This window comes from Paroedura picta, chromosome 2 (assembly GCF_049243985.1).
Source record: "Paroedura picta isolate Pp20150507F chromosome 2, Ppicta_v3.0, whole genome shotgun sequence".
Lineage (NCBI taxonomy): Eukaryota > Metazoa > Chordata > Lepidosauria > Squamata > Gekkonidae > Paroedura > Paroedura picta.
This window is the reverse complement of record NC_135370.1, coordinates 76,535,786-76,607,340: the sequence shown is the minus strand read 5'-3', so window position 1 is coordinate 76,607,340 and position 71,555 is coordinate 76,535,786. Positions and strand designations below refer to the sequence as shown.

The 71,555-nt window shown below is 43.3% G+C and overlaps 6 protein-coding genes across 6 annotated transcripts; 4 read left to right on the top strand and 2 right to left on the bottom strand.

Annotated features, from left to right (window-relative positions):
* The first annotated feature begins 10,398 nt into the window (after positions 1-10,398).
* LOC143828698 (olfactory receptor 5B12-like) lies at positions 10,399-11,322 on the top strand. Its single transcript, XM_077318941.1, has one exon. It carries the CDS (start codon positions 10,432-10,434, stop codon positions 11,320-11,322), a length of 891 nt encoding a protein of 296 aa, XP_077175056.1. The 5' UTR covers positions 10,399-10,431.
* Positions 11,323-22,802: 11,480 nt separating this feature from the next.
* Positions 22,803-23,732, bottom strand: LOC143828891 (olfactory receptor-like protein OLF3). Its single transcript, XM_077319053.1, has one exon. It carries the CDS (start codon positions 23,730-23,732, stop codon positions 22,803-22,805), a length of 930 nt encoding a protein of 309 aa, XP_077175168.1.
* A 3,471-nt stretch (positions 23,733-27,203) lies between these two features.
* Positions 27,204-36,800, bottom strand: LOC143828890 (olfactory receptor 5AR1-like). The gene is made up of 3 exons (XM_077319052.1): positions 35,855-36,800; positions 31,964-31,986; positions 27,204-27,248 (listed from the first exon to the last, which is right to left on the bottom strand). Exons 1-3 carry the CDS (start codon positions 36,798-36,800, stop codon positions 27,204-27,206), a joined length of 1,014 nt encoding a protein of 337 aa, XP_077175167.1.
* A 9,283-nt stretch (positions 36,801-46,083) lies between these two features.
* LOC143828889 (olfactory receptor 5AR1-like) lies at positions 46,084-47,040 on the top strand. The gene has a single exon (XM_077319050.1). The coding sequence runs from the start codon at positions 46,084-46,086 to the stop codon at positions 47,038-47,040; it is 957 nt and encodes a 318-aa protein (XP_077175165.1).
* A 7,291-nt stretch (positions 47,041-54,331) lies between these two features.
* On the top strand, positions 54,332-55,331 carry LOC143828697 (olfactory receptor 5I1-like). The gene has a single exon (XM_077318940.1). It carries the CDS (start codon positions 54,332-54,334, stop codon positions 55,268-55,270), a length of 939 nt encoding a protein of 312 aa, XP_077175055.1. The 3' UTR covers positions 55,271-55,331.
* A 2,826-nt stretch (positions 55,332-58,157) lies between these two features.
* LOC143828888 (olfactory receptor 5AR1-like) lies at positions 58,158-59,117 on the top strand. Its single transcript, XM_077319049.1, has one exon. The coding sequence runs from the start codon at positions 58,158-58,160 to the stop codon at positions 59,115-59,117; it is 960 nt and encodes a 319-aa protein (XP_077175164.1).
* The last annotated feature ends 12,438 nt before the right edge of the window (positions 59,118-71,555 follow it).

Here is a 71,555-nt window from a genome sequence, read left to right as displayed (position 1 = left end):
GAAATTAATCATGTCCCTTAATTTGTAATGAAAAACAATTATATTCCATAATGATGAACTAGCTATTCCTAGTCTCTACTGAAACTGTTTAATTGTATGAAATCTGCATATGAAATTGCAGTTCACCAACATCATGTCATTGCAATTTTATGCTGCTGAAACTTTCACCATGGTAATTGCTCTTTCCATGCAGCTGCCCTTGAAATGTGGTAGCTCATCTTTTAACTAGAATGAGGCATCATTAATTAATATATGTGATTTTCAACATGGCCAAATCTATGAATACTTAAATGCAGAGACTGGATTGATGGACAGACAGGACAGATTTTTCTACAGAGTCGAAAAACACCCCTGATCTGCAGAAAAATCTGAATTGTTTTAAAAAGGGAAGTTAACCCCTCCCCCATAATAGAAGCAGTACCTTTAGCAGCCCCTGATAGCTATAGCTATGTGGCTAGCATTCAAACCATGTGGCTAGCCTTCAAAGCTTGGTTTCTGTCAGTAAAGGCTGCCCTATTCAGTCTCGTTTTGGCCTTTGAGAGAGAACTCATTGATAGCAACCACTGGATGAACTGCTACCATCTGACTAGAATGACTCATCTAAGTCCACTTGCTTCCTACTCTTCAACAGCAGCCACCCCATGAAAGCCAGTCTGGTATAGTGGATAGGTGGGAGAATGATGAGGACTTGGGGGCTGCCATGAGGAGGAAAAAGGGAAATAGCAGGTAAAGGGGAACATGAGCCTTTAGCAAGATAATTTTTCAAACGAATCAGAATTTGCAAACTAGGATGGGCATGGACCAAAAAAAAAAGGTGGTTTGGTTAAACATCAGTAATGGCTCTTGAACCAAACCCAAAACTGAACTGGCATCACATGGACCAAACTGGTCTAGCAAATTCACACACACACACACACCTTTCTCCTGGCTGCAGCTCACTATGGCTAGGACAAAGGGTGGATTACCTGGGGAGGGACTTCCCTGTCCCTTTTCTCCTGACCTGGTGAACAGCAGCGAGGAGAAAGGAGGTGGATCACCAGGGAAAGGGCTTCTCTTCCCCTTTCTCCCAACTGTGGTGAGTTGCAGCTGGGAGTAAGGTGGGTCAGTCTCTCAGAAAGAGGTTTCCAACTGCCCATTGACTTTATTGGATGCCCTCAAGTTCTAGCATTTTGGGAGAACGAGAATAATTCTCTTTGCCAACTCTCTCCATGCCATGTATAACTTTATAAACCTCAATCACACACACCCCTTCCTTAACTGAAAAGGCCCAGTCTTTTCAGCCTTTCCCCCTAGGGAAGATGCTCCAGTCATCTTGAGGCCCTCCTCTGATCTTTTTTTCCAATTCTGCAATGTCCTCGTTGAGAAGTCATTCTTATGGCCATCACTACTTCCATTCAAACTAAATCCCACAGTTTAATTATTTGTTGAACAAATAAGTATTTTATTTTGTCTGTCCAGATTGTATTTCCCAACTTCCTAGGGTGCTCTCAACTTCTATTATCAGGAGAGGAGAAAGAAAAAAACCCTTGATCTATCTATTTTCACTACTTCATGCATATTTTTTCTGCCTCTATTGTGGCTCCCCTTTGAGATGGAGGGTGGGGTGGGATTGGTTTTTTACTTGTTTTTAGATCGCTCTATTATAAATGTATTAATGTTAATCGTCATGAGATGGAGCAGCAGTCTATAAATGCAATAAATAAATACATAAATAATATTCTAGACTGAAAAGCACTAGACTCTCTAGCCTTTCCTCTTGTGACGTATGTAAGGTTCATTTCATCATGGCATGCTGGTCATGAGGTTGTACTAAAGGCTTAAGGAAGGGGGTGGATTTTGAGAAAGGATGTGAAGAAAGGCAGCTCTTCCAGAAGAATTCACTAACCCTATATTGCTCATCCTGTCTTGCTAATAAAGTACAGTAACCAAATAGAGATATATCTTTGGTGCCATCTAGTGGCTATTCTTCACAAATCCAATATATTTCCTCTTCTACCAAAAGGAATAGGAAAATGTTAATTAGTGGACTGGACATATTTACATCTGTAAATACAGAGTACTGAATAATGATATTGTATATGCTTATATTATACCACTGTTGCTTTTCTTGTGGGAAGTTGCCAAGCTTTAGAGCAGGCTTTCTCAACCAGGGTTTTGTGAAACCCTGGGGTTTCCTGATGGCCTTGGAAGTGGTTCCAGAATGGGTGGGAGTTAACTGATTTTAATAGATTTTTAAAAAATTATTAAACGTTTATCAGGTGATATGGCCATATGTGGTCATGGGCCTGGAGGAGGAGGGTAGTGGCCCTCTTAAGTCCCCTTTAAGAAACACAAGACGCTGATGTGTTGAAGGCCAACTGGAGGCATGCTAAATAAATGGGTGGTAGATCTGGCCTCTGGATTACATCCCATTAAAAATAATGGGCCTTTAAACTTTAAGGACGTGTTATTTGCAATGTCCAGGTCCGCAGCCACCCTTGCTGTAGGTCTTTTCCTATCTCACAGGCAGCCGGAATGGTGAGGAAAGAATCTGCAAACATTTAAAGGAGACCATTATTTTCAATAGGTAGTAGAGCTGGCCATCAGCTGACTGGCTCTAGTTCACTGAGAAAGCTTCCATAGAAGAGGAGGGATAGGAGCCAGATCCTGGACATGGGTCTCCCAGAGCCCAGCATGAAAACCTAACCACTAAACCACACTGACTTCTCTGGGGTGCCTGCTGTTGCTCAGTAGCAAGCCGCCTGATGGAGTAATGCGAGTCACATAGCTTGAAGTTGCCTGGTGGCCGCTGCCAGTCCTGGCCCTAACAAGTTCTCCATGAAAGACCCAAAGAGCCCTGAACTCTGCCTCCTCCTCTATGCTGCCTGGTCTGGAGAGACTCATCTGTTTTCGACTCCAGTGTCTGCATTTAAGTACCCACAACTTTTGCCATGATGAGAATCACTATCATTTGCATACTAATTCCCAAGTGTGCCCCCCACCTGTGGATAGCTAAATCTGCAGATTAGAGCAGCATTTATCCAAAACAGTTGTTTCTGCAAACTTGGGGGAACCCCCTAGGACTGTAGAAAAAATCTGACTTTGAACGGGGAAGTTGAATTCTCCCTCAAATTTTGACAGACAATACACTTAACTTTTTTCTGCCCTAATTAGTGGTGACAGGTGCCCATTAGCATTCAGGATCCTCTCTGGGTCCTGCTGCCGTGGCAGCAGCTAGGATCTTCTTTAGGCACAGCCGCATCAGCAATGTTTTGTTGGAGCCTCTCAGGTCTGGCTGCCCAGACACACCATTCTCAGGGTCTGGGAGCCTCTATGGCCCAGCTGTGGCAGCAGTTCCCAGGAGTCTCTCAACAGCTGATTCCATCATGAATGGCATCCAAGGTCCTCTTGGCAACACAGACAGTGGCATCTAGGAGCATCTCCAGGCCCAGAGCAGCTCCCATTCACTTCTGCAGCCAGGCCTGGAGCAGCACCAGACTCGGTGACAGGAGAGATTCAAATTAGTCTGATGAAGACTGCTTGCACTCGAAAGCTCATTTGTCCCTTTTAATAAAACAGTAAGGGGTGTTGGGGTGGGCTCAGTCCGGGATGGGGGGGGCAACAATTGGTCCCTTGGCCCCGGACTGACAAGCGGAGGGACCAGTCAGAAGGCGCGAAGCGGATTGGCCCCTCATCAGGACAGACGAAAATTCCATCCTGCCAGCCCAGCCAGGGGCAACCTGGAGACATCACTGCCAGTCTGCCCCTGACCACCTCAGGGAGAAGAAATCAGTAGGGTTGCCAAGGGAGATGAGAAAAGAGGTTGTGCCAGCCCTTTTTGCCCCAAGGCTGTCCTAACTGTCATGTCCAACTGTAAATTGCCTCAGAACCCTGAAAGAGCTGGCAGGAGGCTGCAGAGTGCTCCCCCCTCCCTTCAGGCCTGCTTTGAAGGAGCCTCTGACAGGCCCTGACTGAGGGGAGGGAGGCCTTTCCAAGAGCAACGCAGGGGAGCCTGAGGGCCTTCCTTTTGAGGGTGGGGAACTTTCCCCTTCTGCCAAACAGTTGCCTGACAGGGAGGCTACAGAAAAGCCCCTTCTCACTTAAAATACTGCTCTGGCCAGGGGTTAGACACAGCCAAGCCATGTGTCTTTCTTCTTTGCAACTCTCTGCAGATTTGAGGCCACTGCACAGCGTTATTCTGCAGAGGAAGCTGGCTCTTTTGTCTCCTGTTTCATCTGCACAACAACCCTGTGCAGTAGGCCTCAAGTCTTTCCATTCAATAACAACCTGTGTGGGAGGCCTTAAATGTTTCTTAACTACCACAACCCTGACCAAAGTAGCCCTTTCTGCCTGGGGAGCTGATATTTATACTCTGCAGGTGAGCTGTAATTCCAGGAACTCTCCAGGCTCCACCTGGAGATTGACTACCCCTGGGTTGGAAATATTCCTGGAGGTTTGGAGGTGGGAGTTCAGAATCGTACAATGCCTCAGAGTCCAGCCTTCAATGGAGCTGTTTTGTCTGCAGTTGGGAGGAAGTGGTGCAGGTGTGTCCCTCCTGGGCTATGGGTTATGGCCAGCCCTTACCAGCAACTGTTTGTATTCTGGCGTGTAGATAGGCAGACCAGCATCAGTCCTGTGAGTCTGGAAAGTGCAGGAAGATCTAAATAAATATTTACAGCCTGAAACTGTAAATAGTGAAAAAGTAAATGGCTGGAGACATATGGGAAATGTAATGACTTTTTTCAACCCTGGTCTGGCAAATAAAAAAACAGTATAAAAAACCTTACTAAGGTCAAAACTGCTGTGCACAGAGAATCTTCCTCTTAGGGTTGCCAGCTTCCATGTGAGGCTCTCTACCCCACTTCCCTCATGGGGAGTTTGCTATGGGGAGAGAAAGAGAAGACGATTGGAAAATGCTTTGAGACACCTGAGGCCTGCTGGGTCACTGCGGCCCATTCCCAGTTCTCTCAGACCTCTCACAGGTTGACTATTGTGGGGAGATGAATGGAAAAGGTGTTTGTAAACCGCTTTGAGACTCCTTTGGGTAGTAAACAACAGGGTACAAAAATCCGTTCTTCTTCTAAGGAGCAACCATGAAAGAAGCATAACATTTATCAACAGTGAAAAAATGGAAAAGAAGGAACAGGGTGGACACCTGTGTACTGTGACCACCCCATGTGTATTAGGACAGAGGGTCATTTCGGTGTCTGTGGCCTAATTCACACAAGAAGGGAAATGATGGAGAACTGGGGAAAATTGGTTGCCATGTAATCTCTCCCTAAGAAGAGTCTCCAGTCTGATTTTCCCTTCACATATCTGAAGACATGGCTCTGGAAAGCTCACCTGTAACCACTATGCCACAATTCCCAAAGGTCAGTCCTCTCCCACACTCAACAAACATTCCAAACCACAGGTTATTGACACCCATATCTCCACACCCATGCCCTCATCTGCCACCATGCCACCACAACCTCCCACACAACACACACATTCAACCCCATGCCCTTACAGACTGGACAACTCCTCCCCTTCCTCTTCCCAAGCTCTAACACCCATTGTATTCTTGGATACAAGGGGCTTTGCCCCTAGTCTCCCCATAATAGAAAACCTGTGGGGGATGTGGGGCTGTGTGAGGTCTCAGAGAACTGGGAATGGGCCGCAGTCACCCAGCAGGCTTCAGGTGTCTCAAAGCAGGTTCCAATTGCCTTCGCTTTCTCTCCCCATAACCAACACCCTGTGAGCAAGGTGGAGCTGAGAGAGCTCTGTGAGAACTGGAGGCCATTCCGCACCGGGATCCATGTAGCAAATTGTTTGCTGAACGAAAAATCGCCATTTTAAATAGTGGAATTCGGCGTAAAGCATACCTGCCTTTGTAGTGGAATCCAGTTGCATTTCTATCGTTTCCCACAGGGTTCCGGTCTCGGCAAAAATCGCTAGAAAGGAAGCGCTATTGCTGAGCTGTGTCCCGCCCCTGGCCATCAAGCAGCCAATGGGCGGCTGTTAGCATGCTCCCAAACAGCCCCTTTCCCTTTAAGGAAGGTTTTTAAAAAAAACACACACACACCGTTTGCAACGAACATGCGTTGTTTCGTTGCAACGGAGAGACCCATCCAGCTAGCAGGTGAGGTTTGAGCTGCCGTTTCATTGTTGCCACGCTCCCCCCAAGTGAAAAAAAAAAATCCCCCCCACCTCACGGGCGTGATTTTCGGACGAAAACAGTGTGAAAAATAAAGTGAAAATAAACCAGCAAACGGGCCTCTGCAATGCTTGTGCTTGGTGACTTTAAACAGAGGGGCTGCAGCCAAAGGAAGCCTCGCTGGGTAAATGAAGGCTCGCTGGTGCGTTGATCTCCGCTCGCTCGGAGAAAAAAAAATGGCGATCGCTTCGCCGGAAGATCAGAGGAGAGAGCTAGGGGGAGGGACTTTGCAGAAACCGCAACAATGGTAACGCACAGAACTTTCCCGCTAGTGTTGCAGATTGGTTGCAGGAGTGTAGCGCTTTCTGGAGGGTGAATCCACTTTTTGGGATTTCCCTGAAAGCGCTACAACGAAGTGCTTTTTGCGCATCGGTTTCAGGAGTGTTGCAGATTGTCAACGATGTTGTGCATAACGGCAAAACTGTAGCGATTTCAATTAGTAACCATTATGCTATTTTGGACGAATGCGGAACGGCCCTGGGAATGGCCCACAGTCACCCAGCAGGCCTCAGGTGTCTCAAAGTTGTTTACAATTGCCTTCCCTTCCTCTCCCCATAGCAGACTCTCCGTGAGGGTGGTGGGGTAGAGAGCCTCACTTTAATACAGTTCCTCATGTTGTCCTGACCCCTAACCATAAAATTATGCAAGTGTTCTTTCACAGAAATTAATCCAAAACTGACCAATGGCGTGAATATCCATTGTTTATGACTGTATATAAATTGTTTTGTTTTTTTTTGCGGTGTTTCTCAGTTCAGTTCTGCCTCTTGTCCCACCATGCCAATCTTGCTTTTTCCGCTGCTCCAGACATATGAACGTTTCATCTCGGTCTACCCCAAAAGGCTGTTGTGTAGATGGTGTCTCACCAGCCAAGCTGCTTGCCCTGCCATGACCCCTGTGAAAGGGTTGTTTGATCCCCAAGGGGTCCCGACCCCCAGGTTGAGAACCATTATAATGGCATTTATAATGTCCCACATCTTCCATAGATGGTACAGAAAAGCCCACATATGATCTAGTTAAATAATTTCACAGTGCCTTGGTTCTTTTAAACCTAATTAAGGGAGAGACACACCAGGGAATATCAGCCAACAGATACCAGTGTTGCAATATATTGCATTTCACTGCCTGAGTTAAGAGATCAAACAGAAAAGAATAAGTAATTTCATTCCGTCCCTTTCTAATCCTGTCCCTAAAGTCTTGCTACAGAATTTGCTCTTATTCTGACATCAATGATGACAGGAGGTGGATTGCCATGGTCAAGCAGTTGAAATTGCAACTTGTCAGCGTCCTCCTCATAATCTTGAGCTCTAGTTGAATTACCCTTTAGCCTAAGAAATTGCCCAAAAGGTAATTTATACTCTAAATGTGGAATCCAACTGACTAGAATGCCCTGCTACATTTTGATTGTTGTGGTGCCACCCGCTCTCTGCACTGGCTGATATGAAACCATATAAATGCCAAGTAGCTGGACAACCAGTTTGGGAAAGTATTCTCAGCCTCCTCTTTCCTTCCCTCTCTTTTATCCTGTTTGGAAGCATGCCCACTGTGCCATTCCTCTACTTCAGGTTTTGCTAGAATTAAGAGAACTGCCTCTTATGCTGATCTCTCAGCCTCTCCTACCTCAAAGGGGCTGAATCTGCAAGTGGGCAGGTGAGTGAGCAAGCGAGCATGGAGGGCTGTTGGGGGGGGGAGCTGAGATGAGCAGAGATGAGACAGCAGCATCCTCTCACAGAATGAGACAAATCTGGGTTGCAAGAAGTGTAGATTCTGGAGCACCGTCACCTTAAACCTTAAAAAAAATAAATCTTGCAACCAAGAACTAGAAATTCTTTGAATTAGCACCCAGATAGTCAGGGACAGACTGCCTTGTTACAGCATTGGAGCCACGAGGCACCAACAAGTTATTTTCGGGAAAGCAGACAGCTGCACGTTTACTCATGCTGATTTTTCAAATATTGGGGTTTATATCCACTCCAGGATATCGCAGGGGAAAGGTAGTGTCACTCTGGATCAATCATGCTTGTTGCAGATGAAAAATTTAAATCTCCCAAAATCAAAATGGAAATCACATTCAGTGTAAACAGCAGGGCTTTAATCGACCTGGGATTGGAATAAAAGCTCCGTGCAGATTCAGCCCTAGACTCATCCTCTGATGAGGTTCTCCATGTTCAACCACTGTCTGACTCCTCCTTGGTACATCAAGCCTTTTTAGCCTTCTTCCACTTCCCAGAACCCTTTTTGGCTGACCTGCATGAGGTTTTCGTCTGAGCTGCTAAAGTGGAAGGACCTAAAGTATGGTATTAGCTCCATGACTGGTTCCACTTTGATTCTCAGACAACTGCCCTCCAATTGAAATGGTGGCCTAGAACTCTTGAAACATTTTGTGGAACTCTTGTAATATTTTGTGGAACTTCCCTGCATTATATTATTGAGCCTAGCCTCCCAATGGTTGCCATTTGGTTGGTGCCCACTATCTGTCCTTAAAACTTCCAAAGGGCCAAGAAGTTTCCCAAGTTTGTTAAATCCTGCTCTAGTTGGGGATAGAGATCAGAGCACTCTTTCTGTCTTCTCCAGCTTCAAGAAAAACAGAGTTATTTCTGGCAGGGAGTAGGTGGGTCTTTGTGTCTTTAATTTTAATTATGTGTTAATTTGACATCCAAAAGGTCAACAGTCCAGGAATCAGTTTTTAACGTTTGATTTTTACATGCAGCTAAGCAGTCTTCCATGAGCCTCTTGTGGCGCAGAGTGGTAAGGCAGCCGTCTGAAAGCTTTGCCCATGAGGCTGGGAGTTCAATCCCAGCAGCCGGCTCAGGGTTGACTCAGCCTTCCATCCTTCCGAGGTCAGTAAAATGAGTACCCAGCTTGCTGGGTGGTAAACGGTAATGACTGGGGAAGGCACTGGCAAACCACCCCGTATTGAGTCTGCCATGAAAACGCTAGAGGGCGTCACCCCAAGGGTCAGACCAGGGATACCTTTACCTTTAAGCAGTCTTCCCTCGTAGTGCACTGTTTGTTTAATTGATTAGAACCTTCCCTGAGGGAAGTTCAAGAATCTCCCCTGTGGCCCATAAAACAAGCATTGGGAGTTGGCCACAATAAATATTATTGTGCCATCAAGAACTTAAATTTATTTGAGCCTTACAAGCTCTTTAGAAATGTCACATACTGCTGAATTACATTAAATAGCTCAGATATATTACTGTTCTACCTATTTTGAAAGGGGAACTAAAAAAATAATAGGATGTTTACTTATCCACTAGCATGTGAATACTGACGTTTCTGATAAGAACTAGATGCTGGACTATTCTTCTGTGTTAGAATAGCTAGACTTCTCATCCTTGGATGATTGAGTCTTCTGTGAGTTCTGAGAAAAGATGACAATCACTAGTCTTCACCCCAAAACAGAGCAAGCTGAAGTCTCCCATCACTGAACAGATATGTCTCTTTTGCAAAATGTAAGGTAAGTCTAGTCTCTTTGTTTTCACTCTGTACAGTTCATGCTGAGTCGATCGTTTCTGTGTTAATTGAACACCAGGGACAATTTAAACAATGAGACTAATTCAAATGCTTGGTTTGTAAAAACAAAATGTATGAATAAATATTACACTTTGTACATATTCAACAACGCTTTTGAAGAATGTGCAAAAGATACATTATTAGCCTACAGAATGAGCTGCCTACAAACACCTGTGTTCATTTGTCCCAGGCAACCTTCTCAAATAAGACAAAGTGCAAGACCCTAGAGAATGAGTTGATCTAGTCTGTTAAATGGTTTATCACTGTACTACTAATACATCTAATTTAAGGGCAAGATGCACTGAGCAGCCATTCCTGACTACCTTTGGTTTTGACTGCATCATCCTCACTCAAAACTCAGTCAGTAATTTATTGCCAGCTTTATTTGTCTTTATTATACAGATAATTTTGCTGAGAGTTCATTGCACTCCCCTAACATCCTGCAGCACTCAGTACAGGGTTTGGTTGATGTTGCTCAGAACCTAGGGAGTTCCTGGTCAACACCCCAATCCCATTGAAGGGCTGCAATTTATGGTAGCATCAATTCCACTACGTAGAGTCACTACGCAAGTCTCTGTCATGATAAGGATCTGAGACTCAAGCAGCCACTTCTAAGAACACTTCCCCAAAGCAGTTGGCATAGAGAATGGGCTTTCTTTTGACATTTTCTATAATTTGGCAGGTCTGAGAATTTGGAAACAACCTCAAAGGGAAACTGCACCAAGCTGACCGAGTTCATCCTCATGGGATTTGCCACAAGCAAAGAGCAGCAGCTTCCCCTTTTCATGGTGTTCCTTATGATCTACCTTATCACCCTCGTGGGGAATCTGGGGATGATTGCATTAATTAGAATGAACTCCCGGCTTCACATCCCCATGTATTTCTTTCTCTGCAACTTGTCTATCATCGACATCTGTTATTCATCCACTGTCATCCCAAGGATGCTGATTAACTTTCTAGCAGCTGGCAAGCCCATTTCCTTCAACGCGTGCTTTGCTCAGCTTTACTTCTTTGTTGCCTGGGTGTGCTCTGAATGTTTCCTGCTGGCCACAATGGCATATGACCGTTACATAGCTATCTGTAGCCCATTGCTCTATTCATCAATTATGTCACAAGGAGTCTGTATCCCTTTGGTTGCTGGTTCGTGTCTCATTGGCTTCACAAATGCCATGATAACAGTATGCTTTTTGAGCAGGTTGCCATATTGTGGCTCCAACATCATCAGGCATTTCTTCTGTGATACTCCTCCACTGTTAGCACTGGCTTCTAATAGCTACATTACTGAAACAATCATTTCTTTTCTAGCTGGTCTCACCACTGTTGGATCCCTATTAATCATCCTCCTTTCTTATGTCTTCATTCTGTCCGCAATTCTGAAGATCCGTTCTGCTCAAGGCAGGCACAAGGCTTTCTCCACTTGCTCCTCTCACCTTACAGCTGTCACTGTCTTCTATGGGACTCTGATATTTACATATCTACGTCCTAATACAAGCTACTCATTGGGTCAGGACCAGGTGGCTTCTGTGTTCTACACAGCAGTGGTCCCCATGATGAACCCACTGATCTACAGCTTGAGGAACAAAGAAGTGAAGGAGGCCTTCAAGCAATCAATAAACATAAAATTGTTTTCATAATACTGGCTAAAAATCAGTAATTTCAATTGGTATTGCCATAATAACAACACATATTATCGCCATAATAACAACAACACACACAAAGCCTTATTCAAACCCTCCCCACATCAGCTCCTTCCAATGTTGGGTTTTTTTTTAAGTGCATATAGGGTTGCCAACCCTCTGAGACTGGAAATTCCTGGAGTTTGGATGAGCAGACCTTGGAGGGGGGGGAGCTTAGTATTGAAGTGCTGCCATACAGTCCATCCTCGAAATCTACCATTTTCTCCAGTGGAACTGATCGCTGTAGACTGGAGATCAGAGGCATTTCTAAGAGAACGCCAGCCTTCACCTGATGGCTGGCAAACCTAGATGCCCAAAGGGTGTCATATTCATTTCATTTGTTTAAGCTATTTTGCACATGGGAAAAGAGATCTCTGCCTCTATTGATATGCCGAAATGTAAAAGAAGGTGGGGTGCACAGTGGATGAATAGACCACCAAAAGTAGACTAACTTTTCTGTGTAAACAAAACTATACAAGTGCTGCAATCAAACACAATGCAATGATCATAAAACGATGAGCACAGGAATATCAAGAACAAGAAGACATAATAATCTCTACTGATAACATATATTGTCAGAAAGTATGTTCCCATTGCATTCATTTAACAATACATGTTATCATTTGAGATAATCACATCTTCTTCTTGATATACCTGTGCTCATCACTTTATGATCATTGCCTTAATGTTTCCTTCCTGTACTTGTATAGTTTTGTTTATACAGTGTAATTAGTCAACTAAAATGCTTGCAGCCGCCCTTGCTCAGCACACCTAGGAAATCACTAAAAATTCAGGACAAGTCTGTGCAGTGGGCACCATGTGAAGTTGGACATATGCATAAACACCCTCAATCTGCAACAGTGGCAGAAACATTTCAATGGTTCATAATATCACACAAGTGTCCTCTTTTGCTTTCAGGGGTCAAAGAACTGGGCTGACAAGGCTAGCAACCAGCAAGTGACTTATTAAGTGGGGAGGAGGGACTGATGAGCAATGTCATGATGGCAGCAACACAATGATGTTATTCCCTATAACTGGAGAACTGATGTCAGCACATCACTAAGGACACTATAGCATTTGGACAAAACTCTTATCCAAGATGTATCTATGCAGGAGAAGAGTCCACTGCAGATGGGCAAGTGATGGGTTGAGTAGAGTAATCCTCTTGGGGAGTACTTTAAGAACTCTGTGGACTTATGCCCCTCACCAACACAATAGAGTCAAATAAATCATTAATAGGAATAGTGAAAGGTAGGTTCAACTTCAAACTAATTCATTTGGAAAGATGCTCATAATAAATTTAAATTTCATTGCAAAAAAGAATTGTCTGTGTAGCACTGCCATGAGGCTGTAAGAAACAACACACATGCATGAAAGCCCATCATGCATGCATAAACTCATGTAACCACCCATTCAGCAAATTGAATGACTAGCAAATAGTCAATTCATTCATCAATAAACTGGTGGAATATTCATGACATTTATATGTTTAGAATATTTTAAAGCCACCTTTCCAGCCAAATTCGTGTCCCCAAAACCATCAAAACAAATATTAAAAATACATATTCTAAAATCATTTAAAAATAACAAGAAAACAAAACAACAAACAAAATACTTTAAAAGGTAGGTGTGTCGGTGAAGGAACATCAAGTGCAATGCCCTAATCTAGCCTCAGATGATGAAGGGATCTGAAGAAGGGCCCCTAAAGATGGCAGCTCCCAAACTGTGAAGAGCGTTGAAAGTCCTGCTCCCAGAAGATGACTGGCAGTCAGTGTAGGTGGAACAAGACTGGAGTTGTATGGTCATATGATCCATCCTATTCCACATGCTGGCTGAAGTTTCAGTACCAGCTATACCTTCCAAACACTCTTCAAGGACAGCTCCACAGAGAGCTCATTGTAGTAGACAAATCTATATGTTACCAGGGAATGTACCAAATGACAAGTTTTGAGTGACTGGAGATTACAACAATATCTGAATCAGCACGAATTTTGGCTGTGTCCTGTCTATTATGGTTCCTCAAGAAAATGGTTCTGCCTTTGCCTACTGATCTCTCTTTCAACTTCCACAGATGCACAACACTGACATGGAACTTGACAGGAAATAAAAGGCCTCCAGTTTGGCTTTTGGGTATGGAATGCAACAGCCACCACTAGGCAGACTGACAGAATCCTGTGGTTTCTGCAAATTATTTAGGATGTTTATATAGCTAGGATATGTAGAGTTTCATCCCTGTGTAGGAGGGGGGTGCAATTTGTCTCCTTTGTTGTAGTTTATGATCCTGATGTACTTTCCTGCATTTCTGTCCCACCGCCCCCCTCCCACACACACACACTATTCACCTCTAAGCAACCCATTTACTCCATTCCTTTTCCCTTCTTCCTTGAAGTTGTATGCCCATCTGCATGTTAAAACTGTTCGATGTTTCCCCGTCCTCACTGGATTCCCTCGGGAGGGGGGAACAGGGTTTGGAATAGATGCTAAGACCTTTGTCCATGGCCCTAGTTTCTACAATGCCTTGATGAAAGTACTTTCTTACTTAATAAAGAAATCTTTGACTATTTGCCAAAAGTTTACTTTTCTGAGTAATCAAAGATCCTCCGTCAGACATGATGGTGGCAGTCCCATTGATTTTAATATTTATTTGTTTACTTTATACACTGTCATCATCCTTAATTGTTGTTTTCTCATTTTGTCCTCATAACAGCCCTGTGAGGTAGGTTAGACTGTGTGTGACTGGTCCAAGATCTCTAAGGTGCAAAATCTCCCATGAGCCTCCACAGCCAAGTGATATGATATGATAACATTTATTGTATGTAGCCAAAGGCCGTTACAAAATACAATTAAAGCAATATGGCACAAACATAAATAAATAAAACAATATTTCTCCAATATTGTGTATCTAAAAATGTAAACATGGACTACTAAGTTACAATAAAAGGGATAAAATGGTGTATCAAGGTGGAGGCTCCTGTAAAAATGCAATAGCTCGAATCTTCCTGGCAGCCAGAGCAAAAAGTGCCACCCTATATGAGATATAGGGGTCGACATCTGATAACAGATAGGTGACTTTGTTAAAATCTGAAATAGGGTGTGAAATAGAGTTTGGTAATAACTTGGCAAGGAATTTGCCCCTGGGTTTGGAGTACAGGGGACAAGCCAAAACATAGTGGGGCAGGTCCTCCACAGATGGATTTCTACATATACACATGCATTGGGCTGTGGGTATTCGGAGATATCGCCCAGAGACCATGGCTGATGGCATCATATCAAACCGCAAAGATGTTAGGGTCATTCTAAGATTACGTGTTGTTATATTTACTAAATATGATGTTCTAGAATGGTCTTTTTATTGTTTTATACCATGGGGCTCATTGTGATAGCTGAATTGAAGAGTGGTCAATCAGTGAGTCAGCTTTGAACACCCAATCACGTAAATCAGAAATATTGGCTGATTTATGCAGTAAGTCATCTGGTATGGAATAGCGTGAAAGAATGGAGCTAAAAAAATCTGACCGAGTCCTGTCTTTGCTCAATAAGAGCTTAAAACTTTGATGGCTTAAAGAATCTAATTTAGTTGTGATGTCTTTCTTCCAAGATTTCAGAATAGCTAAGTGGGCACGGGCTTTGAGTGAGGGAAAACCAAGTTCTGCCCTCATCAGGGCTGCAGGAGACCCTTTTGGAAGAGCCAGGAGAAAAAGTTCTGAATGGGCTCCAAGCTATTGATTATTTGTTCTTTCCAGCCCCAGATGTCAATCATATAGTAAGTGAGGAATGACCTTGGCTGCAAAGAGCTTTAGAGCTGGGTCAACTAGAAACCCTCCCCTGGTGTAATAAAATCTCAGAATGACTCTAATGATTTTTAGACCAGAGGCCTTTATAGTTGCAAGGTGGGCATTCCAGTTTAGGGTCTCATTGTAAGTGATTCCAAGATATTTAAATGTATTACACTGTTCTATAGGAATATTGTTTATACTCCAAATAAATGTTTTAGGTCTTTTCCCCAAAACCATAACTTTTGTTTTTGTGTAGTTGATGGAAAGGGACTCTTCCATACAATAAGTACCCAAGTTGTTAAGTAGCTTTTTCAGACCAACTCTTGTAAGGGAAACCAGGACCATGTCATCTGCATAAAGCAGGAGAGAGACCTTTTGCTGACCAACAGAAGGGGGTACGAATTCTGGGCCCAATAGTCTTTGAACTATATTGTTGATATAAATATTGAAAAGCAGAGATGCTAATACACACCCCTACTTTACCCCTTTCCTTACTGCAATTTCATTAGTTAGAGAGCCTGAAGCACCTACCCTAATTTTTGTGTGGGTACCTGAGTGCAGTTCATGCATCAGAAGCAGTAGGCGTTTATCGATGTTAGTTTCCCTCAGCTTTGACCAGAGTCTGTCCCTATCAATGGAGTCAAAAGCTGTGGCTAAATCAATGAAAGCTGTGTATAGGGCTCTTGTAGGGCCTTCTATACTGGAGTAGGTTAAGTAATGGAGGGTTTGACAGTGGTCAATGGTAGAATGGCCTCTTCAAAATCCTGCTTGGTGTGGGTGTAAAATATGGTTGTCAGCAGCCCAGTCCTCTAGTTTATGTAAGAGGAATTTTCCATAGAGTTTAGATATTTAGTAAACTAATGGGGTGGTAGTTTTGTGGGTCGATCTTGTTGCCTTTTTTGTGGATAGGAAACACTATGTTCATCTTCCAGCCATTGGGGAAAATGCCTGATTCATTTATCTGAGTGAAAACCCTGGCTAAGACTGAGGCCCACCAGTTAGGGAATGCTTTAAATAAATCAGGTGGGATCAGATCGTCTCCAGGTGATTTATTTGAAGCTAAGGATGTAATAAGGCCTCTGACTTCAGCCTCTGTGACTGGGGACCAAGCTGGTAAATTTAGAGAGTCAATGGAAATAGCCTGGATATTTGGTTCTGTGCATGGTGGGGGAGGTGGCCAGGCTCCAAAAGTTTTCAAAAAGTGTGTAAACCAAGTGTTTCCAGATATTTGGGCTTCACAGCCAAGTGATTATTTGAACCTGGTTCTCCTAGATCCTACCTACTGGAAGGGGGATACGCTTCTAGGTAACACTGTGTGTGAACAATACCTTGGGGTACTTGTGGACTGTAAACTAAACATGAGCAGGCAGTGTGATGCAGCGGTAAAAAAGGCAAATGCCATTTTATTTTGGATTTATTTATTTTGGATTTATATACCGCCGTTCACCAATAGTTTGGTCTGTATCAACAGGGGCATCACATCAAAATCACAAGATGTCATAGTCCCATTGTATACGGCACTGGTCAGACCACACTTGGAGTACTGTGTGCAGTTCTGGAGGCCTCACTTCAAGAAGGATGTAGATAAAATTGAAAGGGTACAGAGGAGAGCGACGATGATGATCTGGGGCCAAGGGACCAAGCCCTATGAAGACAGGTTGAGGGACTTGGGAATGTTCAGCCTGGAGAAAAGGAGGTTGAGAGGGGACAAGATAGCCCTCTTTAAGTATTTGAAAGGTTGTCACTTGGAGGAGGGCAGGATGCTGTTTCTGTTGGCTGCACAGGAGAGGACACGCAGTAATGGGTTTAAACCTCAAGTACAATGATATAGGCTAGATATCAGGGAAAAAAATTTCACAGTCAGAGTAGTTCAGCAGTGGAATAGACTGCCTAAGAAGGTGGTGAGCTCCCCCTCACTGGCAGTCTTCAAGAAAAGGTTGGATGCACACTTTTCTTGGATGCTTTAGGATGCTTAGGGCTGATCCTGCGTTGAGCAGGGGGTTGGACAAGATAGCCTGTATGGCCCCTTCCAACTCTATGATTCTATGATTCTACCTGATTCTATGATTCTACCCAGGCTTTCTCAACCAGGGTTTTGTGAAAGCCTGGAGTTTCTTGACAGCCCTGAAAAGGTTTCCTGAATGTGTGGGAGTTCATTTTTATATACTTTTAAATGTGACAAATATTTATCAGGTGACATGATTGTATATGGTCATCTATACACCCCCCTCCCAAAATAGCCAATGATGGGTCTGGAGGGAATGGGAAGGAGAGGGACCCCAGGTGGGTGTGTACACAGGTATGCTTTCCCACCAAATTCTGCATGATTGTGTCACTTCTGGGGTTTCTCAAAGCCTGAAGAATGTTTCAGGGGGTTCTCATGGTTAAAAAGTTGTGAAAGCTGAGAATTTTTAAAAAACATATAAAAATTAATTAACTCCCACCATTACACCATGCTGGCTGTCTATTTAATTATGCTGAGTTTTGGACTAGTACTGGGGATAATCTAATCCAAATCCTCCTTAGTCAAAAATCACTATTGATGATTTTTAACCAATCCCTATTTCTGAGTCTTAAATATTTATTTTTATTTCATTTACTTTCCACTTTTTTCCTTCATAGAACCCTATGCAATATATGTAAGATTCCTAGACAGTCTCCTATCCAGATAGTAAACCATATTCAGATCTGCTTAGCATGGCCGAAGGTGATAACATCCAACCAAAGCTTGGATTAATGAGTTTGGTCATCTATTTATTTTTAAATGTATAGCTGCTTTTCACCTTTCAAAGCAATCCACCTAAGCAGTTATGTTTGGAAGTAAATCCCTTTTTCTTCAGTAGGTCTCACTCCCAGGAAAGTGTTCTGAGGCCAGCAGCCTAAAATCACATTAAAGTAAAACAAATAATAAACACTAGCAATTAAAAATGATCAATATCTGCAAGATACATTTTAAAAGGAAGGCAAATATAACACGTCATTTTTGTTTTAATAATATCCTTCAGTTTAGGATTTAGGCCTAGGAAGCCAAAGTTTTCTGAGCATGAGCAGTAAGTTAAGTTGCTCACATATTAGTTGCAAAAGCCACACCCCTTAGTTAGTATGGCCCTGCAGCAGGAGAGAGAAAGTCTAGAGCAGTGGTTCTTTCTGTGGGGCTGCCAGGTTGGTAGCCGTGGCGGTGGCAGGCAACTGCAGCAGGCAGAGGTGGTAGCAGGTGGCAGGCAGAAGCGGGCAGGCAACAGGTGGTGTAGCTATAGCAGCTGCTTGCGGGATAAGGTGTCTGCACAGCAGGGCTCTGGGCATGAGTAGGCGGCAGCAGAGTGAGACTGGCTGCCCCCTGAGGCAGGAGGTGAAGAGGGCTCTGTGGCAGTGCTGGGAGGCCGGGGCAGCACGGGGCCGCTGAGGCTGAGAAGGCCATTCTCAAAGAGCACCAGCAGGCTCTGGCTATTGATGGTGAGCGTAGCCAAAAAGGACGAGCTGCCGCCGCCACCCAAGTCCTCCTGTGGGGGCTTCTGCTGGTGCCTGCCCACCTTCTCAGAGCCCAACAAGGGTGCCTCACTTCCCCATCTGCCGCCACCTCCACGAAATTGATGTGCAACTTCACACATGTGCAAACCTTGCAAGCGCGCATGCCGCTCCCGCCGTTGAGGTTGCGGCATTTCTGCAATTGAGAATCGCTGTTTCAGAGCTTGACTGAGGAAAACTGCGAATTCTTTTGCAGGTACTTAGTGGGCTTAACAGCCAGGGGAAGTTTGCACCTTATAATTTCCCCCTTTCCCCTTTTCAGTTGTGTGGTGTTTGAGAGCAAGGGTCTCCCACCCTCCCCCTCAGTCAGTCTGGCCCTGCAGCAGGAGAGAGAAGGCCCAGAGCTTGACTGAAGGGAACTGCTAATTCTTTTGCAGTCCCAAGCAAGGGAGTGAACTCCTGAGCAGCAGCAAATCAATTCCTGGAGTAGCAGATAAGAAGCAGCAGCCGTACACTTCTAAGTTTGGACTTTCTTTTTCCAATGTTTGTTGGGATTGTTTTGTTCTGAGTGCCCTTTTTAAAGGACACTGAGGGCCATTCCGCACAGCGTTAATGTTGCTGAAGTGTTACCATTGTGTAACACTATTTATTCTTCGTTATTCACGATGTTGTATATAATCTGCAACGCTCCTGCAACACTCCCACAAAAATTGCTTCGTTGTAGCAATTTTTGGGGAATCCACAAAAGTTTGATAACATTCCTTATTTTTTTCCATGTTGCTTGAAAAGAGTTTTGGTGATTATATTTGTGAATTAATTTAATCCACAAAAGTGGATTTCCCCTTTAAAAAAAAACGCTAGACTCTTGAGAACAACCTGCAACACATCTGAAAAAGACATGTGCATTCTCAGTATGGTGGTAGCAGGCATGTCCCTCCCTAATCTCTCACACCTGTGTTTCCGGCATCGCGATCGCCATTTTTTCCCCTTAAACCAGCAAAAGAAATGAATAAGCGATACTTCTTTGGCTGAAATCCCTTCACAAGCAGTTGTCTGTAAAGTTTCCAAGCACAATACAGTCCCCCATTTGACAATGCTCGTAATTTCAGCCAGAAATAACACTGGGGGGAGTAATTTGTTTTTTATTTTCAGAATGTGTAAACAAATAAGCGCCAGCTCCTAAGCCAGAGAAAAGGTCTTTCTGATACATCGAATGAACAAATATGCGTTGCAATTGGTGTTTTCGTGCTTAAAAAAAAAGTTTTTAAAGGGAAATATGAACACAACAGTTAATTGGCTGCTCTGTTTGATTGACAGCCAGGGGAGGGAGGAAGCGTGGAAAAATATCGCCTCCTTTGTTTCGATTTTGGCAAGACCGGAAACTTGTGCATTACGAGAGCAGCGCTAGTGGGAGAGCCTTTTTTTCGATTGAACCAGCTGTGTGCGTTACCGAGACCTGCCGCTTTTGCTTGCAGCGCTTTTCGATAGCGCTCAGATTTAGTGATAGTGCCTGTTGTGCTGAATGGCCCTGAAGATTTTGTTCCTCTAATGCTCATAGCCATTGTGATTTTGTTATATATCTAGTTTTGCAGTTCAGGATTGATGATAAATATTGTTATATTTAAAACTATTCAGTGTCTGAAATGGTTTCTTTTCTTTTGAAGCAATTTCCCATCTTGTTAAGCCATAAAGGTGCTGTCATTTATTGATTTGAACCCTTCCCATTAGAAAGGGTTGCACAAGCATAACTCCTAAACTGAAAGCTTGACTAGACGGAAAAGTCTGGGGCGTTCTGATAAGACTAAGCAGATGGGCCTGTCACATTTCGAAGGGCAGACATTATCACAGGTAGAGACCCATTATCAGCTAGGCTAGAAGGAGGTTTGCCTAAATTTTGATTGTGGTGGCACCCATCACTGCACCTACTATATGGGAATATGCATCTGGGAGAAGGTGATCCATATCACAGACCTGGGTTACATGTGACCTTAAAGCAATTTCTGTTAAGCCTAGAACATAAAAGACAACCGCTACATTTCTTGCCGTTTCAGATTCCATCGATCCACAAGTTTTCAAAATGTCTTCAGGGCAATGCCATCTACTGCACAGCAAAGAAGCTACTATAGCACACAGCCATAGCACAGCCCTATGCCTTCAAGATCGGACAGATATATAAGAACTGAATTAATTAAAAGGCACCTAGCCTAAATTCATCTGAAGTCCAAAAGCATTTTCAAATTGTGAAACAGATCTTTTAAGAGGACTGTGATACCATCTAGTACAGGCATATTGACCAACCACTTATTTTTTCAAAGCGCATGTGTTGTCCGTCCTCTCCCCCCCCCCCCCCCAGCAAATCCATCTTGCCATGGTAGGAAGAAGGGAAATCAGTTGGGGTTCTGAACATCTCCAACCGAATTTGCTGTCTTTCAGCAAGCCTGAGGAACAATAAAGTTCCCATAATGTGAGATCAAAATAATACCGCTCCAGTTTATCATCTGGGTATTGGCTTTTGGGCTGTATTGTCCAAATGAGGCCCAGAGATCTCTTAGAATCACAACTGAACTCCAAAAAACAGAGATCAATTCCTTTGTAAAAAGTAGCTGCTTTGAAGGATGGAGTGTACGGTATTATACCCCCCCACCCCAATTTCTCTCTCCATCTTAACCCCCCCCCCATCCCTGACTCTACTCCAAAGTCTCCAGGAATTTCCCAACCTGGAGTTGGCAACCCTAGTCAGCTGCTGATTCCCTGCCTGCCCAAAACATGTTTAGGTATATAGCAAAATTTCCATGTGGCAGTCAGGCTGATGGCTAAAAGTATATTCGTGCAAATACACATGAACAAGTTGTGAGCAGCTGAACAGCTCATTAAACAAAGGGACGCCTGATTACAGCTGAGGAACAGGAAGTGAGCAAGTGCTTTGCTCATGCTAGGGTGCCCTGCGCCCTGAACTCCTAGCGGGAACGTCAACATACAATTTAAATGGAAAATAAAATCCACGCATTCCAGATTTGGTTTTGGAGCTGTAATCTTGCAGATAACAAAGTAAAAAGAGAAAAAAAATCAAACATTATACTTTATTGTTGAAACAGCAATCAGTATAAAGACTATTGATCAGGGATTTAATTTCCAGAAAAAAATTAAGAATCTGGTTTGGTTATGGAAAAAATTATTTTATGAAATTATTTCCAAGAGTGCTTTAAAAATAAGCTTTTTTAATGGTGTATTTTTTTAATTGCCTACACACATAACATCACACACTTAGGCATACACACACATACACATATAGCTCTTACTTAGTAGAATTTAGGAGATTTTCAAGATATATTGTAATATGACATCAATAATTTTCTTACATGTATTATGGGCAGGCCAATAAATGGTTAGTCCAGTGTTCTTGGTGCCAAAGGTATGAAAATCAGAAAAAAAATGGTTTTGTTTTAATACTGTTCTCATCCAGGGTCCTAGTTCTAGTTCTTAGAAAGCATTCTTATGAGATAGCAAACCTGCACCTGGCCATACTATTTTAAACTTGAAAGGCAAAGAACAAATGTAGAGTTCAAGCCAGGGCACCTTTAAGACCAACAAATTTTCATCCAAGGCATGAGGTTTCATGTGCATGCACACATTGTATCTGAGGAAAGCTCATACTTTGAATAAAACTTGGTTGGTCTTAAAGGTGTCCCTGGACTCTACATTGTTCTGCTGCTTCAGACTAACACGGCTTCCCACTTGAATCTATAGGTCAAAGCCCATTTGAGTTTAACATTCCCATATGACTGTAATAGTCCTTGGTTTAGTTTCTTCTCTCTATCTCCCTACTACTTTCTACCTATATGTCTTCTTCTCCAGCCTGTTCCTTTTCAGCAAGGGTTCCAACCTTATAGAATGGGCTTCTGGAAGAGGAGGGAACCCTCCATTTACATTTTAAAAAATAAATGCAAAACAGCGTTGTTTGCTAGAGATCTTACTAAGTGGTGGTTTTTGCAGGTGTAACTATTGAGGATGAATTTAAATTTAATATTGTTTAAATCAAATGTTTGTAATTCTCCTTGAACCTATGTTGGGGAAAGTAGGCTGTGAATATTTTAAAGATATATAGAAACAGAATGCTTTTCCATTCAAAAATACATACAAGTAATAAATACAAGTAAATAAAGAAGAGTGAGATCAAGGGCAAAATAAGGCTTTCTTCTAGCCCCTTTCCCCAATAACTTTTATGAGGGCCCCTTTTACCTCTTGGTTCCTTAAGCTGTAGATCATGGGATTCAACATGGGAGTGATAACGCAATAGAACAGTGATACAGTCTTTCCCTGCCTGGGTGAGTAATAGGATCTGGGCCGCAAGTAGGCAAATATGGCTGTTCCATAGCATAAGGTCACTACTGTTAGGTGTGCTGTGCAAGTAGAAAAGGCTTTTTGCCTTCCCTCTGCTGAACGGATCTGAAGGATGGTAGAGAGGATGTACACATAGGACACCAGCACAAGAAAAAAAGGTGTGAGCAGTATGAGGACACCAGCAGCCAGCATCACAGCATCCCCAATGATGGTACTCGAACAGGCTAGCTGCTGTACAGCTAACACTTCACAACCAAAATGGTTGATGATCCTCATTCCACAGAATGGCAGGTTCAAAGTGAACACAGTCTGCAGCAGACCATTCAGAAACCCACTGAGCCAACATCCTATTGCCATTTGCACACAGAACCGCTGACTCATAACTACATTGTAGCGCAAAGGGTGGCAGATGGCCATGTATCGGTCATATGCCATGACAGCCAACAGGATGAATTCAATGCCTCCCAGGGACAATGAAATATACATTTGTGCCATGCAACCTACAAAGGTGATGGTTTTGTGCTGTGCCAGGAAGTTGGTTAGCATCTGAGGGATGATTGTGGTTGTGTAGCACATATCCAGGAAGGATAAATGACTCAAAAAATAATACATAGGGGTGTGCAGATGTGGGTCTTTTCTTATCACGAGCATGATGAGAATGTTCCCTGCCAGTGTAACCAGATACATCAGAAGAAAAAGAACAAAAAGGCCTTTCTGAATTCCAGGCTGACTGGATAAGCCCAAAAGCACAAATTCAAAGTCCCATGTCTGATTTCCTCTTTCCATAGTGTATTCAACTGTAACTCGTCTGTAATGGAAGTCACAGTAATAAAATATTAATGATGTATTATTTTAAAAATATCCTCTAAGAATGTGTAAGAAAGTCATCATGAAAAACTCCAAAGGTTCATCTAGAATAGCATTTTGTCTTCAGTATCAGCCAAAAAGTAAAGTATGATAGAAATAGGTGTTAGCACAAATGTTAATAATAATTTAACTGAAGTTAAGGCATAGCATATACGCTTGAATTTTTTTGGGAAAAGTGACAAAATACTTTCTAGAACCTTCACAGTGCAGTCCTTAGCAAAGTTACATCCTTTCTAAGCCCATCATTGAATTCAGAAGGGTACAATTCTCCTTAGCATTATGCTTCACATAACTAGAATATTTGGCATACAGCATTTTATTCTTTAAGTAAATGCAGAATCTTGGAGCTCAAAGATACCCCTTAATCAACCCACCAGTCAGCAGGATAATGCTTACATAACAAAATTATGCATTCGAACAGAGTACAAATTATAACATGACTAGAATTAAAGCCCGTTGTAGCTGATACAACGGACGCTAGCAGGGGGGAATAGCAAATAGAGAGGGAGGTAGAAAGGAAGAGAGTGATTAAGATACAGAGAGCTTGGCATTGGGAAGAGGAAGGGGAGGGTTGTCCAGTCTGTAAGGGCATGAGGCTGAATATGTGTGTTGTGGGGGGGGGGGGTTGTAGTGGCATGGTGACAAATGAGGGCATGGGTGTGGAGAGATGGGTGTCAAGAACCTGTGGTTTGGAATGTTCGTTGATTGTGGGAGAGGACTGACCTTTGGGAATTGTGGCATAGTGGTTAAAGATGAGCTTTCAAGAGCCATGTCTTCAGATATGTGAAGGGAAAATCAGACTGGAGACTATTCTTAGGAGATTACATGGCAATCAATTCGTCCCAGTTCTGTGGCTCTACTCCTTCTGTCTCCATTTTTTTTACTGTTGATATAATGTTATGTGCCCACATGCTTCTTTAACTGTTGCCCCATAGAAGATGGATTATTGTATACTGCTGATACTACCAAAAGGAATCACAAAGCAGTTTACAAACACATTTTCCCTTCATCTCCCCACAACAGACACCCTGTGAGTGAAGTGGAGCTGAGAGCTGTGAGAGAACCAGGAATGGCCTAGAGTCACCCAGCAGGCCTCAAGTGTCTGTAAGCAGTTTAAAATAGCCTTCCCTTCCTCGCCCCATAACAGACACCCTGAGAGTGAAGGGGAACTGAGAGCTCTGAGAGAACTGGGAACGGCAGGACTTAGGCGTCTCTAAGCATCTCTAAGCAGTTTAAAATCACCTTTTCTTCCTCTCCCCATAACAGACACCCTATGAAGGAAGTGGGCTGAGAGCTCTGAGGGGCAGCAAGCAGTCACTTGGCCCCTGACCCAGAGCAGCAGTCAGTGCCTCAGCGCCCACTCCCAAGCAGCAGAGGTTTTCTGGCAGCGAGGGCAACAGCAGGCAGGCAGGCCCCTCAGTCACCCACACTCCAGAACAGTGCCCCTGACTCTGACCTCTGTCTCCAGCGATGTCCAGTGGCCAAATAGCGGCTACTGGCCTTGCAGGCTTTGTGGGCCGTATGGCCGCTGGCCAATCAGGAGTGATGCATTGGACGGACAGTGCCGGATGCCCTGGATGGACAAGGCCCTGGACAGTCTCCTCCCAGGAGGCCATTTCCATTTTATAAAAGGGAGCAAAAAGTGTTAAAGATTACCAGGGCACAATTGCATGACTACTTATACTGCTTATGGTACACAGAGTAACTCCTGCAAAATGCATGTTGTAGTTGTATTCACATTTACATGGAAGCAAGCCACAAGCAGGGTTTATTATGAAACCAGGTTTTGTATCAATATTCTGTAGCAACAGAATTTCTGGGACTTAACTCATCTTTAATTGAAAACTAGGGTAAATGTCCACTTCCCTCAGGAACAAGAAGGGAAAGAAGATGCTTGTGTTCCTAGCCAAATATGTATACAGATGGTTTTGATACCCAAGCTTCTCTAAATGTAAATCAAAATCTCCATGCAAGCTCTCCTAAACTATTCCATTATTTATTGAAATGATTTTAAAGTCTTTCTCCTCACCAAAGGCATCTGAAGTAGCTTACAGAAAATTGCATCTTACCACTTTACTGAGCCTCCAGTTCATATTTCTTCTCTCCTGCTGTCCCACCTGCTTTGCATATTTTTGAAACAAATCTAAACCAGCTTACCAGACATGACAGCAAGATATATGTGTGTGCACATGACAAACTGGTTCAGCCTGAATACATTGTCATACTTGTAAGCAACTGACATACCTCCTGGCTGCTAGAAAATTGTTCATGGAGGTTCATCACATATTAAGCCCACAGTGCCGCTGAGAATGGGTCCCATAAGTGCAATTAAGTTTTGGTTATGTGACCTAAACTTTTTTTCAAGTTTTTTAAACCAAGAATTCATGCAACAATTAAAGTCTACTCCACACACTGCAAAATAGCATATGCATGTCACTGTGAATACACATGACTAGGATAAGGTGACCAGATTGTCCCACTTTTGGAGGGACGTCTGGGGGCACCTGGCAAAATAGTACTTATGTTGAAATTATTTATATATATATATATATATATATATATATATATATATATATGTATGTATGTATGTATGTATGTATGTATGTATGTATGTATGTATGTATGTATGTATGTATGTATGTATGTATATATATATATATGTATGTATATATATATATATATATATATATATATAACAATACTATTTTTGTGTTCTATGAAAATTTTTGTTGCTCCATATAAACCAAATTTTTAATCAAGACCCCCCCCCTCCCCGGTCAATGGTGTCCCGCTTTACCAATGTTAAAATCTGTCACCTTAGACTAGGAACCACAGCTTGTCCTGGATCACATGGGCATTTAGATGTGTGCAATATATGGACTTCCACATGCATTTGGCACATGCATCATCATATATGTGGCATTATGTGGTTTGCATCTATTCCCAAATCAGTGATTTATCTAATCAGAGTCCAGGAGCACCTTTAAGACCAACAAAGATTTTTTCAAGGCATGAGCTTTTGAGTGCAAGCACTCTTCGTCAGACTACGAACTGACCATCATAACAGTAGGAATCTATAAGGAAATGTTAATCCTGTTGCATTAGTAAACTGTGTCACAGCATCCAAACACAGAAACATGATAACTCCCTGCCAAACCAGCCAATCAGACCCCTCAAACCCATTTGTCATTCACAAAGACATATCAGAAATAAAACTGTCAAAGCCAGTAATTCATGGCTCACACCCTACTATTTACTGCCGGCCCCATCTGTCTCCATACCAGTGTGAAACATTCTTACAAGTAGAAGCCAAGCTGGTAGCTATCTTGTCCTGGCTTTGACAGTGTTTGGATGCTGTGACACAGTTTACTAATGTAACAGGATTAACTGTTACATTAATGTTAAGGTGGAGTGCAACGAGTATTCGTTGCTTACCTGTCATGAAAAAAAAAAATTAAAGGGTAAAGGGGATCAAACAACACCCACCACTCCAAGCCAGTCTCCGAGGCACACCACTTTGCTGTACAATTCTGACTCCATAGCGAAGCAGAACTTCAGCAGGATCTCGCCGACCATGGAGACTCCTAATCCAAATTTCTGGGCAACTGTGCGGAAGTACTGTGGGGTGGCCAAGTACCACAAGGTGGCTGCCACCCTATTTTCCACAGGAATAGGGCACCGCATGCCAGTTACACGCCTCTCCATGCGGCCATGGAGAGCTTCCACAATTTCAAAAAAAGTTCCCCTCGACATTTGGAAGTTGGAAATCCGTCTGTGCCAATGAATTTTTGAGGATTCGTCACTAGATGTTTTACGGGGGGGGGGGGGGTTTAAAGGAAACCCCCCCCAATTGCGGCTTGGGGGGAAGGGAAAAGGTGTCCAAGCTGTTTGATTGATGGCCACAGGAAGCCAGAAGCGCTAAAAACGGAACTCCTTTGTGGCAAGACGACCTAGACCGGAAACCTGTGGGGAACGAAAATACCGCAAGTGAAAGTGAAAAATTCCTCAAAAATCACTGTGGTGAGGAACGACTAATTTTTGCTACTTTAAGTAGCGATTTTGGAAACAGCAAACATATGGCCACTTTTAAGTTTGTGCGGAATGGACCACAGTCAGGGCCCAATATACCTGAGGGATCGCCTCTCCGCTTACACCCCTCAAAGAGCCTTGCACTCCACCACATCCAACCTCCTGATGGTCCCTGGCCCCAAGGAAGCCTGCTTGACCTGAACCAGGGCTAGAGCTTTCTCCATCCTGGCCCCCAACTGGTGGAACGAGCTCCCAGGGGAGATCAGGGCCCTGACAGTTCTTGAATAGTTCCACAGGGCCTGCAAAAGGGAGCTCCTCCCCCAGACATTTGGTTGAGGTTGACCTAAACCACCGCTTCCCATTGGCCCCCAAGCCTCCCTTCTATGACGACTAGTACAAATCAGCCCAACCCACTGGGCCTCAGTATGAGTTGAACTTATGCTCTTTGCAGTTCCACTGTTCTTTAATCTTATTGTTGTTATTATGTTAATATTATTATTTATCACCTTGTTATTACTATAAATGGAGTTACCTGTATCATTTCTTTTTTTCTTTTTTTTGACGCTGGGTGGCCAGTTGGTCTTACACCAACACCCCCTTTCTTCAATTTTATTATTTATTATTATATGAAGCATTTACAGAAAAATAGAGAGAGAGAAAAGCAACCAGCTGATATGGTTTGCCATCCTCTTTTAACATACATATTCAGTTCCCATCACATATTATTCCTAATCTAGAAGTTTTTACCATTTTTCTTAGCAAAGTGATTGTTAATACATATGAGAATATGATCTGTTATAAGAATATATTCTGTTGTTATCTTAAATGATGTAAGGTCAGTCCCCTTCATGAATTGGCCCTGACCTAAGAGTTACTGCTGCCATCTTGTTAATACCTATGAAGTATAGTTTGTCATCCTCTTTTAGCATACATATTGGCATACATATTCAGTTCCCATCACATATTGATCCTGATCTAGAAGTTATTACCATCTTTCTTAGCAGAATAGTTGTTGATACATATGGAAGTATAATCTATTATAAGAATATATTCTATTATTTTCTTAGATGATATAAAGTCAGTTCCCTTCATATATTGGTCCTGTCTTAAAAGTTACTGCTGCTCTCTTCCCCACAGGAAACCAGGAGAATACTCCACTGTTCAACTCATCCTTCAGGTGGTCGCAGAAATTGAAATTGTGTTTTTTTCCATAGTAGAGTATTTCTGATTGTTCTTCTGTCAGGGCCAGAGAAGTCTCTTACTTGATTCTTGCTTGCAGTCGCCTTTAAGTAGGCTCTGTATATTTTATCAATCTGGATCTCTTCCTCTGGTCACACAGAGATATCTCCTGATAGCTTCCTGGGTGCTGTCGCCTTTGAATAGACTCTTTTAATTTTGCTGATCCAAATCACTTCCTGCTCTAAATAGACTTCCAGGTTTTCGGTGCTTTCCTTCCTTAAATCTGTTTTCCCAAGTTCTTCCAAGGTGCTTTGGATTTTTACATCCCTAGCTCTCTCCCCCTCCTGTTGATTAACTTCCAAACATTGAATTTTCGTTTGATGTATTGTTAGCTGAGCTGTGTCCTCATCAGTTGCTCTCTCTAGACCGTCGGCTCCGTCCAAAAGCTCCCCCTTAGTCCCACGGATTTCCTTTTCCACCTTATTGACAGCTTTCAGTATCTTTGAGTTTCCTTCGCATACAAATGGAAAAGCTGTGCCTTAGTTAATTTTTCCATAGTTCTAGGCAGTCACAAACTATAAACAGAAAGTCTCATAAGGTCTCGCGGCAGCACGAGCGATCCCAAATTATCAGTTTGTCGATCTCCGTATCAAGTCAGCTTCCCCCACTGAACTCTCTCCAACAAAACTTTAAAGTCTCTCTTCTCTTAAGCACTCTCTTTGTTTGGTTAATGGGTATAATTAGCTGGGAGCCTCTCACTCCACAAAAGAAGGAATTCACTTGTAAATTGGTTGAGGGGGGGGGAAGAGCTTGTGGGGAAAGAAAAGGAAAAGCCAGAAAATTTTTCAATCCTTACTGTTGTAAACTTCGGCTCCTGTCAGTCTGGTAAAAGATGATCTGGGAAGAATGTAGGGTCAGCTGGTCGTTTCAGGCTTAGAAAGTTATTTACGACAAGGGCGCCATCATGACCTTGAGCACACGCCGCTGTTGATCTGGAGAGCTCGGTCTCCCTACCTCCCCACGGATCTGTAGGACCCTCAGGATGCTGTTCCTGGTTCCTGGGGCGACCGGCGAGCAGATTTGCGTATCTGCTCAGGTCAGCCAGGTGCGGTTGCTCCTGACCCTCAGCATGGCTTAAGAGCCAGACAGAAGCCCAGCTGTTACGGCGCCATCTTCAGTCGACTTCACCCACCTGTATCATTTCTTGTTTCATGTAAATCGCCCTGAGCTTTCGGGGAGGGAGGTATATAAGTAAATAAACAAACAAACAAATTTCACATACACTGAAGTTTCTGCAGAAAGGCCAATAGTTCTAAGGTTTGCTTCAAGCCAGGAAAACAGTGCAGGGCAGAATGAAAAATTGTTGTGTTTCTGCAAACCAGTTCCAGTCCAAAACAGGACCTGAGTGCCTGGGAGTTCAATTCCAAGGAGGTAACTACAAGCACATGTCTGCCCGACTGTCTTTGTGACAGAACTAGACCCAACCCAAGAACTGTGTATTTTGTAGTTGGGCCCTAGAATTGGTAGCCCCAGAATGAGTCAGTCCAGGAATAAACCTGAAAACCTTCCTTTTCCCATATCTAGGACCTGAAACATTGAAACAGAAGTAAACCAAAGTTATGAGATCCCAAATAGTAGCAGGGAAGTCAGCCCCTTTATGTGGATGTTAGGTGCCCCAGAACTGCATTCCTTAGGACTCCTTGTGCATGAGTTGCTGCTGAACTGCAGATCACATTAAACATGGCCTATAGGATCACAGCCTAATTCTGAAGAAACTGTTTCAGAGGAAAGTAAAATGGGACCTATATCTCAGACAATAAAATGTCTACTTTGTCTCACCACAAGAACCTAGGAAAATGTTTACATAGAAGGGGCAGAGTCATGCTCAGCCCAGCCTGTAGCTACGTTTTGTCTCCATGATCCATTTGGTCTTCCATGATAGAAATGCAAATGAGCAGCTCTGTATACACATATACACCTCTGTCCATTCAATAGGAGTTTGCATAACAACGCAATTCCAAGGTAATGAAATTGTCCATCCTCCCCAACTCAGACTGGCTGGTGCCCTCTAGGCAAACCAAAAACCATAGAGAGTGGAGCCCTGCCTGAGGAAGCACATGGCACTGGGGTGCATCTCCACAACTCTCTTTCGTTCACCAACCTGAGGCTGCTCAGTCTTGGGTCAGTCAACGAAAGCATACTGTACAGCCTCAGGTCAGTCCATGTCCACCATCTAATTGGAATACTTTTAAAACAGAAGGCATACACAATGTGCTTTTATTCATTCTACTTTTTCTAGCTTCACATTTCTCTCTCAAGAAAGGGGGGGAGGGACTTGAGGGTTTTTTTGTTATACTGAAATTGTGTTGTAATACAATTCCTGATTTTTTTTTTAATAAGAAAAGGCCTTGGGAGGTTAACGGTGATGAGGATCAGGTACTGGAAATGCCTGTCAAGTATCTCATTTTTGTCAAAATATGTTCTAGAGTTTTTCTCTGAAAACTTTACAATATCTGATTCTTTCAATTTATTTTATCTTTGTTTTCCTTTACAGCTTGCTTTGGAGCTTCATCACTTCATTTCAATCGATGGATAAATTGTATTAATTCTCCTCCTTTGAGCCTGGACCCAACTCCCATTTACATGGACAAGAAGGTTTACACTTAAGACTGAAAACATTGTGGTAACTTTCTTTGTCATCTTTATTTTGATTACCATAGATTTTAATTTTGATTACCATGCACCATTTATATTTTTATAACTACTTTGTGAAGTGTGTGAAACTGATGGAAAGAACTGCCAAAATTCCAGTATCTCATAACAGAAGGAAACAACAAAAAATAGCATGGTACTAGAGCCATATAATTTTCCATTAGACTTCCCTATTATCTTAGGTTCTGGGCAGAATGTTATTCCCTTACCCTATTGTGCATTCCACTTACCCTATTGTGTGTTCTTCCTTTGACTAAGGAATAATAGCAAAAAAATTAAACTTACTGGCAAAATTATCATAAACTAAATACTGTATATCAAAAATTCACTTCAAGTACTTGTAAGTCCCATTCCTTTCCAAGGGCGTTTAATATAATAAGGAAGTTTAATATACAGAGCCAGTTGATATACAGATTAGAATATCAGACTAGGATCTGAGCCTCCTTCAGGTTTGAATCCCTGCCCTACTTTGGAAGATCACTGGGTGACCTTGGGCCAGTCAGCATAACATACCTCACAGGGTTGTTGTGAAGATACAGTAGAGGAGAGAAGAATGAGGTAAGCTGCTTTGGGTCCCTATTGGTGAGAAAAGCAGGGTTTAAATGAAGCAAATAAATAAATACTTGATTTTCCTATTGAAATAAATGGGACTTAAATATGCCCAAATAAAAATATTTGGTCTAATTTAAACAGACACTAAACAACATTATCATGATGATTTATAATGTGCAAAATACAGGCCCATTCCACACAAGGACCAATGTTGCCAATTGGTTCCTGAAAGCGGAAATGCTATTTTTAAAAGTGCAATCTCGGCGTTACGCATAACTGCCTTTGTAGTGTAATCCAGTAGCGTTTCAATCGTTTCCCACAGGTTTCTGGTCTCGCAAAAATTGCTAGAAAGGAAGTGATTTTTTCTGTGCTTTGTCCTGACCCTGGCCATCAATCAAATGAACAGCCAATGGGCAGCTGTTATCATGCTCCCAAAAAGCCCCTTTCCCTTTAAGAACAGGGTTTTTTTTTTTAAGAAAAACACACGTTGCAACAAATATACCTTGATTCCTCCTAACGTAGAGACCCATCTAGCTGGAGTGTGAGCTGGCGAGTCATCGTTACCACGCTCCCCTGAGTGAAAAAAAATCCCCCCCCCTGCACGGGTGCAATTTTTGGCTGAAAATAAAGGGAACTTGCAAACAGAGCTGTGTTGTGCTTGGGGACTTAGGGGAGCTTTAAAGCACTTTTGTGGAGGGACTGTAGCCGGAGAAGCCTCGCTGGGTGAATGAAGGCTCGCTGGTTCGTTGCTTTCTGCTCGCTCCGAGAAAAAAAAATGGCGATCGCTTCACCGGAAGTTGGGAGGAGAGAGCCAGGGGGAGGGACTTGGCTGGAACCGCAACAATGGGAATGCACAGGTCTTTTTCGCTAGTGTTGCAGATTGTTTGCAAGAGTGTATAGCTTTTCAGAGGGTGAATCCACTTTTCTGGATTTCCCTTTAAGCGCTACAACGAATTGCTTTTTGCGGGACTGTTTCAGGAGTGTGGCAGATTGTGTGCGACGTCTTGTAGAACTGCAAATTAGTAGCGTTTATAATTTGCAAGCCTTTTGCAACATTGAAGTCGTGTGGACTGGATCACAGAATGGATCTACATTTAATTTCTATGAGTTTCCATGCCCTCTCAGAAGTCCAGAGAGGTCTAGGCCATTTGTTTGAAGTCACTACCCACACTAAAACAATTAAAAGAATGACACACAAAGACAATACAAGGTATCCCCCAAAAGTGATATAATTTTAATATTTTGGGGATTTAACAATATTGCTGTGATATAACAATGCCTTTTTGAGGTATTGCTTGAACCAAGACCCTGGCCGAGTTGTCCCCCTCTTTGGTCCTATCCATGCTATTAATTGTTGCACAAGCATTTTACCCTTTGTATATGTTGACAGGGAATTTCAACATATGTTTCTCTAGGAAACTTTCTGCATATTTTTAAGGTGACCAGATTGTCCCACTTTTGGAGGGACATCTGGGGGTACCTGGCAAATTGTACTTATGTTGAAATTTTAAAAATATATATTACAATATTATTTTTGCGTTCTATGCATTCTATGCAACTTTTTGTTGCTCCATAGAGACCAAATTTTGATCAAGAACCCCCCCCCCCCGGTCAATGGTGTCCCGCTTTACCAATGTTAAAATCTGGTCACCTTAATATTGATATATGGCCAAGAACCCTTGTAGATCACTTGTGGTAATCCTATGCATGGAGGGTTATTCTGTAGAATATAATGGGAACTCCCTGGGCTTTTCCTCACCCATTACATGTAGTGTCATGCCAGTCAAATGAAAGCTGAATATTCCAGCCCCTTCACATGATGTCACCCACATGCAGTGTCTTGCCAACTAACAGGTCGCTACATCCTCCATTTTAAAGCACTTCTTTGGGAGAGAGCAACCAGCAGGCAACCAGCAGGGGGAAGGTATGGAGGCTCAAACACACTAGAGTTGCCTGTATCGTCCCATCCTCATACCTGCCTCCATCTCCTGGGGATAGGAATTTCTTTTTTAAAATTGTGACATGCCTGGAGCAATGAATAGGTGGAAACACGTAGGTAATGCCAGAAATAAAAGAACTGCCCTGCTGAGGAGCACTGCAGCAAATGAGGGACTCCCAGGGTCGCCCAGAGACTTTGCTTTTCTCCCCTCTCTCCTGCTGCAGGTGACCAGCTGCCCGCTCTGGGGCTGGTTTTGGCTTTAACTTTGGGATGCAACATGTAAAACGCAGAAGGCTGCAACAACCATGAACAGAGACAGATGCGGCGGGGGGGGGGGGGAGAGAAGCCTGGGGCCCCAAGCGGTGATTAAAGACCAGACAGGCACCAAGTAGGGAGGGGAGAGGAAGATGCCGCCTCTTCTGCAGCTGGCTGGATCAAGTGTTTTCATGGTTCCCCAAATGAGAAGAGATATTTATAATATAAGAACACCTTTTATTTTTGCGCAAGCCCCCCCCTCCCCCCCTCAAAAAACAAAAGTCAAGGAGAAAAAAACCTCTTTCCAGATGCAGAGAAAAAAATTGCTGCCCTTCAGAGCCTGGGTTATTCTTCCTTTGGGAGCTGTCATAAATGGAAGACCTGCTCCTCTTTTTAAAAACACCCCCGAGCCATCTGGGTTTTGTTGTGCAGATCAGGAGGAGATTGGGGCTGGAATAAAGGGAGAAGGCTTCATCTCACCACCGCCCCAGGATCCTGGCTTTTAAGAAAACAGACGGGGGGGGGGGGACTCCTAGGGGAAGCAAGGCTCTTGCCCCTCCATGCCGAGCCCCCCCTCCCCAGTTCTCATTTCTGTGTGTGTGTGTGTGTGTGTGTTAGCATTCCTCATAATATGCAGGAAGGGGATGGGTTAGATTGACAGAAGGAAGCACGATGTGTATAAGGCACGTTGCTCTCTTCCACCTTTTCCAGCAACAGATGAGGAGGGTAAGATGTGTGAAAAGACAAAGGGGAGACAGAAAAAAAGTGAGGAGGGCCTGAGAAAAGAAGAAGAGTTGGTTCTTATATGACGCTTTTCTCTACCCAAAGGAGGCTCAAAGCAGCTTACAATCGCCTTCCCTTTCCCCACTGAGAGAGCCCTGATATCACTGCTCGATCAGAACAGCTTTATCAGTGCCGTGGCGAGCCCAAGGTCACCCAGCTGGCTACATGTAGAGGTGGACTGAGGAATCAAACCCAGATTGCCAGATTAAAAGTTTGCGCTCCTAACCACTATACCAAGCTTTGCCATTCTGCGGGCATGATGCTATTTTAGCTAATGTGTGGAAATGCCCATTTAGGCCACTTGATGGCACAAAGTCCTCCTAGTCCTTATTTCTGTTTCTGTGTGAATTAACTATCATCTGTAATATTCCCAATGCTTCTGTGGGGCTGCACATAACAGGGGAGCATTGTTGTGGGTAGACATGCTGCCTTTTTAGTAAACAAGTCTAATATTACTTATCTTCTCATAGAGAAAGACCTAATAAATTTTCCAAGGACAAGCTTCCACCAGGACACACATTTAAAAAAACATTTTGCTAATTATATTTTCCACAGATTGCCATGTGCCAGTGTTATTTTGAGGTAAAATTACTTCTGTTCAAAAATGCTGTGTCCCGAAATATTTTTGTGAGAACATTTTTCACATCATTATTCCTCAGACTGTAGATCAGAGGGTTCAGCATGGGTATCACTATGGTATAGAACATGGATACCCATTTGTCTTGATCAAATGAGTAACTGGAACTGGGTCGAAAATACATAAACAACATTGTTCCATGAAATATCCCTACAGTTGTCAGATGAGAGACACAGGTTGAAAAAGCTTTCCACCTGCCTTCAGCAGAACGCATTCTCATGATTGTGTTCAAGATGCAAGTATAAGAAACAAGAATCATTCCAATGCTGCTGCCAATAATAAATCCAATGAAGGTGAACATCACAATCTCATTGATGGAGGTATCAGAGCAGGAAAGTGCTAAGACAGGAGGTATATCACAGAAGAAATGATTGAGCACATTGGATCTACAAAATTGTAATCGGAATGTATTAAAGGTGTGTATCATTGAATCCACCATGCCTACGATGTATGCTACAGCCATCAACTGTTTACACACCTTTTTGGACATAACAACTTGATAGAGTAGTGGATTGCAGATAGCTACGTATCGATCATAAGCCATCACAGCCAACAAAAGACACTCTACATCTGCAAGGAAGCCAAATATATACATCTGAATAGCACAAGCATTGTATGAAATTCTTTTCCTCTTACTTAAGAAGTCAGAAAGCATTTTGCGGGCAATAACTGAGGAGTAGCAGAGGTCAACAAAGGACAAGTTACCTAGGAAAAAATACATGGGATTGTGAAGTTGAGACTCAGAGTAGATTAACACAATCATTCCAAGATTCCATATTATGGTGAGAACGTAAATCAACAGGAACATCAAAAAGAGAGGGAGCTGCATGTGAGGGTTATCTGTGAATCCCAGAAGAATAAAATCTGTCAGAACTGAATAATTTCCTTTATCCATTATCATTCACAATGGATGCCAGGTGAAGATATCAGCTATGTGTTAATTTTTTTATTTTTTCTCTGGAAGGAAGGAAATGGAGAGACAATTTCAGTCAACTTGGCTTTTATATGAGAACAATTCAGGAACCTAAATCATCTTTACACATTAACCCTGCTTACCAAGTGAGGTATTTAGTACACCCTTTTCTTATAGATATCACCTTGCATTTAAGAGAACTATGAATGAAAGATAGCTAATCGAATTGGAATTTCTTTGAATTTACCCCCATGACTGATTCCACACTGGGAACTTTGCTGCCCTGGCTCCCATGCAGGAGCACAAATCTGAGGTGGACAAGATGTACCAGGCCAAATGCTCCCCTGTGCAGGAGCAGGAAGAGGTGGGGCAGCCTTCCCTGACTCGAACTTCAGCCTGCAGCCTGCTGTGGAGCCTCCAGTGTGGAAATTGTCACTGTGTAGTTCACTGAGCACCCCCCAAACATACACACATTTCCCTGAGGTAAAAAAAAAAACTGCCAGGTACACTACTGTGCAAAATGTGTCAGCCTGCAGAAGAAGAAGCAGTCTGCAAAAAAAAAATTGCTCCATTTCTGTAGCAGAGGGTAGAAATTGGCTGCTGGAAACTAGCTATTATGGCTAGACATACAGAATGTATATTATGATGGATGGATTTTTATTTTTTCTCATATATGATGAAGTGAGCGTTCAATCATGAAATTTACACCCTGAAAAAAATGTTGGTGTCTAAATTTCTACTGGATTGAAAGGACTATAGTTGTATGTGAAATGAAAGATAAAAGGCTGCAAGCTTTCCTAAGATAAAGGCAGTTATTATTAATGAGGCAAGCTACAAATTCTGTGGACATTCAGCATTTTGGGTGCCATGTAGGACTTCAGACAACTCCTTTTCCTGACTTGCTGTGGCTCCTGATAGGTAGCAGAGGAGATTTGTTTTATACTGCTTACCTTTCCTTGATTGTAAAGTTTAAGGCCCTTTATTCCTCCCCCACACCTTGAGAAAGTGTCACATAGTAAATGGGTATGTTAATGAATTGGCTGACAGTCATCAGGGACATAAACTGAATGATGTAAACCTGAATGTAAACCTGAGATGTGTATATTGTATGCATATATCATATCATGCTATATAAATAACAACGAGTTGCCCAAATTGCCGTTTTTATGACCTAATAGTTTGGACTTTATGATGTGGTTTGGAGGGGGTGGGGCCATGACAGTTTTGTGATGATGATGGGTGGCAGTGTATGCAAGTTTAAGAATTAGTGGATTAATATCAGGGTGTAGTCACTGAAAAATCAGAAAACAGTAATTGGAACCAGCCTTGGTTCTATAAATTTAAGTTGCATATAATTAGACTAAACAAATATGCTGTGCATTTATCACGCTCCATAGAAGATCATATCCTATGATTTATTCACAGGCCTTTTGTTTCTGCTGAAAGATCATTTTAGAATTATGACCAAGAACCAAACTGGTTTCTGATTCCAATATGGGCATGTCCTTACTCAATACTAAGCTCCACATGGTCAACCACATCAAGTGACTGCAAAGAGGCAATTTATGATGGGAAAACATGCAAATACACACAACTTCTATGCTAACCATCTCTTTCTGACTTACCTAGAGTATAGTGAGTGGTTTTGTCTCCAGTTTCAGTATGTGTAAACATGCAAGATGATCTTTAAAGCTATTTGTTATCATCTGGGACATTATCCCTAATGTATCTGAATACCCCTCATCTTGGGAATAATGTAAATTGCTGTGATTGTTAACTGTTAACTTTCTTGTTTAGTTATTGTAACATTTCAAAATGGGAATTCCATAAATATAACAGACAGCTAGAACTTTCTGATGAATATATAATCAGTTGCTTAATATGACTGCAATCCTAAATTTCAATCCTGGCAGTAAGCTCTTCTGAATAGAGTAGACAGTATTTATCCCTACATATCTCATCACTGATAGTGACTGATGCACCAATCATTTGCAACTCTTATCAATTCTGACAAAATAGCAAAGCATAAACTGAATACGACGTTATAAAGTGTCTTTTCTTTCTTCCATCACAAAATCCAGTGATACTATCCAGGAAGAAGGAAAAATACATCTTAATGTATCTTCTATAGTTTTCTTTTAATGGCCTTTGATCCTGTAGTACCATCTCTCCTTCTATGCTCCACCACAACAACTTTGGCTCTTTGCAGGTACCACTTTGCAAATGGGAAAGATCAACAGCAGCCCTTACACATACTTTATACCCACCCAAGAAGGACAAGAAGGCTCCCACACTTCTGGAATTTCACAAATCTTTTCCTTCGTGTGTTTTATTTATTTATTATATTTATAACCCAGTCCTTCTTCCCCAAATGGAATCCAGGGTGGCTAACAGAATTTTAAATATGCCAATAAAAACAATACAAAGATATAATATAATCACAGTTCCCCAAAGGCAACCTGAAAAACAGAATATTTGCTTGCCTTGTGGAACCCAGGGAAATCCCACAAGGCACACAGCTCATTGGACTGCTGCTTCCAAAGGAAGAGGACCCCTACTGAGAAGGCTCTCAACCTTGTTAATATGAGGGCAGTTTGTGGTCTAGGGACCTTCAATAAATTCTGTGATGAGAATCAGAAAAAAACGAGGAAGATCATGCCAGGAGAAACAGTCCTGAAAGTATAAGGGTCCTAGGCAACTTAGGGCTTTAAAGGTAAATGCCAACATTTGGTGATGGAGCCTGTACAGCTTCTATAGGATAGTTATTATATGCACAAACTATAAGCAATGGGGCAGCTGTATTCTGAACCACTTGTAGTTTATTCTGTGTTTTCTGAAATGTTTAGAATAGAGTGTATTAGAGTAGTCCAGTCTCAATGTGACTGTTCAATTAATTACTGTGCTACGGTTCCCTTAAAACAGGGAGTCAGTTGATGGGCCTAGCACAAATGGTAAAATGCGGTATTTATCACTACAGAAACATGTTTAGGGATGTGCACCAAGAAAAAACTCAGCACTGTTTTGATTCAGACCCAATCAATTCAAGTATATCCAAATCACCCAAATCCTATTATCTATATAGAGTCGGATTATACAGACAAATGGGTGTGGCCATAGCCCAACAAACAGTTGAACTGGGGAAATAAGCCTCTCTCCATGGATCAGCTGTTTGGGGCATTTAAATGCCTCCTCCTCGGTATAGAGCCCAACAAACAGCTGAGGATCAGCTGTTTCTCAGACTCTGCATGGGGGGGGATACACTGGGGGGAGGCATTTAAACAGACCTAGGTCTATTTCAATGCCTTCCCTTCCAGTGCATAGCTAAAAAGCAACTGAGGAACAGTTGTTTGTATAGGGGTGCCCACTGGAGTGGGAAGCATTTAAACAGACCTAGATCTGTTTAAGTGCCTCCTCTTCCAGTGCAGAGCCAGACAAACAGCCGAGGATCAGCTGTTGTCAGGTTCTGTGCTAAGTTTGATTAAAACAGAGTGGGAGCCAGGGCCCTAGCTATGGGGTGAGCAGAAAGGAGCAAGGTCCACCTTGAAATTTCCCCTGCCCTCTTCCCCTTGTTGGAGTCCAGCACTGTGAGACCATTGACCTCCCAGTGCCAAAGGGAAGAAGAGAAAGGAGAAAGGAAGCTAGCAGTGCTGCAGTATAGCGGCTGATAGGGGACAATACAAATAGACAGCCTGCCCTACCTGACTACCTTCAGCTCCTGAATGGATGTGGGAAGGGGAGCAGGGATTCTCAGTCTCCTGGTTGCTTTGCACAGGAGGTTCCAGAGGCACCAGCCTTCATTCCTCCAATGCACAGTGCACACACAAACATACATTTCTGATCTGCACTGTCCTGGGAATCAATAACAAGAGCCCCTGTTGGCCACCCACAAGCAAATCACCTTCCTCCCTGCCAAAAGGTTCTGTTCTAGATTGGGAAGCAAGCAGTCTTCGTTTTAGTGCTGCTGTCTCATCTCAGTTGCCTGGTAGTGTTCTGCTCTCTTTTCCAATAGTAATTACCAACGACTACATTGCATCTAAGAACAAAATAAAAGTGCAATAAAATCAGAGTCCAGTAGCACCTTTAAGACCAACAAAGATTTATTCAGGGCATGAGCTTTCGAGTGCAAGCACTGTTCGTCAGACTGTGAACTCCTTACATGACAGGGAATATATACCAAAAATCAAAGTGGTATGCTCAAATGCTGAGGATTGGGGGCATAAATGTCCCCCCAGGCATTTGTTTGTATGATACTGTTTGTGTTGAAATATTTCCTTAAAGTGTGCTTTTGTCCATGTTTCCCTCTGGATTAGCAAAATAGCATGTAGTAAAATGGATAACAAAGGGCCATTCTGCACCCAGAAAATGAAGTGAAAGGGTTACCTCTTGCAGAAGCTTTTTTTTTTTTGACGTTTTAAACAATGTCATCAGCATCCAGCATTCCAGCAGCAAACCAGCAGCTACATCTTCCATTTTAAAGTGGTAGTTGGGGAATCCACAAAACTGGATATACCCAACTATGTTGCATGAGTGGGAGGAGAATAACCAGCAACCTCTAGCAAAATAGTTGTGCATAGTCAAAGTGGCCATAAGTAGTGTGATCTCTGTCTTCAGCACCTACCCTCATGCCCACCTCCCTTTCCCTTATTTTTTTTATTATTATTGTAATTATTATAATATTTCTTACCTGCCTCCCCCCGAAGGCTCGAGGCGGGTTACAGCATATATAAAACCCCCAACATTTTATATAATACACAATAAATATAAAATACACCATAAAACATCAACCCAATAACCAAGATGCAGTGGCATAAAGAACTCTTCCTGGACCCAGAAACTCCCATCTAATTCTAGAGGGGAAGGGGCAAACAGGTGCCAATGATATTTGCTACTGCCACTCCAGTGGGGGGGGGGCATGATCTTCCTCACTGCCCGGCCTCAACTATAGACCCGGCAGAAGAGCTCCATTTTTCAGGCCCTGCAGAACGCCAAAAGCTCCCACAGGGCCCACAGCTCCTCCCGGAGCTCATTCCACCAGATTGGGGCCAGGACCGAAAAGGCCCTGGCCCTAGTCGAGGCCAGGCAAGCCTTTCTTGGGCTGGGAATGACCAATAAATTAGTACCCGCAGAGTGTAAGGCCCTGCGGGGGGCAAAGGGCAGAAGGCAGTCCCTCAAATACGCTGGGCCCAGACCACGTATAGCCTTAAAGGTCAAAACCAAAACCTTGAACCAAAAAACTTGGTCCAGAGAACATTCTCCCTGGAACAGGGCACCTTTTTTGTAGCAACCTGCCTGGAGCAACGTTGCTTCATCCAGGCAGAGGAAAAAAAATGGCACACAAAGCATGACTCTCAACACCCCTCCCCCCCCCCCAAAAGGGAAAATAATTACTTTTGTTGATCTTCAAGTTTCATAATTCCAGAATGGTGTGGCATTAAATATGTGTTATGCATCTACTAGTAAAAAAGCCAATTGTATATCAAATACAGTGGGCGCTAGCAGGCGGGGGCAGAGCGAGGGACTGGCGAGGGTAGGGTGAGGAAAGGTGGCTGACCCGTGAGAGGGTTGTAGCGACGGCGGGCGGCTCCTTGGTGGTGTCTTCTGACTGGTGGCCATGTTTTTTTTGCTGCCGGTGTCTTCGTTGAGGCTTGCGGCGGCTGTGGGTTGCCTCGGGCGGTGGCCTGATGCGGCGAGAGGCGCAAAGCGCCTCTCGCCGCGTCAGGTCGTCGGGCAGGGAGCCCCAGGCAGCCGCGATCCACGCGACTCCCAGGGGCTCCCTCGGGCGGCGGCCTGACGCAGCGAGAGGCGCTTCGCGCCTCTCACCGCGTCAGGCCGGGAGCAACTGCGAGCCGCCCTGTGCGCGGCTTGCAATTGCCGGGGCTGGGAATCAGAGGGACCAATTGGCAGGCGCTTTATGCCTGCCGATTGGTCCCTCCGATTGTCTGTCATGAGGAAGGGTCCAATCCGGACCCTTCCTCATCCCGGACACATCTCGCCCCAGAACGCCTTACTCCTTTATTTAGTCAGTGGCACCACGAGCGGTGTACAGATACTTAGATGCATAGGCATAGCAACAGAGAATTTTTACTAAAAAAAAACAGATTGCTTGCATCGCTTTCCCTTTAAAACTGGGAGAAAGATGATTGTCTGGCTGCCATGATTGACAGGCAGGGGGATACTCGCAGGTATAGCGAGTCTCTCTCTTCCGCCATTTTAATCAGTCATGTGGAGTGCCAGGAAACATGATAAAGTGGGAGAGAAAAGTGAGAGTGCGAGGAGGTGAGAAATGGCAGGGGGCATGATTTTTAATATCGTTAAGCAATTGCACTGGTTTAACACTATGTTCTTAGATGTGTGGAATGGCCCAAAGAGTTAACTGGAACCTGATTAGGAGTGGGTGAAAACTCCACCCCCTCAATTTGTTCTTCTTCCTTAACGTTTTGCTCCTGTGTTCCTAGAAGTTGCGTTACAGCTCCTGGCAGTACATATATATTGTTTTCACCTCCCCATGAAATTACAAAAGAAAGAAAAGATTTCATTTTATTTAAAAGCACCTCTCTTATGCTGAAAAAGTAAACCATTTTCCCCATATCTGAAGAAGTGTGGATACACACAAAAGCTTCTACTTTGAATAAAATGTTGTTGGTCAGGTGCCTCTGAACCCAACCTTTGTTCATTTTATGTTTCTTAGACCCAGCTTTATTTTGCCACATGGCTCTGTGTTGAAGTATGTAGTGTTTGGTATGATCCTAAGCATGTCTGCCAGTAATTTCAATGGTCCCTGTAGTCAACAGACTCCATAAAGTGGGAAACAATAAAACAAGGCCTTAGAATAGTGGTCCCCAACCTTTTTCGGGCTGGGGACCGGCGGCAGGAGGAGGGCGATTGCGCGGCTGCGCATGCCGCACATGCGCAGCCGCTCATGCATGCATGTGCCATGCGCTGCCGGAAATGCGCATGCGTGGCACTTTTGCACATGCACATTGCGCGTGCACGGCCCTGCTTCCCTATTCCCCCCTCCCACAGTAAGAAGCTTGCCAGGTTTCTTATTGTGGGGGGGGGATAGGGAGCTGCAGCCCAGTGCCAGGGACTTCGCAGACTGGCACCAGGCTGCGGCCCGGTGGTTGGGGACGACCGCCTTAGAGCATGGAAGGGAAGCTAGAAGTTTTGACCCTCCTAGTGGACAATTCTTACAATAGGTCAGGTAGGGGCAGCGGTTGAACTGAAAAGTAGAAAAGCCCCTCCATGTGTTGGGGAAACCCAAGAGGGTAGGGTGTAACAGTCCTGCAGGCCACAGCAGGACTGTTACACCACAAAGGGTTATAAATACATGAAGCCTTCCTGTCACGACGCCTCCACAGCCTAGCACTGAATATAGGGCCTGACTAGCACACTATTTCAGTTACAAGAAATGCTGAAGTATGTGAAAAATAAGATGACATTTAAAATCCCTACTTGTGTTGCCATTTATAATTCAGCATACGTGCCACGACTGTACCACCAAAGAATCGTCTTTTTAAAAATTACTGATTTTTTAATATATTTCTTTATGGACTTATTAGATGTAAATCTGGTATTATGTGAAGATCAACCATCAGCATTTCCAGTGTCTCTTAGATGATTTCACAATATCTATGGAATGATTTCATAGCCCTGGAGAATCAATGTAATCACTAAACATGAACCACTAGGAATCAGGAGATCTGATCACATGGGACATTCCACATGAAAAGTGCCTCCAGGGGCAATGATGTCAGTATGAATACTGCTTAGATATCAAAGTCTCCTTCATCACATTCTTTGACTGGATAAGTTCTTCATCACACATATTCACCATCATTATCCCAATGTTCTTTAACATTGTTCAATATTTCATGAAGGGCAAGGAACAAAGGTGAGTCAGCATTTACTTATTAAAGAGTCGATCAGTCTCTTCTGCAGTATGCTAACTGGGCGTTGTACATGTGAAAAATCTTAATGACAGTTTTTCATCCTCACTGTACCTATTGCAGAACCATTTGCAGAAACGTACTTGAAAGAAAAATATTGCTGCTTCAGATATATAATTCTTGAAAAAGTGGATGGAGGTGTCCCAGTTATGCTGTCTAATTACATGGAAGCTCAGTCTACACAATTTTCTTCCCAAGGTAATAATGAAAGATAATATTAAATCAAGTGGAAATAATAGTACCTCTACTTAATTGGGCACAATCACTTTCTGAAAAATAAAATTTAAATCCAAAGGAACCTTGAAGACCAACAAAGTTGTATTCAAGGTGCGAGCCTTGAATAAATCTTTGTTGGTCTTAAAGGTACCTTTGGACTCAAGTGTTGTTCTGCTACTTCAGACCAACATGGCTACCCACCTGAATTTTTCTGGAAAACAGTATATAATTTGTTTATTTCAGGGGTGCTTCCAAAATTCTTGTTTGCATTTAGCCTCAGACTCTTATTTCAGAGCTGGAAACAACTCATTAGGAATCCTCCAGTTTATTTTGGTATTCTGGCATTTGTACACAGTACCCTGCAGGTATAGTTTGCAGCAGTTTTCAGTTTCTTATGATTTATGTATCATCTGCGTTGATAAAACTTTGCCAAAGAGCATTCTTGATGTGCTGTACCTATATGAAGTTTTCTTTTTGTGTAGCATTGTATCATATGGGCATATCAGAAACATCCTGTATTAAAAAAAGAAGAGTTGGTTCTTATAGGCCGCTTTTCTCTACCCAAAGAAGTCTCAAAGTGGCTTACAATTGCCTTCCTTTTCCTCTCCCCGCAACAGACACCCTGTGAGGTAGGTGAGGCTGAGAGAGCCCTGATATTACTGCTCGGTCAGAACAGCTTTATCAGTGCTGAGGTGAGCCCAAGGTCACCCAGCTGGTTTGCGTGTGGGGGAAAGATTAATCAAACTAGGCTCGCCGGATTAGAAGCACTCCTAACCACTACACCAAGCTGGTTCATTAATTCCTCTGTCATACTATTACAGCAATTATGCACACTGAAATGTTTTTGGTTAATTTATCAGCCATGATAATTAACAAATCATTTACTGAAGAAGTGTATATAATTTGCCCCAGTCTGTTCCTTTCCTCCCTCTGTGGGGTGAACCATACTCTTTTCTTCCTCCCCTCCCTGGGGTGTCCCTCTTATTCTTAGATATCAAAGTCTCCTCCATCACACTGCTTCTAACATATTAAATTATTTTTTTCTAAATTACAGATCAGATTAATCAGTAATTCAGATTGTATCAAGAGACAGCAGGTATAGCAGGGAAATGGATGAGCAAAATCACACAGAGGTGACAGAGTTTGTCCTCATGGGATTAGTGGACAATCCTAAAATGAAGCAACTTTGTTTTGTTATAGTGTTAATTATGTATTTAGTCACCATGACTGGAAATCTTGGGATCATCATATTAATCTGGATGGATTCTCAGCTCCAGAACCCCATGTATTTCTTCCTCAGTCATTTGTCTTTCTTGGATTTTGGATATTCCTCAGCCATTGCTCCCAAAATGCTGGAGAATTTTCTAACAGAGAAGAAAACAATTTCCTATACAAACTGTGCTACACAAATGTATTTCTTTGTCTTCTGTGCAAGTACTGAGTGCATCCTCCTAGCTGCAATGGCTTATGACCGATATGAAGCTATCTGTAATCCTCTTGTGTATATGGTTACTATGTCCCCCAAAAAGTGTATTCTAATGGTGGCTGGATCCTACTTGATTGGCTTTCTAAATGCAATGACACAAACCATTTCCACCTTCACATTATCTTTCTGTGGCTCCAACATTATCAACCATTTCTTCTGTGATGTTCCCCCACTGTTAGCTCTTTCTTGCACTGACACAAGCCTCAATCAAATGGTGCTCTTTTTGTTTGCTACAGTCCTGGGGATATTCACTTCTGCAGAAATTTTGGTCTCATATACATTGATCCTATCTGCAATTTTACGGATTCACTCAGTTGAAGGAAAGCAAAAGGCCTTTTCAACATGTGCCTCACACTTAATGGCTGTAACTATCTTCTATGGAACAACAGTCTTCATGTACTTACGGCCAAGTTCCAACTATTCCATGGACCAGGACAAATGGGCTTCTGTTTTTTATACTGTGGTGATCCCCATGCTGAATCCCGTAATTTACAGCTTGAGGAATAAGGAAGTAAAAAATGCCTTGAGAAGACTTCAAACACATGAGACAGCTTTCTTGAGGAGCATAAGAAAGAAATAAATATTTGACAATGGAAATAATTCAGTTGAATATGATGAACAAATGTACTGTTAGGCATGTTGAAGGCACTGGGCAACAGAAATAAATGAGATTTAAACATATTTGCTTGGGAGCTATATTGCATCCAAAATATTGAAGTAACTGAAGAAATCTTCCAGGATAAATTGTACGTTTTTTAAAAATGCATACCTTGATGACTTAGTAAAACCCATACTGTTTGCCTGAAGTTCAAGATGATGTTTCCCCCAAAAAAGAACCATACCTGGATTTAGGTCTTATGATCATCTGGTTTCCTGTAGCCTTCCCATTCTTCTTTACGCAACTAAGTACTTCTGTCCTCCTATTCTACTGTCTTCTCTCTCCTACCCTCCATATTGTTGCAACCCCTTGGGGTATTTCAACATACCTTTCCTCTTCCCTGGATGTTTTTCTTTGGACTAGTCACACAAGGGTAGGGGGTGGGGGTTAGAACTCTGCATCGCCATCTTTTAATGTTTGCTGTTTAAATTTAAATGTTTTAAGGGTTTTTTATGGGGTTACACTGGTTTTTATTGTTTTATTGAAAATTGCCACAAGTTTGATTGGAGAGTGGTGGTATATAAATACGAAAATAAATAAAATTAAAAATTAAATATTTGGGTTCATGTAAGTCTAATTGAAAGCTATGATCTGCAAGATGAACATTTTTATTATCTGAATACCAGGTAATTATAATTATCCCATGTTCTGATATAGTTCTGATCCTGGCAGATAGTGGTGTATTCTGTATTATGTTGTAGCTGAGCAAAGTACAGTATATTGCTCCAAAGGCCTGAACAATGGAGAAAATATTTAGCTTCTGCTCTGCCAGACAGAAGCTCAGTTCCTCCACCTGTAAGGAGGCTCCTATGATCAATGTCATCTGAAATCTCAAAATATCAGTATTAATGGACATGTTGCAAAGACACTACAAGTTATTGTCCAGCTTGCACTTTCTTTCCTTCCACATTGTGGCAGAACAGGTCTGCTTTGGCTTGCAGGCCTTATTCCACCCAGCCCACTGCAAGGGGTTTCCAGCCCCTGGAGAGGCTTCTCTCTGTGTGTCTTTCTCTTCTTTCTCTCAGGTAACCATTGCCACCTTTGACCTATAATCTGTCCTATATTTTAACATCCTCTAGGGGATATATAGTGAGAAGGGCAGATTTCGTTACAGATCTCTACCAAGTTTCCATTTGCTCCAACTCTCCAGGTGCCTGCATGGTTAAAATGGCTGCCTGCCCCAGACCTCAAATGAAAGCTCTGTCCTCCTGATGGACTCCTCACCAAACAGCATACATGATAAGGAATGCCTGCATTTAAAAAAAAAATTCCACAATCAAGATTACAGACTTGCTATCCGCAGCATCCCACCTTCAGTAACTGGGTTTTAAAGTAGATTCCTCATTATGGTTCTCAATATTTCATCAAACTGACTACAGTGGTCCTTAAAGAAATCTATACAAAGTCTTATTTGGTTCATGGCAGACTCTCCTAGCAAGAGCAAGAATTATGGTGCTGTCCCAAAAGGGGTTCAGCTGGCTATTTTTGATGTTTTCCATGTTCTAGAAACTTGAAAAAAGGAGCTGCACTTGAAGAATCATTAAATAATGAAGCAAAAAATAAAATTAAGTCATGGCTTAATTGACTGGTAAATTCTACTCCTGAGATTTTGTGTGTTGCCACACCCTTGAGAAGTTATGTCCCAAAGGTGAGAAGCTTCAGATATAACCTCTTCTTGGCAAAGCAGCATCCTGTGAGATTACTACATCTAAAATGAGTTTACATTTTGTTCAAGGGATTAGAACAATTTTATTACCCTGCGTAATAGGCCATCTTGACAGAAATAGCTATTATGCATCATCTCATTTTTAGAGACTGCACCTTGGACTTGTATGACTTTCAAATCCCATAGAAATGAATGGAAGCTCTGTAACTGGTGGCCAGCAGTGCCTGTCAAACTTCAGACGGTCTCTATCACGTTTCAAAGGCTGGAAAGAATTCCACCCCCACTATAGCCTGGGAACTGGCTTATCTGAAGCCAGGTTTCGATTTCCCAGGCTACCCCAACTACCCCTGAGGAATGTTCAGGAAGCAAATGTGTCCACAAACATCACTTCCTGACCCCCGAACAAGCCAAATTTACTTCATGCACTGGTTCATGCTCATCCCTGATCTGGACATTATAGATTCCTTCAGAGATTAATTAGTGGTGGAATCTTCAGTGCTGATTCCATCTGGCTCCTTGTGCTCCATTAACTTTTACAACTTTGTTAACCCTCTTTGGCAGGAAGGTTGTCAGTGTACTTATATATATTCCAGCTATCAAAGCCTAGAACCAAGGTACCAAAAGGATCATTTGTATGATGTACTTAGCCATTTTTTAAATTTTAAATTGTTGCCTATTTTATGTGCACCCAAAATTACAAAAAGAATTTTTAATTACAAATAACATTCTATAAAATGATAGAAGAACAGTCCAGGTAAATACAATAATCAAATTGGCCGCAATTAGGAAGCAAAGACCATAAGAAATAAGAACCAAACCAACAGGAGGCCATTGGAATAAGAACACTTTGCACCATTTATGTAACCTAATAACCAGAGAAGGAACTTTATTTTTTTCTGGTAGACATTCTACAGGACAGGTGCTACCACACGAAAAGTCAAAAACACAATGAAGGCCAATGAACAGTGTGCAATGTCAGTGGCTATGGCCAGGCTATGACTCAGATTTAAAATAGAGTTTCCACAGCTGAAAAGCTTTCTACCCACAGTCTCTTTATTATTCCCATTTTACTATATGGACACCCACAGTCCAGATTTTTCTTGCACTGCAGCCCCCAATCCCCTCCAATAGTGTTGCTAGTAAGCCCAAGAAAACCCTGAAGTCTTTGTATAATTTTGTAGCAAGTTAGTTGTGGCAACATAATTTCATATTATCTAAGAACTAGGGGCAAAGTCCGCTGTACCTGGAATACAGCGGGCACTGGTGGGGCAGCGCGCGGCCCCCGAGTCAGCAGGCCACCATGTCTGGCATGCCGGTGACCTGACACGTCGGAGGTGCTTCGCGCCTGTCGACGCATCAGGCCGCCGGCAAGGGAGCAACTGTGAGCCACGCTGCGCGAGGCTCGCAATTGCTCCCTTGGTGGCGGGGCGGCAATCGGAGAGCCCAATCGGCAGGCACTTCGCGCCTGCCGATTGGGCCCTCCAATTGCCAGTCCAGAGGAAGGGGCCAATCAGCACCCTTCCTCATCCCGGACGGATCCCGCCCTAACTCCTCCCCCCAAGGCCTTATCGCTTTATTTAGTCCGTGGCGTCCGTGGCGCCGCGGGCGGTGTTAAGATTAGGAGGGCCCATAACTGAAGATACATGCCCATCTTAGCTAACAGTCTAACAACTGTTTTCTTTGATCTACATAATCATATATTTAAAACTGAATCAGATTAGTAGCCACAACTATATTCCTGTGCAAAATTTAACACAGAATCATTATGTAAGTTCTTTGTGACAAACCTATGCTACAGTCCAATAGAAAGGTACTTGAGAAAAAACCACATAGAAGCTCCTTGATACATAGGTGGACTTGTTTAAGCATATTTTTTAAGGGACATAAGGATGGAAATAAATTTTGTAATTGTTTTTGTAACTTTATGAACACCCCCTCCCCCTGGAGGGAACTCATAAAAGACATAGGATAGTAAAAAAAAAAGTGTATATAGTAGAAAATGTCTTGGAGGTGGACTATCAAGAAACTGAGATGCGCATAAACATAGTATTTGTAAAGAAATGAACGGTACATCAAGACTTCATGTTTTTGTACATTTTCTACTACCTTAATGTGATTCCCTCTACCTGTTAAAACAGGATGGATATAAATGAAGGAGGAGTACTTGAATAGAAAGTGGGAAGAGTAAGAGGATGCAGGGTTCAAAGTGGTTGAACTACCACTGCCTTCACCAGTTGTGTAGCCACACCTACAATAATTTTCAAAGCCACAACCTGAAAACTCAGGGTTTCAGGATTCATGCTAGTGAGGTATATCAGCTAGTTATGGAATCCACTGAGGACAAAACAGGAAATTTTTCAGCCTGGATTGTCCATCAGCATGTTATGGAGGAAGAAGAATCATCTTTATGTCTGCCCTCAGTCCCAGTTTTATATAAGGGCCACCATGGGGGAAACCATCCAAAGAATTAACTGTAGGTCATAATCAAGCAAAACTCGAGTAGGAATCTTGATGGTCATTGAGCCAGGCCTTCTGTTCAACTTAGATATTGAAGCTACTGGAAGTTCAGCCAACTGGGACGCTATACTGATGGAAGGTCTTGATCCTGATACTGAAGATACTGATCCTAATGCAGGCATGCAGCATCTGGAGGGCCTTACTCCTGGACACTCACCTTGCTTCTACATGACTCTGTTCTAGGCACCAGGTCACAATGTTTCTTTTTAACCAATGTTTCTTTAATAAATAACAACTATAATATTTTATTTTTAGTCCACCCTTCAAGTGCTGCTCAGGGCAGGTAACAACATTAATGGGTAGATTTGACAGCATATCTTTTTATGACGTATTCTAGGTTGAGAAATATCTGACACATTTGTTCTGTGTTCCATGTTGTACTATGCTCTGCCTGAGTTTTGTAATCCCTGGATTTCATTAATTAGTTGTATGATGTTTATCACTTTGTTTTGAAATTCAGAGAAAGGGCTCAATTTAAAATCCCATGAAAATAACAATGGAAAATGCACACAACAGAGTTGGGATTTAATTGCATGCCGGGTGGTACTCCTGAGACTCACATCCATGAGAGACTATTCCCAAGGGCTAAAAATTGTATGAATAACCTCTTCACCGCAGACTAAAAGCTTGTGAATTCAGGGAAGAGAGGTTACTGCACCAAAGGTATGCTAGGTGAGTTCTATTTTGGCTGAAAGGAATACAATGTATAGATTAATGAAGGAGGAGGAGTTGGTTTTTATACTCTGCTTTTCACTATCCTGAAGGAGTCCAAAGCAACTCACAATCTCCTTCCCTTCCTCTCCCTACAACAGACACCCTGTGAGATAGGTGGGGCTGAGAGAGCCCCGAAAGAACTGTGACTGACCTATGGTCACCTTGCTGGCTTCATGTGGAAGAGTGAGGAATCAAACTTGGTTCTCCAGATTAGAGTCCACCACTCTTAACCACTACACACACTGGCCATCTTTTTTAGAAATAGCAGCAATATTTGTACACTGTGTGATTTTCATATACTGACAATGCCATTCTAAACAGAGTCACACCCTTGTAAACTCTAACACAAATGAGCTTATAATGGTATATTTTCCTAGTAAGTTTGGCAATGTAAGTCCCTGCGAAGCAAGATTTTTGGTCTTCATTGGTCTTCTTTCATCTTATTCCCATAAGTATGTTAATTCCCGTATGTATGTTAATTCAAATGGCATATAAATAGAGATTTTGAGTGACATCTCTCGAGAAAATGGAAAATTTGGGATGGAGGAGAAACAATTCTTCAAATGAAGCAGAAACTAATTTTTTCTCTTTCCTTCAGGCTTTTGGAGAGATGCATTCTGCTTTTCTCAGTTGCAGCAAAACACAACGCAGTCTGCCTGGGTCAGAAATATAAAGCAGGTAGCAACAGGGATGTGCAAGGAGAAGAAGAGTCGGACTGTTTTTGATTTGGTTCAGATCCATTCAGATCAAATTCATTTGTCCAAATATAGTGTAGTTATGATTTAGCCATATCAATTTAGATAAGGCTGAATCTATTTGGCACCAATGAAACAAGTCTACAGAGATTTCCCCCTTTCTGTATTTCCTGGGTTTGGGGGGCTGGGGGTTTGAGGTAGAGGCACCAAACTTGCAGCATACCTCAAAAGAACCTCCAAGTTGCAAAGAGATTGGACCATGGGGTACAGTTCTAGGGACACCCAAAGAGGGTGCCCCATCCAATCTCCATTATTTCCTCTGATGAGAAAAAAACAGATTCTTTGGTCTCTTCTCACCATAGGAAATAATGGAGGCAAAATGGAGACACCCTTTTTGAGTACTCCTAGAATTGGACTCCCATGTCCAATCTTTTTGCAACTTGCAGTGTTCTTTTAAAGAGAAGCTCCTGCAGCTATGCTGACAGTCTTACCCACCCTATTCCACTGCCTCTACCTCATACTCCCATTTCCCAGAGCCCATGAAAGTGCCTTCCCACTCCCAGAGGGTGGGAAAGACAAAAAGGGGACTTCTTTCCCTTCCACTTTCACTTTAAAGTTTAAAAATCATGATTCAGCAATTCGAGCAAGGTTGATTTGGCCCTTAAATGTTATTGGGAAGTGGTGATTCAAGCCATATTCAGCCTATTCATGCCCAAATCAACATTGATTTGGGTAGATTTGGGCTGGATCAAATTGAATCACACATGCCTATAGAACATTATAGCAAACACTATAGGATGCTGATAAATCTAACCAAACATTTTTGCCTATTCTTACTGAACTCCAGTATCCAATGTAGAGGAAGAACTTTGTCTGACACCTATTTTGAGGCTCTGAAACATGAATAGAACCAAAGACTGTCTGCAGGTAAAGCATGAGTTCTGCTGCTAAGCTTCCCAAGTCCCTAGCTCCCTTGTCAATGCAGTAAAGAAAACTGGGACACACACCTTGATTCACTAAAGAGTATCCCTATGACCACAATGTCATTTTTTGTGTCTTTGCTTTCTCACTATGTAATGCCTGTACTACTTTCTTTATATGCCGTTTTTCCAAAATTCTCATTTCAGATAAAAGGAGAGACAGAATAATTTGGGAGAGAACATGATTTGCACTTGGCAATGTTTAATAGTTCTGTTTAAAGCTTGACATGAAGAAATAGCAACAAAAAATAAAAATTAGGAGCAAGCAGACTCCACATTGACTGTTTCAGGTATTATCCTCAAGACCTGCACTGGGGAGAAGGAGACAACTGCTAATGGGAAGTACATCATGCATTACGTTTGTATGTAAAAAAAATAATAATGAAAGAAATGATTAGAAACAGTGGTCCATAGTGCCCCCAATGGAGGATGGTTGGTATAGCTTCAGTGATTTGTACCAGCTGACCATTTGTTCCTGTGGGTTCTCAAAGGTACCTGTTTCTAATTACAATGTACTGCACATTAACATTTGCATACGTGGTTGTTTTACTGTCATTTTAACCTGCATTATTAAAACCTCAGTTGCCTTTCTCTGTAGTCCAAATTTTGTATCCCTCCAGGAAATAACTTATTGCAAAGCAATGCTAATAGGTAATGAAACAAAGGTGACCTTTTTTGTTCTCTTAGGATTTCCCAGCAGCTCAGCCATTCAGGTTGTCCTCTTTCTGACATTTCTGATGCTTTACAGCATGGTTCTACTGGGAAATATTGGTCTGATGATTCTAATCAGGACCAGCCCCCAACTCCACAATCCAATGTACTTCTTCCTTAGCAATTTATCTTTTGTTGATCTCTGTTACTGCTCAGTGATTGTCCCAAAGATGCTTGTAAACTTCTTGACTGAAAAAAAAATAATTTCATATGCTGGTTGTGGATTGCAGTTCTACTTCTTTTGCACTTTTGCTGACACTGAGTCTTTCATCCTAGCCTCCATGGCATATGACCGATATGTAGCCATTTGTAACCCACTTCTTTATACTGTCATGATGTCTCCCAAAATTTGTATCTTGCTGGTTGCACTCTCTTACCTTGGTGGTACATTAAGTGCTCTGGTCCATACTTGCTTTGCCTTCAGACTGTCCTTCTGTGGACCTAACATCATTAATCACTTCTTCTGTGACCTTCCATTGCTCCTCAAGCTCTCGTGCTCTGACACCTCCCTCAATGAACTCCTACTCTATACCTATGGTAGTTCTGTGGAAATCATGTCTTCAATCATTATTATGATCTCCTATATTCTTATTGTCACTTCTGTTTTGAAAATAAGGTCTGCAACAGCAAGGCGTAAGACATTCTCCACCTGTGCCTCTCACCTGACTTCTGTCATCATCTATGAGGGAACTCTCCTGTTTATCTATTCCCGTCCTAGCTCCTGGTACTCTCCTACCTCAGACAAGTACATCTCTGTTTTCTACACTATTATTGTCCCTGTCCTGAATCCCCTAATCTACAGCCTGAGGAACAAAGATGTAAAAGATGCTTTATGGAAAGCAATAGATACTAAAAATTTTGCTCATTGATTCTTATGAGTCTCATAACTGGAAAACCTTAGTGCAGATAGACAACAGAACATAAGATGTCATGGGGTATGTAAAAAAGACAATGCTTCAGATTCATAAAGAATAAGGGAGCTAACTGTCTCCATTGATATCATTTCCAAACAAGTGAGCAGTTATTACTTTTAAAATCATAGAATTGTAGAGTTGGACGGGGCCATATAGGCTACCTAGTCTAATCCCCTGCTCAGTGCAGGATAAGCCTAAAGCATCCATGATAACTATCTGTCCAGTCGCTGCTTGAAGACTGTTGGTCTCTGCTAGAAAATTGTCATTCAGTGTGGTTTATTATTATTATTGATTGACATCAGGTCACAAAATTATCCTATATCCTACCATTTTACTTACATATAATCCTATATCCTACCTTCTTTACTTCCATGTAATCCAAGAAGTTTAAAGAAATAAAAAGAGGTGAAATAAATTTTCTTCTCGTGGTGTTTTATACTCCCATATTGTTAGTGTCAGCCTAGTAAACTGACAGACTTAAGTGACTGAATCAAATATTAAGATATACTTAAGGCAGTGCTTCCCAGCATTATTGGCATGATGACCCACAAATACAAATTTACTTGGTATGGGGACCTGTTGGATGGGACATGTTTGAGGGCTTGGCCATCTGGTTGGTATACCGCCAGCCCAACATCCCACCAGAGGCCCTGTTGAGCCTGCTGGAGGCGGTGGCTGCCTGGACATTGCAGTTTCCCAGGCTTATAATCCTGGGGGACTTCAATGTCCACGTGGGCACACTATCCCCAGGTCATGGCTCAGACCTAGTATTAACCAGGGCAACACTGGGGCTCTCACAGTTTGTTACTGGGCTTAACTATCAGGCCAGCTACACCCCTGATTTGATCTTCAGCACTGGGATAGAGGTAGATCTGATGGTGACATCTGTTGTACCTTGGTCAGATCATAGAGGTAGATCTGATGGTGACATCTGTTGTACCTTGGTCAGATCATATTGCCTTGCAGGCCCGACTCAAGATTCTACCCCTTCCCTGTTTGGGCAATGGGCGCATTTTAGCCTGCTCATGGAAACTTATGGATCCAGCTGGATTCAGGAGTACTTTGCAGGACCCAACTGTCTGAACTGGAGAGTGGAGGGTAGTTTTTTTGCCACTGGATTTTTTTTTTATAATGGGGGATTAATTTTATTACTGTGTAAACCGCTGCAAGATGTTTTTTTTCTGATAGCAGTGGGTAATAAATCTAATAATCTGTTCCACTTAATATTTCTGGTAAGGGTTTGGAGGAGGAGCTGGTCTCATGGCTTAAATGCCACTCAGCAGTTAACACCCACTCAAGGTGGCTGTCGCACCCCAGAGTGCCTCCTCCTCCAACTGGCCTGTCTGTCCAGCAGCCAGCCAATTGCCTTCCATACTCCACCCCTGACCACCCCCTCTTCCTTCCCTGCAATGCTCAGAGGCTGCAGATCACTGCTGCATGAGAACTGTCCCTGCCTGTAAGTTCCCTGCTCAGGGGCCTCCAGCCTCCAGCCTTTCCAGGTCCTGGGGGAAGGGAGAGGCCATCTGCAGAGTTCTTCCCCCCACCCACTCTGATGTAATTGCTCATGCATACAATAAACTGTGTTATTCCAGGAATCTGGGGAATTCAGAAACATCAGGGATTAAGTCCCATATGGAACACAGTGCCATTTAAACTCTCTACTTCTGCTTAAAGATTCTGGAAGCAGAGAAGAAATGAGTCCCAACCCTACAGGTACATTAGCCAATTAGAAAATATGTTTTGTGCATATGTTGTTACTTGAGACAGTTATGTTTCCCCACAAAAAATAATTTCTTACCAGTTACTTGACTGGAATATGTATAACTTGATAATGAGAAAATACAAAATGGAATTACTATCACAAACTAGCAAGATTTTTTAGCTGAGCACATATTTGTTCACAAGTTTAAACTATAAGCCTTAAGATCTTCCATTAGGAGCTTGGTTTGTTAGAAAAGGCATAGAGTTATGAATCTATGAAAAGCACTTACTTGAAATGTAAGAAATGCATTAAAAATCTGGGCCCTCTTATTGCATATAACTGAAATGATATATTGATTAAGTTATTCTGTTCCAATATTTACAACCTTTTAAGAAATTATGTGGAATTTGTCTTGAATTTGTACATAATAATATACATACTGAACATACTAATATACAAGTTGCCTGAAAAACAGCGGTAAGTCAGTTGCTGTAGTATAGACCAATATGAAGAAGTCTATACATTTAGCAATCTTATTAACTCTAATTATTCCAAATCACATAATTATTCCAAATCTATACTGCAACAAAGATTATCACATCATCCTATCAGTAAAGCTGGTAGTATATGTGTAGAAGGAGAAAGGCACAAAATCAAGTGGTAGAAAAAGCACCCAGGAACATATGCAATCAGGCAAATAGCTGGAGCTTCAAAGGCAGGTTGAGAGCAGACACCAGGAGTAATTGTTAGGGGGCATGACAATAGCTAGATCTGAGGGCTGATTTAGCCACTTCTCTTAGCAATCATGTAATATAATCATTTTCACTAACAACAATATTCAGAATCCACCTCTTGTATTCCTAATTCTTATGGCCTGATGGTCATTGAATGACAGGGCTGGCATGTGCTTGTACTTCTTGAGAATGACAACACGCCTAATCCAGGACAATTCATCAGACCATCAGACTATTCTGTACAATTATATAAATATTCCAATAATTTATATTTTTGCATTATATTTCAATTGTAATTCTCAGATAAATGTAAATGCTAAAATAATTTTTCATTCCTATGCTCTCAGGAAAACCTCAGAATGAAATTTCACAGGCAACTAATACCACTTTGACATCGTGATTAATAATGAACCAAGGAAACCACTCTTCTGTAAATGAATTTATTCTTCTGGGACTCACAGATAATCCCAAAATGCATTTCCCTCTTTTTGTGTTGTTCGTGTTGGTTTATGTCATTACTGTAATAGGCAATGCTGGAATGATCTTGTTAATCTACATTGACCTGCAGCTCCACAATCCCATGTATTTTTTCCTGGGTAATTTGTCTTTTGTTGACCTCTGCTACTCTACAGTCACCACCCCACAATTGCTGGCTGGCTTCTTCACCAACAGTAAAAAGATATCGTACTATGCTTGTGCTTTACAGCTCTATTTATTTGGATTCTTTGCAGATGTAGAGTGTGCATTGTTGGCTGTGATGGCCTATGACCGATATGTGGCTATTTGTAATCCACTGCTCTATACAGTCGTTATGTCAAAGAAAGTCTGCAAAGGGCTAATAGCCACAGCATATATGATAGGCACAGTAGATTCAATTGCATACACCTGCTCTACGTTCCACCTTTCCTTCTGCAGTTCCAATGTCATCAATCATTTCTTCTGTGACATACCTCCTCTCTTTGAGCTCTCGTGCTCTGACACCCATGTCAGTGAAAGTGTGATGTTTATTTTTGTTGGCTATTTTGAAGCAGGTAACCTTGGAATTATTCTTTTTTCCTATATTTACATCCTGACCAAAATTATGAGAATGCGTTCTGCTGAAGGCAGACGGAAAGCCTTTTCCACCTGTATCTCTCACCTGACAATAGTTGGGATGTTCCATGGGACAGCACTCTTCATGTATCTTCAACCCAGTTCTAATCACTCAATGGAACAGGACAAATGGATATCCGTATTCTATGCTGTACTCATTCCCATGCTGAACCCTCTGATCTATAGTCTCAGGAACAAAGATGTAAAACAAGCCCTGACAAAAGCACTTTATAAAATAGGGCTTCTGAAAAGAAATATTATTGCAAGTCACTAGATTTTTCTTTGAGAACAGAATTCATAAAAAAAAAAAAGAGTTGGCCACAACGAGTGAAAACGAGGCTATACTCTCTAATGGTGGGCATATCATGACCAGTATGAATTGAGGGCATTCTCTTGATGTCCACAGCATAAGCTTTAACAGAGAGATGCTTTATAGTTGATGTGTAGATGTTCCTTTTTCAAATAGCTGTAGAAGTTCTGAAAACTCCATTTTGGTTTTGTTGATTGTATTGATTGTTATAATTTTTTGTTTTAGCGGACTTGTAAGATTTGGTGTGAGTATTTTGTTTTTTTTAATCTTAATCCATATCAAAACTAAGAAGACATTCACAGTAATATTACATAACCTGTTACTTTAGATCTATAACTTATTCTTTTTTACTTGAATACAGTCATGTGTCCCAAATATATGCAAACTGTCTTCTGTAACCATTGGAAAATTGTAGCAAAGATCAACTGGACTTTTACACACCTGCTCTATAGGGAGACAAATATCACTTGGTATAAACTTTATTTCATTTTATTTTAGAAAAATAAATTGGCAGGCAGGAGGCCAGTGTTGGCAGAAGACAGACAAAACTACGGCTCTTTTGGCTTAAATTTGGCCACAGCTTTTATTGTGTTACAACACCTCCCACCAGAGGGTTGGCACAGCATGGGAAGGGACAATCCTAAGCAGCCCGCTGGCTGCCCTCCCTCCTTTCCACAATGTAAAGGAGCACATCATTATCCCTGCTGGGACTACGTGATCCTCTACTTGGAAAGCTAAGATGGGAGACAGCTCATGAAGAGAGTCAAATGGCGCAAACCACCTTGGCTTCATCTTTCGAGCTGTCCGGTCATTGACGAGCAGCACTGCCCACCCCGCTGGGTGTTGCCCTGCTCGCTACCACTCTTTTAAAGGGGTCCCAATCCTTGTGGGGAGTCTGATCGCACACCAGCTCCACCTAAATTTGGCTCCTTCCCATGTGAATACCCCGCCACGGAACGTAGATCCCTGCGATCCCGCCAACCCTCGCATTGCAGCCATTCAAGGAGTGCCCACCTGATGTTATCAAGCCACATGTCTTGGCCCCAAGTGGAAAGATGCACACCATCGGGGTGATAAAGTGCCTCGAACTGGCTGTCGATATCAGGGTGCCAAACAACCCGCCCTTGTAACTCATATATAACCTTTACAACGGAACGATTAACTTTGGATTTCGCCCTATTGATAACCGTGGGCTTCTTAGTGCTTTTCCAAGACCTCCGCGATAGCAGCTCAGACCATATCAAGACAGTACCGGGTAAACGTTGGTGCAGCACTGTCAAGTCCTCAGACATAATGTTAATCAACTGTCGACCTGATAGTCCTGGCATGTCGTTTTCACCCAGTTGTATGATGACTGCTGCTGGAACACCCCAACGATGAACTGCTTGAGAGGCCAGTACCAAGAGAGAAAGCCAATTTTAGCCTGCGACGACCATTCCAAACAAGCCGGATATGATTTTCAAGGCCAAGTTGCTGTCCCCATCCTGAGGTGGCAGCATATTCTCCAGCCCAATGAACGATGCTGTGTCCCAGCAATAAAACATATGGTAACAAGATATGGCACCCTGAAACAAGTAAGAGATTAGTGGACCAAATCAGAGCGAACATAATTCTTATAAGCCACCTCCCCAAGGCCTTTATCTTGCTAGGCAAAGCTCCATCTTGGAAAGCCTGGGTGGCTGCTCCAATTCTGAAAGAATGCATGCCAAAGTGCTCAGCTGTTCTGCCTACTCGCCGCAGGCACATCCTAAGAATAGCAATAAATTGGTATCTTGAAAAGTGAGTCCTGTTCTTGTGCAGGAACAAGGGACCCTTACCCTCTGGGCAAACCCATAAGAAACCCGACAACCACCAGAGAAGGCAGACTTCCTTGGACTGAACTCTGGCTATAAATATAGTGGTCCCGTGCCCTGATTGATCCATTTTTGATTGTTTCAACCAAATAGACACCCCTTCCTGTGAAGTGTCAACATCATTCCTAGTCAGGACACCTGCCCAAGGTCCCCTGCGAGAGGGAGATAACAACTCCCCGCATCGAAAGGCCCCCCAAAAGGCCAGGGTGAATGCTACACCAGCCAAAAGCACTTCGTAGTGGTTGAAGCAAACCTGGGGTAACTACTGCAACAACTGTCGTAGCAGCACTTGTGTAATCGGATGCCTAGCATCCTTGATTACTGGAACCGCCCTTTGCCATCCCTTGATCACTTTGCGTGCCAAGAAGGATGAACTGGGGTCCCAAGACCCTAGCAGTTGACTATAAAAGGAAAGTCCTGCCAGCTGAACTCTCATCGTCCTAGGTGATGCACCGCGCTTCCACAGGTGAACCAGGCAGCGCAGTAGCAGGTGCTCGTTCGAGGACGCCAAGGAACTCAGTGCCCCCCGCAGGATCACTCGACGCCAAGCGCTCAGAGGTCCTCCAGGAAGTCGTCTGGATCGGGGTTTGCTCCGGGGACCAAACAACGAAACCTCTCATCCTGAAAACGAGAGAGGGCATTGGCCACCTCATTGCGTACCCCCGCCACGTGTGTGGCCCAGAACATAATGTTCAACTCAAGGCAAACCAGTACCAGCTGGCGAACCAGACACATAACCCGCATGGACCGTGAAGAGAGCTTGTTCACAATAAGCACCACTGCCTGGTTATCACACCAGAAAGTGACACGCCTATTAGCAAACAGCTCCCCGCATAAGACCACTGCTACTAGTATGGGGAATGTTTCCAGGAATGTCAGATCCCTGCAGACCTCCTGTCCCCAAGCCATGGACCAACGCTGGGCACACCACTGGGATCCGTAAAAAACCCCGAACTCCATGCTGCCAGACAAGACTGAGTGGACTTGAAGGTCAGCATCCAATGCCAAAGGGGACTGCCATATGGCAACGCCGTTAAATTTGGCCAGAGATTCCTGCCAAATGGACAGGACCTCCTTAACATAATGTGTCACCCGGATTCGGTGGTGGGGCTTCTTTATACCCACAGGGGAATTTGCCAATCTACAAGCAAAATTAAGGTGGCCTAACAAGCATTGCATTTCCTTCAATGTGCATTTGCATTTTTTTGCCATGTCGTCCAAAAGTCTCCTCAAAACGCCCAGCTTAGCTTCTGGTAGCTTGGACATGCCCACCCAGGAATCCAATTCGATGCCCAAATAGGATAAGCAACTGGAAGGACCTTCGGTCTTTTCTCCAGCCAGGGGCACCTCTAATTCATTTGCCAGTTCCTGGAACGTGGCCAAGAGCTGCCCAAACAAAAGCAAGGCGCTGGGACCCACAAAAAGAAAATCATCTAGGTAATGGGTTGTCTCTGAAAATTGCCCCTTATACCTGACAGCCCATTCAAAAAATGTGCTAAATGCCTCAAAGGCTGCACACGCTATTGCACAGCCCATAGGCATCGCTTTGTCCACATACCAGGAACCGTTAAAATGTAAGCCTGGGAGGTCAAATTCATCCGGGTGCACCGGGAGAAGCTGAAAGGCGGATTCAATATCACACTTGGCCATTAATGCTCCTGGGCCACAAGCCCGTACCAAAGATACCACTGTCAAACGGTGCATACCGGACAGTGCACAGTTCGGGCACAATGCCGTCATTAGCCGAGGCCCCACGAGGGTAGGAAAGGTGGTGAATTAGCCGGAACTCCCCTGGGGTTTTATTGGGAACTACCCCTAGTGGTGATACCCGAAGCTGAGGCAACGGAGGTGCAGAAAAAGGTCCTGCCATGTGCCCTAACCTACACTCTTTCTCGATCTTCCACGCCACCACCTCAGGCATCTGTTTTGCCGACTTCAGATTGTCGCATTTTGTGGCCACCCGCTCACCCTCATAAGGAATGTGAAACCATCTGTGAAGCCTTGTTCCAAATACCTGGCAGCCTCCCTGTTAGGATAAACCCTCAACCATCTTCTCAGTACTTGCAAACTTACCGGAGTGTGTGCCAAACCAGCGAGTGATGCGGAGACGACCTCACAGGCCTCGCATTTGTGCTCAAATCGACACCGTCTTCTGCGACACCCCTTATTATTAAAATCCCAGCAAGGGAGACTCGGTGACAGTCTCCCACTTCTCTTCTGCTGGGACCTTTCTCGAGGCCGATGGGCACTGAATCCCACATAGACCATCCAAGTGTCTGGGTGCTTCAAATCCCATCTAGCTTCTTCGTTTTGGGAAGCAAGCTCCCGGAACACCCGGTCATAGTCCATGGCGGCCTCTTCGCCCGCCAAGTTCTTAGCTTCCAAGATGTGGGATTGGTAACAACCCAAATGCCACGCACGCTCAGGGTAGGACTTCACTATGAGCGTTAGGTATTCAGTAAATCCCCTCATCCAACTGTCAAAATTCCACTCAATTGGGGGAGCGTCTTTTCTTTTCTTACGGCCCCTGCGGCTCCCTGTGTCGCCCCCTTGTTCCTGGCCCTTAATCAAGGAAAAAAGGTCTACATAATAGCCCTCAAGGGCCCTCTCCCAGATCATCTCTAGAAGATGCACACCAGGGGGGGCAACAACCATCGTGTACTTAACTGGGGGAGCCCTGGCCTCCTCTGGAATACCGGCCTCATCTAACAACCGTTTTGAATTCAGCCGCTGCTGATTCATCCAAGTAGGGATACCGGGCACATAAGCACCCTCCAGCCAGTACCAACCCTCCCTTCGTGTCGTAGTCCCCTCATCTAACGAAGTGGACTCACCCGACGAAAGGCTGGGTCGTCCTGACCGCTTTTGTTTTCCAGCGCCTGGACCAGAATGCTTCTTATGTCGCTGCCTAAACTCTTCTGGTTCACTTGCTGGCTCCTCAGATGTAAAGCTTCCACTGACGCTGGATTCTGCAGTGGAGCTAAAATCATGCCCAGGCGCGGGCCTGTTTTTCCTCGAGCAAGGCGCTCAATGGCCCTGGCATACCCACACCACTAGGTGGCAGACCCCTTTGGGCATCCTTTGTGAGCCTTGTCCCGCCGTTGGACCCCTGAGCCCTGGCTGGAAAAACTGTCACTCCGGGACCCGCCCTGTGTGGGACTGGCTGAGGTTGAATTGCTGGAGGGAACTGCTCTTTGTCCTCGCTTCCCTGAAGCCCCTTCGCTGTGGGATGTCCAGGCCACCCTCCGCCTAGTTTGCCTGCTCCTCTGCCGCCCTCTGGTGCGCCTTCCTCCCAGAGAGCTACTGCTGGGCGAGGTCCCTTCTGAGGAAGCACTAGGCCTTGTCACCCCAGCAGCCTTGTCCTTCTTTTGCTTGGCCCTTACTGGCCTCTTTGCCCCTGATACTGCAGAGGTCCTGGCGGCCTGGTCTGAAGGCTTGCTGCCACACCTCCTACCTGACTTGCCTGAAAATGAGCTCCTGCGGGTGCCTGAAGATGAGCCTTCCTCCCCCCGGGGCCTTGTTGGTTCTGCACCCCACGGCCCCTTAGTTGGACTGCCGCCTGCAGTGCACCCGCGTTGGATTCCACTCCGCCCTGCTCTGGTGGTAGGAACTGCAGCCGACCAGGCCTCGCACGCCTGCGAGGCACTGGCCCGCCTTTGCTTTGGAGCCTCTCCCTCCTGGGCCGCCTCCTGCATTGCCGCTGCACCTTGCGGCCTGTCTCCTCCTCTCCTTGCCGCCTGGCCCGCCCGACTGCTTTTCCCTCCCGCCATGACTGGATCCGCGTCTGACCTTGGCAAAGTCATCGAGGTTTCTCTTTTCTTTTCTTTTTTTTAATGTGTGTGTAGCGGGCGAGTGGGGGGTGAGCTAGACGTGGGGGGGTGTCACCTACGGCCCCTCTACAAGCCTGCAATCAAGCCTGCTCCTCGGCCGAAGGCTCAAGAAGCCCTTTGCCGCTGCCTCTGCTGCTCCGACGGCTGTGGGGGGGGGAAATTTCTCTCACAGGCCTCTCGCAGCTCCCAGACTCTCTCCCAAGGCCAGGAACACGACCGTTCGACTTGCCCGACGTCCGGCAAAGAGGCAGATGAATGCCAGGCAGCATCATGCAAGAACGCTCCTGGCCCCGCCCCACGTGTGCCGGTCGCACCGCCGCCGGCCGCGCGCCTGACTGCCGAAGCCGCCCGAGCTGCAGCGTCTCCTCCCGCCCACCCTCCACCTGCCAAACAGCGGCATGGGTAAGTCCCCACCACTCATGAACTTCATTAAATGTTCCAAACAATTCTTCACTGGTTAAGGACTGGTTTTCACTCTATATATTCCAACAAACTGGTAATACCTGGCCCCAAAGAAATCCATTTGGCCTGGACCAGAGCCAGAGCCTTCTCTTCTACAGCCCCAACTTGGTGGACTGAGCTCCCTGAAGAGATCAATGCCCTACCAGAACTCAGACAGTCCCACAGGGGCTTAAAATGGAGCTCTTCCACCAGGCTTTTGGATAAGATTTGACAATGAGGACCCAGATCTCACCCTATCATGAGTCAACTGCGACACCAACAACCAAATTTGTTTAGATTGTTAGACTGTTCCCTGTTATATCAGTTATATCTCCTCTTTCAAATGTTAGAAATGTTGCAGGGTATTTTTTTCTAGTTCTATGTTCCATGTATGCCTGTTCTGTGTTCCCTGAGGCACCAAGTGAGGAGCGGTATAAAAATCAAACAAAGAAATAAACAGAAATAAAACAGACAGATATTTATATAGAATTATGTCAGTCTTAATATAGTAACTGAAGTAGAATACCACTGGAAATACATGGTCAGGTAATTTGATTCCCACAGAGAAACTTTAGAAATGCCTCATATAAATGCATTCCCATATAAATAGATATCTCTAAATCCCAGAAGAAGGCTATCTAAAAAAGCTATCTAAAAAAAATTCTTTTCCATCTTTCTTCTTTTCTATCTCTCTTTTATAAAGATATGGAAATGAATAGATTATAATGTAGTGAAAAAAGTATGAGAAAAATTAATACCAAGATCAGAAATGTCAATGATGACTTTTGGGCAGTTATATAGTGCTTGGTTGGATTAAGTTATCCCAATTTCATTTCTCATAACATAACCCTGCTGGCTCCATGAACTCTAAATATTTTCAGACCGAATTTGCTGTATTTGGTAATTTGCTAATTTCAGGAGAGTCGTCAAACAGTAGGTTATTGTGTTGTTTAATACAGTTTGCTGTTGGTTTTCCTTCACCAAAGCATGGACAAATTTAGCTCAGGCCACAGCATAAAAAAGGGCAGATTAGAAAGACATCCTTGAGATCTCCCACTTGACCAGATTTACAAGGACATAATCTTTCAGGGAAGGAGATCTTTTCATAACTCCCAGTCAACGCCACAGAGGGTAGCACTGTGCAGCTAGCCAAGTTAAAGGCTCTTCTGTGGCTGTTTCTTTCCAGAGTAGTTTTAAAGCTGGAGAGAGGGTTTAAAGCTGGAGAGAAGGAAATGTGACCCTTGACTCAACTTTCAGCATTCCAGTCTTCAGCCAAACCAAAGAGTTTGAGACACATCTGGGGATGTGTAAAACTGCTCTCAGGAACTTTGCATGTACTCTTTCGAATGAGTAAAGCAGGTTGCTGGAGTAAAGCAGGTGGCTGGAGGACCTAGGAATGTAGCATGAAGCAGTTAAAGGCTTGGCCTGATAGACTTTGAGAGAGGCTGGGACACAATGGCCACAAGACATTCTCTACCTGTGCCTCTCATATGATCTCTGTCATTATCTACCAGGCAACTATCCTCTTCATCTATTCATAACCCATCTTCTGGTACTCCCCTACCTCTGAGATACATTGCTGTCTTCTATACTATCATTGTCCCTGTGCTGAGTCCTCTAGTCTACAGCCTGAGGAACAAAGATGTAAAAGATACTTTTTGGAAAGCCGTAGGCACTAAAATCTTAATTCAGTAATACAAATGTGTCAAAGAAGGTTAAAAATTGTACAAGTTGAATATTTTTGCAACAAATATGTTGCCTAAAAGGTGAATAAGAGAACTGACAGCATTTATTTTTCATGAACGCATCTAGACAGATATGTTGTTATTCTTGAAGAAAAAAAACATAGTGTCTGCCATTGGATCACTTCCAGAAAAATATCATTCAGCATTTATCACTTGTCTTCCTGATTTGCATGTACTCAAAGGAATATCATCCATATAAAAACAAAAATATAAACACAACCCAAACAACTCTTGGTGCCTGGATTAAACCAGAATACTCTGTAAGGAGCCAAGAGCAAGAGCTAAAGGACTCTTGGCTGTTGGCTTTTTGCCTGAGGATCAAGCTGAAGGTTTCAGTGAAGTGTAGGACTGTTTGTGGAGCCATTCAGATTAATCAAAGTGGCATGAAGACTAAAGAAGGTTGCATAGTGACATGTACCATCTGTGCAATGTCTTTTTACCTCAGGGGGACAATTTTTACAAATGCAGCAAGTGCAAATTAGTGGCTCTTCTGGAGGAGAAAGTCCGGGGATTAGAGAAACAATTGATTACACTGCAGGATGAGGGAAATCTATCAAAACAAAATCAGGAGCACCTAATACAGGAGGGTAATAATTGGAAGAATATTACGCATAGGAGTAGAAGAATAAGGAGAAGGTCTGACCCACTGATGCTCAGCAATCGGTTCTAAGGTCTGCCTAAAGAAGTTGATTCAGGAACCCAGGATCATGGTCAATCCCCCATGAAAAACAAGCCCCAATGTAGACCAGAAAAAAAGTCACAGGCCCCCACAGGTGAGAGTTATAGTTCTTCTCCCCCACTGACCCCACAAAGCTCTGGAAACACTTCACAGTCCCCCAAAGAAAGAGTTTTAGTTCTGCTCCCAAGGGTACGAGGAAAAGGGTACTAGAAATTAGGGATTCCTTGCTAAGAGGTGTAGAGGCCAAAGTGAGTAGACCACACTTGTTGTCTTGAGAGGTCTGCTGCCAGATGTGACAGGATGTGACAGAATGGCTGGACAGGCTCATCAAGCCTACAGATCATTACCCCTTCCTTCTCATCCATGTAGGAACAAATAATACTGCCCAGCGGAACATGGAACATAAAAATACTTTGTGGATCTGGGGGGAAAGGTAAAAGACCTGGGAACACAGGTTGTGTTTTCATCAATCCTTTCTGTAAGTGGCCAAGGCATAGGAAGAGAGAGAAAAGTTATGCAAGTAAATGACTGGCTACATCAATGGTGTCGATAGAAACAATTTGGATTTCTGGATCATGGTCAACTATGTCAATATGAGGGGCTATTATCAGGAGACGGTGTGCACCTCAAAAGGGATGGAAAAAGTATTTTAAGGAGAACACTTGCACACTTGGTGAAGAGGGCTTTAAACTAGACACAAAAGGGGAGCAAGATGTATGTGATGGCAAGATCTGAAGATGAGAAGATCTCAAATCTACATGGAATGTTACATAATCAGGGAACTACTAGCTTATAAGGAAGTTCAAAAGCCAAAATCATGAGGTACACAAAAGATGGATTACGATGTCTCTAATTCACAGAGTATGGGAAATAAGCAGGAGGGACTAGTAGTCGTAATAGAGGAAGGGGGCTATAACCTAATAGGAATCACAGAAACTTGGTGGGATAATATTCACAATTGGAATACTAATTGAGGGGTACAATCTATTCAGACAGGACAGACAAGAAAAGAAGGGGGAAGGTGTAGCAATATATGTTAGGAATCTTTATACTTGTGAAGAAATACAGGTACCTGAGCATGAAAGTACCTTCTTTAGTTATATTTCAAACAAGAAAAAGATTACGAACACCATAGGACCATTGCGAGGACAAGAAAGTGAAATTATAACAGATGATGAAGAGAGGCCTGAACTGCTTAACTCCCATTTCTCCTCAGTCTTATCTTGTGAGAGGCAGTGTGGCAAAAAGGTCACACAACACGGGGGATGGGAATGGTGGCCTAGGATCACTGTTGGAACAGTCCACAAACACCTTGTTTCTTTAAATGAAACAAAGTCTTCTGGGCCAGATGAACTGCATCCAAGGGTACTAACAGAACTTGCAGATGTCATCTCTGAACCTCTGTCCATTATTTTTGACACTTCTTGGAGAACAGGTGAGGTGCCAGACAATTGGAGGCAGGCAAATGTTGTCCCCATCTTCAAGAGTGGGGAAAAAGGAGGATCCGGGTAATTATCGACCCGTCGGCTTGACATCTGTAGCTGGCAAAATTTTGGAACAAATGAACAAACACTCGGTCCTTGAGCAGCTGGAACTGAAAGCTGTGATTTCTAAGACTCAGCATGGGTTTCGCAAGAACTAGTCATGTCAGACCAACCTTATCTCTTTTTTTGAGAAAGTGACTACCTTGCTGGATCAGGGGAGTGCCGTGGACATAGTTTATCTGGATTTCAGTAAAGCTTTTTTTAATTATTATTATATTTTTTTATTTTCATAAAGATAGAAATATAAAATAGAGACAATGTAAGTTATTAATACAGAGAATAGTAAAATATAGTCTTCGTTTGGAAATAGGGGAAAAATAAGGAAATTTCCCCACCTTAACTACACAATGGTATGAACTTTTGCCCAAAGCTTATAAACTTTTTCACGTTTCCACCACATTTAAAAAGAGAAGCCTACTTTGTTACCACCTTTCCAACATTTGTTTACATAGTTTTTAACAATTTTAACGGTCATTTTTGGTGTCCCATAACACCTATAAAACAATTTATACTTAACACAATCTTAGAGCCATCCACATTTCCACCACATTTAAGAAAAGAGGCCTACTTAGTTGTACAGAAGAGAAATATATAAGTTGTTATATAAGTATTCGTTATATAAGTATAAGTTGTTAAATAATAAAATAAAGTCTTTGCATTTACACCTCCTCGATTAGGTGCCTCCTTTTAGTTATGCTTAAAGTTTAGACTGGGAGTCACTACGGAGATATATTTAACTAGAAATAAAGCCCATTTATAAAAATGGGCGAGAAGGAGAGGTTTGGGGAGGTTGCACGGCGGCGCTCAGGCAGCGTGGGTGGAGGGCGGAGTGTGGGAATGGGCAGGTGTGGCGTCGGGCAGCCGGAGTCGACCGGGTGGTCGGAGTTGGGGGGGAGGGGGAAGGGGAGGCACAGGAGAGCGACGCATGTCTGGAAGTCTGGACATGCGTGGTCTGGCTGTGTTGGGTGGGCGGGGATAGGGTGTGGGAACGGATCGACGCATGCGCGGGACGGTGCACATGTGTGGATCAGTCCTTTGGTGTTGTCCCAGGTGCGCGGGTCACGTGGCCTGGGAGCGGCGTCCGAACGGTTCGGAGTCAGCGTGGGAGAAGGCAGCTGGCGGCAACGCAGCAAGTAGGGGTACGTTGGAGGGTGGGTGGGTGGATTGGGGGGAAAGGTTCGTGTGGGGGGTGTAGGGTGTTGGTTGGGAAGCGCGGCGGAGTTGGGGCGGCTTGTTGGGGGGTGGGTGTTGGCGTGGGCAGCGATGGAGGCATTGTGGGGCGTGGGGATGGGGCTGGATGGGGAGGGTGGTAAGCGTAGGGGTGTAGCGGCGTTGGGTGGCTTGCCTGGGTCGGTAGGAGCGGTGGTAGGGTTCCGGAGGCCGGCATCGTCGGGACGTTCGTCGGGGGAAGGGCGAGCGGGAGCCGTGGGCTTGCTGAGCAGGTTCAGGCTGAAGTTAGGAGGGTGTGCGGCTGGAAAGGAGCAGGGATGCCGCGTCTTCGACGCGGCGTCCCTGCTCCTTTCCCCGCATCGAAGTGCAGTCCACAACGGGCAAGCAAGCAATGGTGAGGCGCACTTTGCGCGCCTCACCATTGCCTGCTTGGGGCAGGAGTGACAGTCAGAGGGGCGAATCAGTATTCGCCCTGCCGAGTTTTTATCACGGACAGCGCCCGCCCTAACTCCTCCTAACTTGCCCTTAGGCTTTTATTTTAACCGCGGAGCGGTTTACAGATAATACAGATTCAGCTTGCATAGGAAATCTAGGACCCCACACTAACTACATAATAGTATAAACTTACAATCAGCAGTAAAATATAGTCTTCATCTGTTATTCTTAAACCCATTCCATTAGGTGTCTCCTTTTAGTCAAGCTTTAATTTTAAGCTGGAAGGCACTGCAGAGATATATTTAATAATACAGATTCAGCTTACTTAGAAGATCTTAGACCCCGCATTAACTTCTTGACCCTAGTAAAAAAGAAGAGAAAGAAGGGGAAAAGCCCCACTTTTTTGTGACATTGCCTTGAAAATGAACAAGGGAATAACAAGAGGATTTCAGTCATTGCTTCTTCTTTCCCTTTATACAGATTCAGCTTACATAGGAAATCTGAGACCCCCTGTTGACTACACAATGATATAGACTTTTGCCCCAAACTTATGAGCTTTTTCACATTTCCGCCATGTATAGGAAAAGAAGCCTACTTTGTTACCACATTTCGAACGTTTGTTAACATAATTTTTAGGAATTTTTACAATCCCTTTTGCTGTCACATACATCTATAAAACATTTCATACTTGACACATTCTAAGAG

Bases quoted from the DNA above. Each gene is read 5' to 3' on its own strand.
- LOC143828698 (XM_077318941.1), top strand. From the start codon at position 10,432: ATGGGATTTGCCACAAGCAAAGAGCAGCAGCTTCCCCTTTTCATGGTG.
- LOC143828888 (XM_077319049.1), top strand. From the start codon at position 58,158: ATGAACCAAGGAAACCACTCTTCTGTAAATGAATTTATTCTTCTGGGA.
- LOC143828889 (XM_077319050.1), top strand. From the start codon at position 46,084: ATGGATGAGCAAAATCACACAGAGGTGACAGAGTTTGTCCTCATGGGA.
- LOC143828891 (XM_077319053.1), bottom strand. From the start codon at position 23,732: ATGGAAAGAGGAAATCAGACATGGGACTTTGAATTTGTGCTTTTGGGC.
- LOC143828890 (XM_077319052.1), bottom strand. From the start codon at position 36,800: ATGATAATGGATAAAGGAAATTATTCAGTTCTGACAGATTTTATTCTT. The intron at 31,987-35,854 runs GTAATTTTACCT...ATTATTCCTTAG, and splicing joins CACAGCATTTTTGAACAGAA to TCAAAGGAAGAACACACAAT. The intron at 27,249-31,963 runs GTAAGTGGAATG...TTTTCATGACAG, and splicing joins AAGGAAGAACACACAATAGG to GTAAGCAACGAATACTCGTT.
- LOC143828697 (XM_077318940.1), top strand. From the start codon at position 54,332: ATGCTAATAGGTAATGAAACAAAGGTGACCTTTTTTGTTCTCTTAGGA.